At 38.5% G+C, this 72,089-nt stretch overlaps 3 protein-coding genes and 1 pseudogene across 4 annotated transcripts; 1 reads left to right on the forward strand and 3 right to left on the reverse strand.

Annotated features, from left to right (window-relative positions):
- Positions 1–4,064: 4,064 nt before the first annotated feature.
- Positions 4,065–4,907, reverse strand: LOC150037156 (uncharacterized). Its single transcript, XM_090311897.1, has one exon. The coding sequence runs from the start codon at positions 4,905–4,907 to the stop codon at positions 4,065–4,067; it is 843 nt and encodes a 280-aa protein (XP_090168023.1).
- A 3,593-nt stretch (positions 4,908–8,500) lies between these two features.
- LOC120072541 (protein DETOXIFICATION 27-like) lies at positions 8,501–14,892 on the reverse strand (annotated as a pseudogene). The gene is made up of 9 exons (XR_016528177.1): positions 14,269–14,892; positions 13,609–14,151; positions 12,620–12,706; positions 12,443–12,499; positions 12,108–12,349; positions 11,814–11,938; positions 11,611–11,700; positions 9,496–11,535; positions 8,501–8,724 (listed from the first exon to the last, which is right to left on the reverse strand). The product of XR_016528177.1 is annotated as a protein DETOXIFICATION 27-like (transcript).
- A 6,167-nt stretch (positions 14,893–21,059) lies between these two features.
- On the forward strand, positions 21,060–21,668 carry LOC120073494 (uncharacterized). Its single transcript, XM_039026337.2, has one exon. The coding sequence runs from the start codon at positions 21,060–21,062 to the stop codon at positions 21,666–21,668; it is 609 nt and encodes a 202-aa protein (XP_038882265.1).
- An 8,147-nt stretch (positions 21,669–29,815) lies between these two features.
- LOC120074422 (protein DETOXIFICATION 27-like) lies at positions 29,816–32,559 on the reverse strand. The gene is made up of 9 exons (XM_039027541.2): positions 32,278–32,559; positions 32,022–32,180; positions 31,573–31,955; positions 31,402–31,488; positions 30,767–30,823; positions 30,426–30,664; positions 30,217–30,335; positions 30,036–30,125; positions 29,816–29,944 (listed from the first exon to the last, which is right to left on the reverse strand). The coding sequence occupies exons 1-9, from the start codon at positions 32,545–32,547 to the stop codon at positions 29,882–29,884; spliced, it is 1,467 nt and encodes a 488-aa protein (XP_038883469.1). The 5' UTR covers positions 32,548–32,559; the 3' UTR covers positions 29,816–29,881.
- Between the last annotated feature and the right edge of the window lie 39,530 nt (positions 32,560–72,089).

The raw sequence follows: 72,089 nt of genomic DNA on the forward strand, positions 1-72,089 counted from the left end.
TTGCGAGGGAGCTCAGTTGAGCTTGGCAATGTCCCTTGCAGTCTATTTTTCAGCTCTCCCGCAATCTGTCCTATTTGAATCTCTAGATTGTGAATAGAAGTCGCCTTGTGGGGCTTGCGAGCTGCTGGCTTGATGTTGCGGCTGACTGTTCGTTCGCTGAAAAAATCTTGGTGGCCCTTCTTTTTGCACCATAGGTTGATAATTTTGTTGTTCGGTATTTTTCCAAGCGATTGGGGTGATTTCTCCATCCGAGGTTATATGTGTTAGAGAAAGGATTGTTCTTTACGAAGCATACTGACTGCAGGTTCCTCGGACATTCTTCCACGGGATGTGATTCTCCACAAGTGGCACAACTCGTGCTCGTCTAATCAATTGCGTTGACCTGCCCTCTTTGCGGCCCAGGGTTGTTGATTGCGATGCCCTGTAACAGATTAATCATTGCATTCATTTGTATTTGTAGAGATGCGATGGCCCCATTGTTTGTGTCACCTTCTCGAATTTTTAGTCGTTGATCGCTTTCGCGCCAATCTTCGTGATTCTTCGAAATGCAATCAAGGATATTTTTTACCTCATCATAAGTTTTATTAAGCAAACCACCAGCTGCTGCCGCATTAGCATCTGTCTACGATGCAGGGTTCAAACCGTGATAAAATATATCCATCTGGAGATAGTCTGGTAATCTGTTGTGCGGACAGTCTCGTACCAATCTGTTAAACCTCGCACAGGCGTCGTTGAGCGATTCGTCAATTTCCGGTTCAAATTCGTGATTAACTTCCTCCTTCTTATATTCTCTGTAGGAGGAAAGTATTTCTTCATGAACTTCTCTACAACTTGTTCCCACGACATTATCTCCCCTAATTCGAGAGAATAAGCCCATTTCCTTGCTTGATCGCATAATGAAAATGGGAACAACGTTAATCGAACTTCTTCAACTAAGATATTTGGGAACATAATAGTGTTACAGATTTCAATAAATCATCAGAGATGGGCGTGCGGATCCTCGCCACGCCTTCCACCAAACTGTCCAACTGTCTGGATCATCTGTAACATAATCGGCTTCATTTCAAACCTTTATCTGTCTAAAGCTGGCCTCATGATTCCTGGGGAGAAATCATATAGGTTAGATGACGCATAGTCTCAGATGGGTCTATTGCGGTTGTTCGCCATGAGAATGGGGTTTGCCATGATGTTGTTTGCGTTTGCGGCTCTTTCTTTCAGTTATTCCGCCATTCTTGGAGTTCTTTCTTGTTGTTGTCGGCGGTTGTTTCTCTATTTTCTTTGGAACGTTCTTTCGATCTCTAGGTCGTAGTTGGGCTCAAGAACGTGTCCTTCGCTCATGCGACACCTGTTTCTTCCATTAACAAAGGAATGGCAGTGCATAGAAGTCTAAAGCTGCAAAGAAAATCAAAAGGTTTATTGTTAGCGCAATATGTATTGTCGTAGTCCCCGACAACGGTACCAAAAACTTGATGCGTTGTAAATGTGATGCGATTATGATATGAGTTGCGGTGATATGTTATACGTTGCAGATGCAATTTTCCTAATAAGACCCAAGTATAAGCCTCACTAGGTTTTCTGGTAAGTCCAGGGTCGAACATAGGGACTACTGAGTAAATATGTGACAATAAATTTGATTCCCTTGCGGTGGCAAAAACAAATAAGTTGGATGGTGTTTTGTTTAAGAATATTTCCTATTTGACGAAGTTCGAGTAAAGAGTTGATGAAATCGAGAATTACAACAAGTATGCGATGAACGGGTTGAGAAGGGGTTTAGCTAATACTTCATAAGATTGCGTACAAATTATGCGATCATGCTACACACAAACAACAGGATGTCATCTATCAATGCAAATGTCATAATTCCTATTTCTAGGACGCATGCAATGTATATGAAAATGTCAATAGACTTATGTCTAAGCCTCTATTCTTGTCTATGCGATGATAAATGATGCACACATACACAAGGTGACCGCATACTATCATATCCTATTTCTAGGGTGCATGCAATACGTTAATAGCAATAAAACTTATGTCTAAGTTTCTATCTCTTGCTTATGCGGTTCTAATCTGACTCTCTAAAGCCTAGATTCTAATCTGACTCTCTCAAGTCTAGATTCTTTCTTGAGACTACTGTCTCAAGTATCTCTAAAGGGTGAATGATGTATACATAAGAGAAGATGATCACATAAAGTGTAAATCTTTGGTCATGCTAGCTAAGTACTTCTCAACCCATTTGGAAATTTGGCTACTCATGCGAAATATAGAGAGATGAACATAAGTTGATATGAGATTTCCATTTTCTATAAATAAAATGCAGAATACATAATAATAATGGAATGTAGAGATAAGAAGCCCGGTAGTAATGTCTTGCTTCCCGTGACCTTTTACACTGTCCTTTTCACTCCAATTCTGTCCAGATGAATATCCTTGCTTTTGCAAGTGTTAGCCCTCTCTCTTTTTGTTGCGCTTCCTGACAGTCTTTTGAGTTGCCCGGGAATGATCTCTCGGCTTCTTCTCTTAGCTCGTCTCCGTTTTCTAAGTATAAGTATGAATATGAATAGACTAACGACTCTCTATCTTGTATATGGTCTAACATGTTAACCTCGGTGGCCTTCCGTATTTATAGAACCCAAAGTAAAGCAGCCTTGCTCTCCAATGATTGTAATGATAGGCGGTCATTAAATCTCCTGCTCTGATGCACCGATTAATGGTCACCGAAAGTTGAGTGTACTTCGTTGAGCATCAATGATTCTCTATCTCAAACTCGATTGTACTGATAACTGTGCCAATGCGCGGAGACCTCCCCTACCACCACTGCTATTTCGGCCCGCTCCAAGTCCTTACATAACCGAGTTTGTCTAGTGATAAGAGCTACTGAATAGGCTACATACCTACTTAGAGCATCCGTCACTATATTTACCTTCCGTGGATGGTAGAGAATCTCACAATCATAGTCCTTCACTAGCTCCAACCACCTATGTTGTCACATGTTTAACTCCTTCTGAGTGAAGAAGTATTTTAAACTCTTGTGGTTGGTGAAAATCTGTATCTTTTCGTCATACAAGTAGTGCCACCAGATCTTTAATGCAAAAACCACGGCTGCCAATTCCAAATCATGTGTGGGATAGTTTCGTTCATGGTTCTTTAACTGACAAGAGGCATAAGCAACTAACTTACCTTGCTGCATCAATACGCACCCCAAACCTCTCTTAGAGGCGTCACTCTAAATAACAAAACCACCTGTTCCATCCGGTACGGTGAGAATTGGGGCAATGACCAACCTTTGCTTGAGATCCTAGAATCTATCTTCACAAACCTTACTCCAAATAAGGGAAACTTCTTTTCTGATCAACTGGGTCAGAAGGGTGGCTATGCGGGAAAATTCCTTCACAAAACGACGATAGTATCCCACCAACCCCAAGAAACTGCGCACCTCTCCAACTATGGTTGGACAAGGCCAACTCGTGACTGCCTCAGTCTTTGCGGGGTTCAATAGATACACCTTCCTTGGACACCACATGCCCTAGAAAGGAGATCTGCCTTAACCAAAACTCACAGTTGGAAAAATTAGCATATAACCTTTGTGCCCTCAAGGTCTCTTGAACCTTTCGTAAATTCTCCTCGTGTTCCGTCTTTGTCTTGGAATAAACCAAAATGTCATTTATGAAGACTATCACAAATGTGTTAAGAAATTCCTTGAACACTCTATTCATCAGAAACATAAATACTGCAGGAGCATTCGTCAACCCAAATGACATCACGATGAACTCATAATGCCCATACCTCGAACAAAAAGTTGTCTTAGGAATATCACTATCCTTTATCCTCAACTGATGATATCCCGACCGAAGATCAATCTTAGAAAACACTATAGCTCCCTATAACTGGTCAAACAAGTCGTCAATCCTAGGAAGCGGATACTTATTTTTGATAGTCACCTTATTTAATTCCCTATAGTCAATGCAAAGACGCCATGACCCATCTTTGTTTTTCACAAAAAGCACCAGCGCACCCCACGGTGACACACTAGGGTGGATGAAACCCTTATCCAAAAACTCTTGCAACTAAACCTTAAGCTCCTTCACTTCTATTGGAGCCATTCTGTATGGAGCTTTCGAGATAGGAGTTGTGCCTGGCTCCAATTCGCTAGCAAAGTCTATCTCTCGATGCGGCGGCAGACTTGGGAGATCCTCTAGAAAGACATTCGGATAGTCTTGTACTACTAGCTCTGAAGTCAAGGAAACCTCAGGCTCTCTAGTGTCAACAACACTAGCCAAGATACTTCGGATACCCCAGTTAAGCAACCTTTGGGCTTTCATGGCGAAAATTACTTTAGGCAGGACCACGGTCCCTGCCTCTTTAAATTTAAAGCTGGCTCCCGTGGTAGGGTTAAAAATCACCTCCTTGCGAAAGAAGTCTATACTGGCATGATTAGCAGTTAGCCAATCCATGCCCAAAATCACATCAAAACCCCGCATGTCCAAGACTATTAAAGTCACATCTAGTGTACGACTCACTACTTCAATCTGACATGCTTTTATGTTCTCCTTTGCTAACATATTTTCTCCAGATGGAGAGGATATTAATAACACATAGCACAAGGACTCTAATTCTAACATGGAATACTTAACAAATATTGATGATATAAATGAATGGGATGAACCAGAATCAAACAATACCAATGCAAATTGTCCCAAGATTGGGAACGTACTTGTCACAACAATGTCTGCTTTCTCAACCTCCTGCCAGGTGGTTGAGGGACCTTGTTGATGCTGAAGTATAATCGAACTCCTCTGTTCATAGCCTACAGACTGGTTCCCATAACCGGACCTGTTTCTATTATGGCATCTACCATCGAGTGCCCCTCCTATTTGCAATGAAAATAGACCCCGATGCCTGCCAAACATTATCCCCAGTGACGTCTTCCACACGAGCTACACACTGGCCGATTTCTTTTTACCATACCCGCCTTTGCAGCCTGTTGCTTAAAGTGTCGAAGTGGTCTGTCTGAGCTTTGAATTTTCTGATGGGGGCGAGGCTTGAAAAAGCCTTCTGATCTGCCTTCCTTTTCTGACCTGAGGAAGGTCCCGCCCCAAATGCCTGTGAATGCTTGTCCTCAACTGTGGGTCCACCTCAGCTGGCAAACGAAGTGCCTCAACATGAGTGGTTGTTTTGATGACTCACACGATACCTCATATACTGTCCTTTAGGCCTTGAACGAACCTTTCTGCCTTCATATCTTCCGTAGTAACCAACTTCGGGGCAAAATGGGAAAGTAAAAGGCCTTCATATCTTGGTCATACTCTTCCACTGACCAGTGTCCCTACTTCAGCTCCAAGAACTCCTGCTTATTGTACCTCAAGTTGGCAGAGAAGTACTTTGCGTAAAAGCACTTCTTGAACTACTCCCATGTCACCGGTTCCCCCTACATCCAACATCCTTTCTACCGAATGCCACCAAATTTGTGCTTTGTCAATGAGCATGAAAATGACACATTGCACTTTATAATCTTTTGGGCATTTCATATAACGAAAAACTGTTTCAATCGTGGATATCCATAATTCTGCATTGGTTGGGTCCTTTAACACCCATTAAAGGTGTTGGGGTTGTACTTTCTGAAATCTCGCAAATGTTTGGCCTCCACCGAAAGGTTCGACGTGCTTTAATTTTGAGTCATGTTTTGAGTGTGGAGTTGTAGTATCTGAACTTGCGGTGGTGGTATCTTTTGGGACTGGGCAAATTGGGCCATTTATTCATCCAGCATATCCTTCACCTTACTCAACACAATTGATGTGATTGCTTCCCCAATAGCGGTTGCCCAATCGGTAAACTCTGGTGGAACGACTGAGGTGGTATGCATCTGTGGTGGCGTGGCCATGTGCTGGGCTCGACTTCATGTCTGGGTTCGCTACCACCCTGACCCTGAGCGGTCTCTAGACGGTAAGGAATCCTCTGGTACTAAAGGGTCCTGAGCTTGTGAATCTTGAATTTGTGGACCCTCATCATGAAGATCTTGATCCTGAACGATCGGATTCTACTCTTCAAGAATGCTTCCCCCTTCTGGTAACGCTATGACTGTCTCTTCCCCTAACACGTACCATTTCTTGACAATTTTTCGCAACCAACCCTTAACTACTTTCCTTACCAGTAAAACACATCAAATGCAATCATAAATGCTACATATTCGGGTGCATATTATCCTAGATAATTTTCATAAGGGACATACCTGGCAATGACAAAGATCCGTTATAGGCCAAAAGGAACAACCTGGACTTACATAGTAAGTCAGTCTATATAACCCAAAACACAGGCTCTGATACCAACTGTAACAACCCGACCTCTTAGGACAACTAAAAAGGGAGATCATTACTACATGCATGCATAAATGTTCACATTGAGGAAAAAATAAAATAAAATAATAGGATTTTGGACTGCTTAAGTGTATAAAGAAACTATTTTGACTTTAACTCAATATTTCAAATCATTTGACCTGGGGTACCTGATGACATGCAGAAATGCATGTCATCTTAGGCCTTTTATTTAGAATTATGAGGGTTGTTAAGCAAAATATACGGCAATTATGTTAGGAATTCACGAGAAAATGAGCTTGCATCGTTCAGCATGATGAATCTCGGCTAACCCATTATTATGCGTTATTATGCATTCAATGTTCCATGTTTATAGCTAATGCTGGAAGTGGACGCAAACGTAGAAGCCGGACCACCGCATAGACGACCGCATGTAAAGAAACTCTCTATCACAAAGGCGAACACATTTAATCAACACATGGGTGTTGCGGTAATCAGCCGCATGCGTCCATCGCATGGGCGTTGCGCTCGTCAAAGGATTGCAGCCATCGTGTAGAGTTGCGGTATTAAGCGAATGCGGTCACTACATGATTATGGCTACATGATAACACATAATAGAGGGATCAATGCAAGGTTGGTGGAATGAACGCATCAATGCATCTACCTCGGGAAAATCAAAAGATGATGTTGACGTCTCACCTACCTCGCCGTTATCAGTAGAGATTTAGAAAGGACTAACGCGCCGCGAATGTTAGAATCAAAGTAGTCCATTAATGTTGTCGGCAATCCAGGCTTTATATAAAGTAGCCGATGAGCAGAATTTCAAAATATCCAGGGTTTTTCGCCTTAGGGCAGATTGTTGTGATCCAGACAAATGCATGAGAAGAAAGCTTAAGAGTTCTTTATCTCCTTCCTCCATTCCGAGTGACGATCGGAGCCTTCGACCAGAGCTAGATCTTGGGAGAGCCAGCTTCACCGCCCATCCATGGCACCACCGGCAGCCTTGACGCACATCTGCTAGAAGCAAGACATTGCTTCCAAGTGGTCATTCTATTTTCTCTTCTTTTCTTATATTGTATTGTATTACATTTGTTGATTAAGGAATTAATACATTGTGTTCAATGCATCTCTGTGTTTCCTTCGATTCCATCTCCATCTTTGTTTACTTAGCATCCTTAACTTTTATTGCATCATTGCTAGAGTATCGCATACTTAGTCATGTGGATTAGAGATATGATGTAACAAACCACCGAAAGGTGTGTGTTACATGAGTGTGTGAGAAAACCTTATTTGCTTAGTGTGAAGCTGTAGCACGCTTGCCCATAAGTAGAGTCAGCAACAACTAACTGCTCGGGAGGGTAAGTGGTTGGTCGCATTAAGCAATATAAACAAGTATTCACTAGAGATAGGAATAATCTTACATTCGCTAAGTTTATTTGGTTACCTTGTCTTATGTATGCGTCCATTGCACCTTTAGAGCTACTGGGGAGAGAGTCTAAAGAAAGAACCTAAGACTCAAGAGAGCTAGGTTAGAATCGATGCTCGGAAGAGCCAGATTAGGTTTGCATAAGCAAGAATGGAGACTTAGGAATAAGCTCCATTTGCCATCACACAGCGTGCACACTACGGATAGGATATTGCATGCATCCAGGAAGTAGTATGGTGGTGATATGCGGCCATCACGCTCATGCGGTGAAAGCCCGTGTGCGGGTTATAGGGGTTTAGGCTGGCATAGGCTTCTCGGAACTTTCACATATACATCACATACGTCCTAGAAGTAGGCTCAAGTGTGTAGCATGACAACATAGCTTGTGTTGACTAAGGTTGCCCTTGCGATCACTCTTAAGGGTTGCAATGAAGACATCCCCACATTTTATCTATTTTTCCATCCATTTACTTCCTGTAAATAGTTTTCATGTCTCTACCTCTCATCATATTTTCATTGCGTTGTCTGTTACTTAGGAGTAGGAGTAGTGTTAGCATAGAAACCCCTCATCCATTCTTTTATTCAACCACCGCATGCACATTATTGCATACATCTCGCTACAAGTCCCTGTGTTTGACCTCGGATCACCCAAGAAACTTGCGTTTGCGTTATACTTGGCGTGAGCGCAAGAAAACTTGTGACAGGACGCATGGTCATCGCATACATTTGTTAACGCAAAGTCATTCCAACGCATTACCACAACGTATACATTAAGAACATGCATCGCATATTGCATCCACGAAATTTTAGTTGTTGAGTAATTGACATCTAATTTCTCGTCATTAGTACCCCTTAACAGGAAATAAATAAAAAGAATAATAGAAAAAAAAAACATGGGAAGACATAAAGGTTCAATGCGGAAGCATTTTTAGTTCCTTTGGCACTGTCATGGATTCCTCTTGTCAGTCGCCCGAGTATCCTTGCCCTTATCTGAAAAATATATAAAGATAAAGGTGGAGTATAATCAGTAAGTGATCCACGGATGTCTAGCAACCCGAAGGCACACTGTTGGAAAAATAACATGAACGTGAACCTATTGATTCACGCATGTCTAGAGGCCCGAAGACACACCGTCAAATATGAAAATAACCTGTTGGTCCTCTAAGGCGAGACGGTAAACTACCTTATTGGTCTAATCATTCATCACATACATAATTTTAGTACTGTTTCCACCACACAGATCATATCATAACATGGAAGTTCAAACATGCTCATAATACTCATAACTGTCATGCAACAAGTACATCACAAAGACAAAATCAAGCTTCTAAAGTCCATTAATTATTTTTGTAAATTTAATCTAGGCCGGACACGAAGGCACCGGTAATAGTACAATTTACCTCAAATTTGGTCACAAATATTAGTCCATGAAATTAATCTTCCTTAAAACCTTTGGAAAACTTGAATCAATCCTAAAACATACAATACCAAATTTAATTTAGCGACCACGCATCCAAAACATTATGGGTAATAATGAATTCAAGCCGAACTAAATGGGTAATCAGGATCTTTCTAGAAAACTCATAAAACACCATAACTTATCAAAATCCTCCAAAAATCAATCCTTATAATGCTGGACAACTCGAATGACCAATCTTCAATCCAAACCCTGATTGCACTGAACGTCAACCAAACGATATGAAAACTTAATGGGCATCCAAGATATCTAAAACTCATTGTCAAAATCTACTAGGAAATTACCCTTTGAACTCCAAAATTCTGGCATAACACAACAATCCATGGCAGCAGGCGACGACAGGCGTCGAGCGGTGACCTTAGATCTGGCAGACGACGCGGCGGGGCGAGCAGTGGCACGAACTGCTGGTGAGGGGAGAGGTGCGCGTGTGCTCCAAATGACGGACGGCCAGGCTGACGACCCGCGCAGCCGAGTCTCGCGAACAGCGTGGACGAAGGGCTGTTGGCATGGGACGACTCGACTCTAGTCCACACGAAGGATAGGTGGCGTGGCTAGCGACTCCGGTGCACGGCGACTCGAAGGTGGCTGGAAGTGTCGAAGCTCGCGGCGGCGGGAGGCGCTGAACTTCGCGGCGGCTGGAGTTAGGGTTTTTGGCGAGTGAGGCAAGGAGATCAGGGGCTTCACTTTTCTTTTATTTTTCTCTTTTTTTCTCCTATTTATGCCAATAAATAATAATGAACCCTCTATCCTTTTCCCTTTTAAATTCCAAATCCCTCATCTTTTTCCAAAATATATTTTAAATCTTCCAACAAGAATTAACTCCATAAATAATCAAATCTCCAGACCCAAAATAAAACTTAATTAATTTTAAATAATTAAATAATATTTTAACTTAACTAAATATAAAAATCTTAGATTTCGATTTATGCAAGTAGATCAATGTAAATTAAAGCTTAATTACAAAATAAATCGGAATGTTATAGAAGGTGGTCGTTGGAATGTGTGGTTTGCTTGGCCAAATTCCAAGACTACGAAACGCTGCTTCTGTTGCCTAAATGTAGTCACATTTTTCATCCCGCTTGCATCGATGCCTGGTTGGTCTCTTGCGCTACCTGCCCCATTTGAAGGGTCAAGCTCGCCGCGGGGGAATATTTCTCATCGAAATTTGTGGCGGTTGGTGTTGTTAACCGGAACGGAGACGATGACCGTAATGGGAAAGTGATAGATGATTGAACTTTGAAGTTGGGGATGGAGTGGATGGCACACGACGTGGTATTAGGGTATATTGGAAACAAATTAATTAGAGTTTAAAGTTTAATTTTGCCATAGTTTTCTTTCCATTATTGTCTAACCGAATTGCACAAAATTGCTGCCGAATACTAGCCCTCAACCGAATTTTAGGTTCATAGGTTAATTAAATTTTAGGATAAAAACCCATTTATAACCCTAGTTTAATCAATGGAGGAATGTAATTGTCATTTGATCTAACACTTTGAGTTCAATTATTGCCAAAACGGGTGGGGTTCTTTCAATCACAACATCTTCAAATTTTTAGCAAAGGAAACAATACAATGCAAAAGATTCATAGTTTTATTAAAAAATTTCCAGCTAGCACATATATACTTCCAAAAAAAATTAATTTCTTTCCGTGAACACACTTTCCTTCTAAGATTGACATGTACATGTGTTAGATGCGTCCAATTTGAGATCAAGCCAAGTTCACGGACAAAGAAAATTACAAATAGAGTTTTATCTAATTTTTTTTAATAGAAAATTAAACTAAGTGAAGTATTATATATTTTTTACCCATCCCAACCTTTTGAGAATTTCTCAAATGGAGATTTGGGATAGTGAATTAACTATTTACTTGAAAATTTTTTAAAAACTATTAATGAGGAAATTCCTAAAAAAATGTAAAAACATTATGCTTCCATTTTCCAAAAAAAAAAAAAAAATAGGAATTTTTGCTTCCATGAATATATATATATATATATATATATTTGGAAACCCAAAAAAAAATAAAATCCTAAAAAATAAAGAGAAATAAGTCATTCTAATTACCATTCTAACTTAAATAGAGCAATACTTGAGTGCATCATGCTCCATCACATTCACTCACAAAAGAATTAAAATAATTTAGGATATTTTATGATTAGACAATTTGATAGTAGATCCAAAATATACCTTTAAAAGTCAAGCCAACAATTATTGCAATATACCATTGTCGGTATTGCTTTCAATAAATTGAACAATGATAATATTCATTCTTCTGACTCAAACTTCTCATTTGTTCATCTCTCCACTCGTAAGCTCGCTTTTTTAGCCTGTACATTACCCGTCCATCCATAAACATGTTCAAATTTAATCAAATAAAGTCTTATAAAACCTATATTTCATACCTCTTCTTCCCAATCACATCGAATAGTAATGACCAGCAATATCAAAGTCTGAATTCCTGTTCCTCTAAATATCATTCCTATCCAAATTCCCTTGAATATGTATAATATACAAGTATAAATTTTACACATACGAATCTATAATTGCACGTAAATGTAGATTTTAACTCAAAATAGAAAAAAGAAAAAGAAAAAACAATGCATACCTTAACTCCAACTCCAAGGTCAGTAAACCATTGCATCAAAATCCCAAGAGGCAACCCAATGATATAATAACAACCCAAATTTATGTAAGCCACGTCAGATTGCCATCCTGACCCAACTGCTACCCCTACGTACATATAGCGAGTAAATTAAATATATTTAATTAGGTGGTATGAATTTATGTAGCTAGTGTACTTTTTCACATAATTCAATGATCCATAAAGAGATAAAAAATTAAAAAAATAAAATAAAATAAAATAACTACACATAATTTTTAATATGATTATTATTTTGACATACCAGAGAGACAGGTTGAATACTGTTGAAGAGAATAGTGAAGGCCAAAAGAATAGTGAGTTTATCCACTTCTTGAAGAACGATGGCACTAGAAGAGAAAATACGACCAAAGCTATTGTGAAAGATCACAATTAAACAACAAAAAACAAGCCCAATTATTAATGATGTTGACGATGATACAATTGTTGCAAACTTAGCTCCTTTTCCATTGCCTGCTCCGAGCTCATTCGCCACTCTGACTCTGTTTTCGATGTTTCAAATTAAATTAGTTTTGTATATCTCATAATTTCTCAAGGAATATGATTTTGTATTTTTAATTAATAACAAATATTACCCTACACCCACAAAGAATCCCAAAGGAATCATCATTTTCCATCCGTTGATGCTCATGCTGCAATCACAATATAATTACCACAAATTTCAAGTTTTATATATATATATATGATAACATTATTAATTGGTCATATATTATGAAGAAAATTTGGAGAGAAAATAGTTATAGAAAGATAACCAGATTGATAAAGCATCCACCATAATCTCGGCATTCTTCATGTTTCCAGTGATCACTATTAGCATTTTGTAATACCAATCTTCCAGACTGAAAATTTATCATTAATTTACAAATCCAAATTTCATGTTAACAATATATAAAGAAATATCACAAAAACTAATCATAAATAATGATAATGTTGAACTTAACGATCGGATTATTTTCTGCTTTATCAAAACAATTTGTTTTTAAGTTTATTAGAAATTAAAAATTCAATTAAAATTGAGGTTTGTTTGGACAAAAGCACTTTTGATAACCATTTAAGCTAGAATGTATTCTGACTTATTTTTGTACAACAATTTTCATAGAACCTACCTCTTTTATAGTCTAAACCTTTAGGCTTAAAATTTGAAAACATTCCTAGAAATTAGATATAATAAAATAAAGAAAACATTAGGAGGAGTTAATATTTATAAGTTTAATTTTCAAAAACTAAAAATAAAATAACAGGTGGGTATCAAATCAAGACAATTTATTTTTATTTTTATTCTTAGATAAACTATCTTATTATCTTATAAATTTTTGGATAATTGTTTTAAATGATAAAATTGTAAAAAAAATATTTTTAAATATAATAAAATGTGATTGTCTATTAGTGATAAACATTTATTAATGTGTGCCAATATCTAGATAGTTATATTTTATTATATTTATAAATAAGTTGACTCATTTTTATATATTTAAAAATATCTTAAATTTTTTTAATGGTGATTTTTATCTTTGTTGGGTAAACATTTAAATATCTAATCAAATTTAGAAAACAACCGGAAAAAATAGATAATAAATCAACACAATCAAATATTAACAACTGAAAGTAATATTTATAAATTTAATTTAAAAAAAAAAAAAAAAACAAATCAAATGGTTATAGAAAGAGAGTCAAATATTATTTATTTAAAAGTTGCTTTTCTTTTGGGTTGATTTATAGAGAGAGAGAGAGGGGAAGAGACCATAGCATGACGCCTGAAGCGGCAGAGAGCTTAACAAACTCCCAGAGACCAGAAAAGGCGTCAACGGAAAAGCCAGTCCAAGTGAGCGGACAACCGCCGCACACAGTGTAACCCATCTGAACAATTGCCATAACACACCAAGAAATATTGCAAGCCACCGCAATTCCCACCACACCCATCTTCAGTTGAACCACAAGCACCCAACTACCCACCAGATGCGCCACAAGCGCCGCCGCTGCCGACCACATAATCACCCCGACCTTCAATTGGCTCTGCAAGAATCTCTGCATTGGGAAGCAAAACGCGAAGCTGAAGTGAACAGGAAGCATCCACACGGACAAAAGACCAGCCAGCTCTGCCAAATCATCAGGCTCTCCAATCAGCTTCAGAAATGGAGACGCAAATAAGAAAATAGGCAAACAACAAAACACAGCATAGGAAGAGAACAATCCAGGAGTGCTGCAAATACACTCCCAACATGTAGTATTTCCTCGCTCCATGCGCCTGCCCACATAGCGTCTCCAAAGCGCTTGCCATCCCCAGCTGAATTGAAATACAAAAATCAGATTAGATAAACAGAAGAGGCCGTGAAAAAAGAGTGATGGGTAGGTAATTTGTAGAAAAACAGAGGAGTCGGTGAAAACAAAGTGGTGGGTATACCAGAAGACCCATGTCGAATCCGATGATGACGGTAACGGCGATGGAAAAGGCAGCAAGATCAAGGTCATTTATATGTCCTGCGAAAGCTTGGGAGATAACTAGGGTGGAGTAGGTGCTAATCCGGCTGAAAATTGAAGGCCGACGATATACCATAATTTCTTGGATTCGATACAGAGGCGTGTTACAAGATCTTGATGATGGGGTTGTAATGTGGAAGTAGAATGTTGCAAAAGGGGAACGTTTGTTTGCTGTTGCTCGCCCATGTCTTGCAAATGGTGAGAAAGAAAGCCGTAGTCTAGGAGTGATAAGGCAAATAATGACAGAAAAGGAAAAGAAAAGGTGGAAGAATAACCAAAACATGAGTCACCTATTTTGTAAACTAGTTAGAATTTTTCCAGCTCCACTTATTCTTTTATTCCTTTTGTATTATTGTGTGCCCACATTGAAGGACACTGTGTATATAAAGTTGAAGGCTGTTTATACCAAACATACTGAATAGAAGAAAAGAGGCATTCCTCCAAATCCAATATCTTCATTCTTCAACTTGGTATCAGAGTCCCATACCCAACGCCACACTCGCGGATGTTCCTCCTCCACCGAACTTATGAAATTCAATACACCACCGCTGAATCTGTTGGGATTGGTGTCCTAATTCTCCTGAAGTCTCGTTGTTTTGTAAAGATACACATTGTTTAATGAATAAAATAAGTGTTATTTAATTCTGGCATTTACTCATATCCAATAAACAAAGCTCCTTGGTTATCTAATGTGAACTTAAGCATATATATGTGATATACAAGTGGATCATGCCTTAAATGATAACCTAAATAGGTATGTAGTATAAGGATTAAGGTGGGATACCTGATCCTAGTGACAATACGGATACGACCCGCTTTGTAGTCGTTTGCAAGTGCTTTAAACTACTACAGATAGTAGATATTAACCATTCACGTGGAGACGTGCGAGCGGAGGTGTCCTATACAAAGAGACTCTGTATATAACACCATTGATACTAGAGACTTGCATCTCACCTAAAGGACCTTAGGTGACACGACATCAATCTTGAGTGTTTTGGGTACTCCTGCCTTTGAGGGCGGTCATTTGATTAGTATGGGTGAGAGTGGCCAGATTGCCAACTCAACATGCCTACCTTTATGGGGACTTGTCTGATTTGGGAGCTAGGAACTTAATCCACAAGATGGAATTCACTCCTTTCCCAAAGCAGGGATAAGTAGAGAGATTGCTCTCTTAAGGGCTGATTCCGGGGCTTGAACATAGTGGCCACAACTTCTCTTTGGAAGAAAAGACTCAGTCATAGTAGGACTATGACTTATGTTCATTAAAGGGATCAGTGGTACTTAAGGAGACAGATGTAACTATAGGGGCATAACGGTTATTGGCCCGATTGTACTTACGAGCGATCTATAAAGAGTTGTCGCACTGCTGATTGGTTAAGATGGACAAATAATATATTTGTAGTAAGGAGAGTTCAGCTGTCGATCTTTAGTGGAGTGCCTGGCAGTTAACGGATGGTGGTGGTGACTAAAGAGTTTAGTCAATTATTCACGTACTGTTCGAGCTATAGGTCTATAAGGCCCCCTTGGTAGCTCAATAGATTCAGTTGAGGATCAATTCTTGGTGTTGATTTAAAATGTTCAAATTGACAAGAGGTATTTTGATTATATATGATATAATCGGTATGATGTATGAGAGACAGCTACTGGAGGATTGATGTAAATGAGGTTTACATTAAATACCATGGAATAGAAAAAGAACTATGGTTTATATGTTTCATGAGATGAAATATTAAAACTATAGGTTATAAATATAGTATGATAAGTTGGTTGTCATTTATATTTATAATAATATTAATTATTGGATAATTAATTATTTTTCTTTAATAACCATGTGAGTAGATGGTTATTGGATTCATGGTAATCGTGAGTTTAAAAGGAAAATGGTTTTCCTATTTTCAAAAGATTGATTTACAAACGCTGAAAAGTTTTCTTAAAAAGTTTTTTGAGTTTTCTTTCTAGCGTTAAAAAAAAAAAGGGATCTCACAGAGTCGTCAAGTAAATGTCGATTTACTAAACGACGATGGGCAAGCTAAACGATCGTGCAGTGGTGAGCTAAATGATCATGCAGTATTTACTAAATGATCGCATAGTTTTGCTAGATGATTGTTTGTCCAAAGTAAACGATTGTATAATGTCTGTAAGCGACAGACCGAGCTAAACGATTGCATAGCTTTTGGTAGACGATCACATAGCTTTACCTAAACGATTGGGCATCGACCTATATGATAGGTCTCCGCCATCTCCCACTTGCCCAGTTGAGTACACGATTGGTGTTTCCTTCTTCGTCTGCCTCATACAATTCCAAACAGATCCCACCCTTTAGATTCTCACACCGAGAATACTAAGGTAGCCTTGTTGGTGGTGTCATACTCAACTCGACACCATCGAGGTTATGTGGAGGCTGTTCGTGGTGCTGTGGAAGTCATTCGTGTTGCTGAGGAGTTCGTGATCGAGGCAATCATTGAGGACGAGCATGAAGTATTCGTGCTATGTTCATTGTTGTGTTTTGATCGAGCATTCGAAGTTGATGTTGTTCGAGCGGTCATGCACAAAGGAGCGTGGAGACGCATCTGCCAATGTTCGTATAGTTTTTCCCTTTGTGCATTTGTAGTTATTCATGTTGTAATTTCTGTATGAATTGTATAACCGCTTGTTTAATGTCGACTGTAAATGTATTGTTCATTCATGATTGTGATTTGGAATTTTCTTTCTTCCGCTACTCATGGAAATCGGGAATCCGATTTCCTTCAGAATCAACTGCTCAACTAGCTCACCACCACAAAGCTAGAACGCGACAACTTCATGTCGTGAAAGACACTCGCACTACCTATCCTACGAAGTTACAAACTCAAAGGATATCTTTCGTGGTAGATCCTCTGTCCTCCAATGTTCGTCCAGACAACCTCCGAAGCAACCTCCAGCTCCCAAGTGATCAGTGATGACAGAGTAAGCTCATCAGTAGAATGTGCCTGAATCCTCAATATGAAGCATGGTTGGCCATCGATCAACTTCTGCTAGGATGGTTGTACAACTCGATGGTTCCAGACGTTGTCGTCCAACTAATGAGGTATGAGAATGCGAAAGAATTGCAGGATGCCATCCAAGAGTTGTTTGGAGTTCAATCCCGAGCTGAAGAAGACTACCTATGACAAGTATTCTAGCAGACATGAAAAAGAAGGCAGAAGATGAGTGAGTATTTGAAGTTGATGAAGCTACACTCCGATAACCTTGCTCAAACAGGAAGCCCTGTTTTAACCAGAGCATTGATCTCACAAGTTCTTCTTGGCCTTGATGAAGAGTACAAGTCGGTAGTGTGGGAATACAAGGCAAACCAGGTATTTCTTGGTTAGATATGCAATCTAAACTTCTTTCATATGAAAAACGCTTAGAACATCAAAACTCTATCAAAATGCATAGCTCCTTTGCCCAGAATCCTTTTGTCAATACAGCTTTCAACAGGCACACAAATGGATAAAAGTCGCAGTTTAAACCCTCGTTTAATGGAAATCGGCAACAAGGAAACAACTCTAAAGGGAACAATCCAAACCACAATCCCTTCAATGGACAAAATGGAGGTCGCAGATGTGGAAGAGGACGAAACAATAACTCGAATCGACCAACCTGTCAAGTCTATGGAAAATACGGTCACTCAGCCTTCGTATGCTAACATCGATTTGATAAAGAATATTCTCAGAACACTGGACAAGGCAGAAGTAATCATGGGTCGATTGGCCCCAACAACAATGCTGCAGCCGTATTCATGACCTCACAGACTTCCAACCCCTTCATGGCCACATCGAAAACAATAGTTGATCCTAGCTGGTATATCGATAGTGGAGCTACAAATCATGTTACACTCGATTACAACATCAACAATCTGAATGAATATGGAGGTAATGGACTGGTTATTGTAAGTAATGGTGATAAACTACATATCTCTCACTAGTAAATCTTACTTGTTTGATGGACGAAATAAATTATACTAAATGATGTACTATGTGTGCCTAACATTGCAAAGAATTTGATTAATATATCCAAGCTAGCTCATGAAAATGTTGTGGTTGTTGAATTTCACACTAATTGTTGTGTCATCAAGGATAAGGCTACGGGTAAAACACTACTGAAAAGGGAGCTTGACAAAGGACTATACGACTAAAAGGAGCTGAAGTACTAAAAGACAATACAAAGAGAGGAGGACCTGCTCAATACAAAAATAATCACCCGACTGCACTTGTTCTATCAAGAATTAGGATAAATGTAGTTGAGTCAAGAGCTACCTGGCACAAAAGATTAGGACATCCGTCGACTAAGACGTTAGACTATATCATTAAAGAATGTAATTTACCTTTCAAATCTAATGAAGGAAATGAATTTTGTTACTCATGTCAATTAGGAAAAGCAAGTGCTCTACCATTTCCAAATTCTAATTCTCGAGCATCAAACAAGTTTGAACTAATACACACTGATGTATGGAGACCAGCCCCAATCGACTCTACTAACGGGTATCGGTACTATATACAATTCTTGGATGACCACAGTAGATATGTATGGATATATCCCATGAGACAAAAGAGTGATACACTGTCTGCCTTCAATCACTTTACACAACTTATTAATACTCAATTCAAGTCAGGAATTAAAATGCTCTAGTCGGACAATGGCAAAGAGTATGATAGAATTCATCGCCTTTGTGAATCAAAAGGCATCTTAATCATAAAATCGTGCCCATGCACCTCTGCATAAAATGGTCGAGCTGAGCGCAAACATCGGCATATAGTCGAAACTGTACTCACGCTGCTTGCACAAGCGTATATGCCTCTGTCCTTTAGATGGGAGGCATTCTCCACAGCAGCTTATCTAATCAATGGCATGCCTACAACCATGCTGCCATTGATTAAATCACCCGTCAATTTAATGTTTGGCTCTAACATTGATTTCTTCAATCTTAGGACATTCAGATATGCTTGCTTTCCATATCTAAGACCATACTATAGTGACAAATTTCAACTACACTCAGAGAAAAGCATATACATTGGTCCCAACTCACACCACAAGGGATATAGATGCCTAAGTCCATCGGGCCGAGTTTATACCAGTAGACATGTGAAGTTCAATGAGAACGACTTCCCATTTTCATCTCCATCGTTTACCACGATCGCCCAAGCGACAGACACAACGATCGCTAAGCTCCCATCACTTAGCAAGATCACCCAGACGATAGTCCCAACGATCGTTGAGCTCCCATCGCTTAGCAAGATTGCCCACACAACAGACCTGAAGGAAATTGGAACGATGATTTCGGTGAACAGCGGAAGCAAGACTATTCTAAATTACAATCATGAATCAACATATATTTATAGTCGACTTCCAAACAAGCGGTTATATAATTTACAGTGAAATTAATGCATGAACAACAAATGTACAGAGGGAGAAACTGTAATAACAACGGTGGAAACGTCTCCACACTCCGATGCATGACTCTGATCAAACAACCACAACCACGAGCACTCGATCTATACGACCGCAACACCACAACGAACACCGCACGAACACTTCGCGCTCGTCCTCAACGATCTCCTTGGTTACGATCTCCTTCGCAACATGAACTCCTCTACAACACCACGAATGAACTGCTTCAAAGCACCACGAACGGCCTCCAGAAAACCTCGACGATGTCGAGTTGAGTCTGACACCACCAACAAGGGGACCTTGGTATTCTTGGTGAAAGAATCCAGAAGGTGGGCTCTGTTCAGACTTGGAGTGAGGCAAATGAACAGAGGAAAGACAGATCGTGTACACGACTAGGCAAGTGGGAGAAGTCGGAGATCTATCGTATAGGTCGATGCCCAATCGTTTAGATAAAGCTATGCGATCGTCTAGCAAAATCTATGTGATCGTTTAGCTCGGTCGATTCTACACGATCGTTTACCTTAGGTCGATTCTACCTTAGGTCGACGATCGTTTACCTTAGGCATCCAGTCGAAGGTGAATGCCTCATTATCTGATGAGCAATTGCTTAAGATTGAAGAACTACCATGGTATGCAGATATTGTTAACTTCTTGGTATGTAACAATTCCCTAAAAACTACACATCCCATCAAAAGAAGAGGCTCATTCATAAATGAAAATTTTACTATTGGGACGATCCAAACCTCTACAAAAGGGGACCAAACCAGATATTGAGACTCTGTGTTCCAGAGACTGCTTTCCAGTGCATAGTATTTTAATGTCATGAATCACCCTATGGAGGGCATTTCGGTGGACAGCCACAGCGGCAAAAGTTTTGCTATGTAGGTATTACTGACCCACTCTGTTTAAGGATGCACAAGAATACTCCATGAAATGCGATAAGTGCCAACGCACTGTAAGCATTTCAGAAAAAAAATGCGATACCAATGAACATCATATTAGAGGTGGAGCTATTCGACGTCTGGGGTATAAATTTCATGGGGCCATTTCCATCGTCAAATGGTCATAAATACATTCTATTGGCCATCGACTATGTTTCCAAATGAATTAAAGCTGTTTCATGCATTGCAAACGATACGGCAATAGTCTTTAAGTTCTTACAGAGAAACATCTTCACTCATTTTGGCACTCCACGTGCCATAATTAGTGACGAAGGGACCCACTTTATGAATCGCATTGTTAACAAACTGTTGATCAAATATAATGTCTACCATAAGATCGCCACCGCATATCACCCCCAAATAAATGGGACAAGCAGAGGTTTCTAATAAAGAAATCAAGTCAATTTTAAAGAAGGTGATGAATCCATCGCAGAAGGATTGGGCCATGAAACTTGACGATGCCTTGTGGGCATATAAGGCTGCTTATAAGACACCCATCGGCATGTCACCATATGCGTTGGTGTTTGGAAAGGCTTGTCATCTGCCGTTGGAACTGGAGTATAAGGTGATGTGGGCAGTTAAGAAACTTAGCTTTGATCTTAAGGCTGCATGGGAAGAGAGAAAACTTCAGCTACTAGAGCTGGATGAATGGAGATTACAGGTGTATGAGAATTCCAAAATTTACAAAGAACGCACCAAGCGATGGCATGATAAGTGTCTTTGTGAGAAAAATCTCCAGGCAGGTCAGAAGGTATTATTGTTCAACTCTAGCTTGCATCTCTTTCCTGGAAAATTGAAATCGCGTTGGTCCGGGCCTTTCATAATTAAGGAAGTATTCCCGCATGGAGCGGTGGAATTGACCAACAAAGATGGGACCAACGCATTTAAAGTGAATGATCAAAGAGTAAAGATGTATCATGGAGGAGATTTCCAATGCGAGAAAACCTCCATTGACTTGGGTAAGCCAAAATAAAGAAGAAACACTCAGTCCCTACGATGATAAACAGCATACATTCATTTAGGAAGAAGTATATCCTTTTTTTAGTATCCTTTTTGTTTTTCTTTCAAGAATCTATCTTAATCTTTGCATGGTTACTACTCTTTATGATTGTCAACTCTTTCTTTCATACTTTTAATCTTCCTGATATTCATCACACTGATCATAGTAAACGATTGCGCTGGAGCAATGCGATGAGCTCAAAACACGTGACCGATTCAATCAGCCCATCGCAATCAAAGAATCAAGCCATCACAATCAAAGAATTAGCCCATCATAGGAAAGGATGCGATCAAAATGATGTGGGCGAAAAATTAAATTTGGGGGTTGTGTCCTTCCTTGCCTCATCTTATTTCAATTTTTGTACTTCTCACTTTCAATTTAATATTGTTGAATTCTACTATCGCATCCTCTTTCGTTTGACTTAATCCTAAATTTTTTATTGCTTTATTTGGTCGCCGCATGCACCCCTTGCCCATTATGACTTCAATGATGAAAGTTATGCTTCTTTTCTTACCGCATGAACTAGCATCAGATTAATTTTAGGACAATCAATTCACAAAACATTTCTAAAATTTAGTAGTCTACCAGCTTTCCTTCAAAACTATTTTTACGAAATTTTCTGAGTCCATCGCATGAATTATTTCATCTTTCAGCAATGAGGACATTGCTATGTATTAAATTTGGGGGTGGTAATGTTATTTTCAGCCTTGTTAATTTTAGAAACTTCATTTCATTTTTTTAAAAAAAAACTATATAATATTGAGATCGGATCCTGCTCGTAGTTGGATGTCCGCATGACACTCGTGGGGGCAAACCAAAACGAAGGTGGGAATCGTGATCAATGCAGAAGCTAAATGGTCGCAACTCCGCTACCAAATAAAGAAATGGGCATGAGTTTTGACTGAAAATAGCACCTTGCTCGTAGTTGGATGTTCGCATGACACTCGTGGGCGCAAGAAAAAATGAAGGTTGGGTACTCGGATCAGCGCAAGATCACAAAACGAATATCTGAATTGTGCGAAGGCCAAAATCACTTGAACACCCCGATTTGATAAAGTTTGAAATACATCATGCGATGTCCTGAAAATGAGTAAAGATTTTTTTGAAGATTAAGCTCGCGGTCCCTAAAGGTTAGAAATATTTTAGGAAGAGATTAGGATAGAAATTAATAAGACATTGGTTCAGCAATTATAAGGCACCATGAGAAGCCTAGGTAGGGTGAAGGCGATTGAAATTTTGAAGAAATCTTTAGTTTATGCTTGAGGGCAAGCATCATTTTAAATTTGGGAGTGTGATAACTGGTAGAAAGAAAAGTTAGTAAAGCTCAAATTATTAAAATAATGGGAGAAAGTAATGGTAAAATAGGCAATATTATGATTAAATGCGCCAAACTAAAAGAAATTGTGATTGCTAATGTTCATCGCATAAAAGCAATTAATTTGCCTATTTCTGTGCAGGAACAATGTGATGGCGCATATGAAATTGCGATCCAAGGATACAACGTGATGGTGCACTTGAGTTTGCGATCGCAAGAAGTACCTCAAAAGCAATCGCATAAAGACCTTACATAGAGGTGACAGCATAATAAATCATGATGGGACGTAAAGCTGATAACAATCAATTCTGAAATACAGTTGATGCTCGTTAAAGACCATTTCATTACAAATACATTGAACTTCTGGTGACTTTCAGATGGCGCAACAGTGTATGGAAATTAATGCTGCCCATCTTTGCAATCATTAGTGAGAAGAGCTACTTCACCTTGAAATCTATAAATACCCGATGTTACCAACCAGAGCAGATAGCATAGAGAGCGAGGAGGCGAGGTGAAGCCGAGGGAAGGGAATCCTTGAAAAGAAATTAATTTTCGGAGAGGTCGAGAGACTTCCGAAAAACAACACGAAGGAGAGACACCCAACCTTTGCGAGAGCAAGATTCTACAAATTGAAACAAAGTTGAAGTGATAAAGAGTAGTGTAAAAAGCTACAGGAAGCAAGACATTGCTTACCTAGCTCTATATTTCTTACTCCATTTATTGTTTTGTACTCAAGACTTTATTTGCAAAAATGGAAACTTCATTTTGATTCATGTTCAGTCTCTCCACACCATGCATGAGTAACTAAATTTGTGAATGGGTTGAGAAGTACTTAGCTAGCATGACTTAAGTTATGCACTTTATGCGATCATCTTGTCTTATGTATGAGTCATTCATCATTTGGAGTGCTTGAGAAAGTAATCTAAAGATAGAATCTAGGCTTGAGAGAATCGAATTAGATCGCATAAGCAAGAGTAGAGACTTAGAAATGAGTTCTATCTTCTACATCCCATACACATCGCATGTATCCTAGAAATAGGAATTGTGGCATCATGCATTGAGAAATGTAGTGCTTAATATTTGTGTATAGTATGATCGCATGACTTGTACAAAATCTTAAGAAATGTTAGCTAAATCTCTTCTCAACCCCTTCATCGCATACTTGTTACAACACCATCCTTTCATCGCTCCATGTTTAATTCCATCACATTAGAAAATATAAATTAAATTACCATCTACTTCTTTATTACCACCGCAATAGAATTAGAGAGTTTGTCGCATATCTATTTAGTAATCTCTGTGTTTGACCCTGGACTTTCTAGAATCCTAAGAAGGCTTGTACTTCGGCTTTGTTAGGAAAACTTGTATGATCATCACATCCACACATTATCGCATCCACACATCATCGCATGATAAACCAACACATCAATAACCAGAGCACAATCTACCTATCTAAAAACCAACAATTTTACAGCAGAACCAAGCACATTGACATTAAATATCATTTCATCATACAGGAGATTGAGAAAGGGGAAGTCGAGAGGTAGTGAAGATTCATACCTCAGACAATGCAGCTGATATGCTAACAAAAACAGTTCCATTAAGCAAGCTTGGTCGATGCTTGGACCTTCTCGGGTTCGAGTTACCTAAAAAAGGTTAGCTCAAGTCTGCTTAATAAGCACAGAGGGAAAGGTACTCTGGATGCTTACAAAGGTGGAGATTGTTACAAAAAGACTCGAAAACAAGAAGAATATTGTTGTAGGCAGTTGAACCGTTGTCGACATTTTTCTGTTATGTGTTGTAACCACTAGAGCTTCATCATTGACCATTGCGTCTGTGTATAAAAGAAAAACGAATGTGAGATGAATGTAAGAGAGAATAAGAAAATGATAGAGCAAGGAATTCGTTCTGTAATAAATTTGAAGAAGAAGTAATAAAAGAGACCCTCCTGATTTGCACAGTGGACATAGGCCTTTGGCTGAACCACTTAAACTACTATGTTCTTTCTTTCTAACTATACGATCGTTTAGCATTTACTAGATCATGTAGTTCCTATTGCATCGTGTACTCGATCGTTTAGCTCCACGTCCAATCGTCTATACGATTGTTTAACTATTCAGTTGTCATCTACACAATCGTTTAGCTCCAGTTAACTGTCGTCTACACGATCGTCTAGCGCTTCATCCTATCGTTTACATAATTGAACTATCGTTTAGTTCTTGGAGCTTCGTCTATACGATTGAGCTGCCATTTGGTAAACAATAGAAGAATTTCAAGCCTCATCATACTACCTCCCCTGACTCTTGAATTGTTTTTAACCGTTAATTTTGAGTAATTTATGATTGTAAACGTGAAGATCATAGTCATCTAGGACAACAGAACCATTTGAATACCAGATATAGAACAATCTACTTCAGATGGATCACTAGAAAAAGTGAAAAAAACTTACCAAATACGAGTTGAGAGAATTAAATCCAAAGACAACATTAACCAATTTTCCTTCAAAGTTGCATAAAGTCAAATGGATCAATAGTCTTACAGTTGAAACTGCTCTGCAAATTGGAGACCCACATGTTGTCCACACTGCTGCTAATCGACTGTTGAACTATTACTTCCTCAGAAAATAAAACACATTTTCCAAATTGTAATACACCACCTACACACAATCGCAACAACATATTAAAGAAAGGGGAGGAGTAAAGATTGTACCTTGGCTAACCAAGGAGGAAAACCAACCTTGGCAAGGACAAGATCTCCCAAATTGAGCCCTCTTTTGGCCTTGGCTTTAATTGCTTCATGTTTCCAACCCCGAGCCATGGTCGTTTATATGAACAACAATGAACAAAAGAAAACCCTAAAACAAAACAAAAAAATCGAAATTGAAAACCTCAGGGAAACACCGAATCCCAAAAATTTACGAAATCCAGACAGGCTAAGAAGTATCCCTTGGAAAACTAGAGATGATGAACCCTCATTAGCCATGGATGACCCCAATGGTGGTAGGGCTATAGGATCGGAGGCAGAAGGGGGCTGGGGTGGGGGGGGGGTGGAGAGAAGGATTTATGGAGATGATTGAGAGGAAAATTTGTTGAAGGATTTGAGATGGGGAAGAAGAAGGAGAAGGAGAAGGGGGAGCAATGGAGAGACGTAGATGGGAAGGAAAAGTGGAAGATATGGGGAAAAATAGGGTTTGGAGTTGCTTTTTAAAAGATAATAATTAAATTATTTAATGACAATTAATAAATGTCATAGATGTGTGACATCGAAAAACTTTCATAAATATCAAAAGTTAAAAAAGTTTACATTTTTCCTGCAAAAAAATATTTGCTGCGAGAAAATAAAGTATATCGCTCAAAAAAAGCTCTTTATGGATTGAAGCAGACACCTCGTGCTTGGTATAGTAAGATTGATCCATACCTGCTTCTTCAAGTTTTCAGGAGGAGTATGAGCGAAACTACTCTCTATGTTAAGGTCGGTGATAGCTCTAATCCACTCATTCTTTCTTTTTATGTTGTTGATATGGTTGTAACTGGAAATTATTTTCAAATGTTACAAGATTTTAAAATTGAGATGGAAAAGATGTTTGAGATATCAGATCTTTGTCACATGCATTACTTTCTTGACATGGAAATTCATTAAGAAGACAAACGTATTTTGATTGTGCAAGGAAAGTATGTTCAAGAAATTTTGAAGAAATTCAAGATGGAAACATTTAAGATTGTTTCTACTCCATTAGCAATAAACTTGAAAGTCTCCAAGAATGATGGTGAGAAGCTTCCAAATCCTACAAATTATAGAAGTTTGGTAGGAAGTCACTTGTTTTTTATAGCATCCAAGACAAACTTAATGTTTGTTGTAAGTCTTCTTTCAAGAGATATGAATTCACCTACTGAAGTTCACTTTGGCATTTCTGAAAGAGTCCTTAGAAACTTAAAAGGTACTCTTGATTTTGGAATTTGTTTTGAATTTACAGGTGATTTAAAATTGATTGGATACTATGATAGTCATTCTATAATTTTATTGATGATTCTAAAAGTACTTTCAGTTATGTTTTTTTCTCTTGGCACCGAAATTTTTTCTTGGAACTCAAAAAAACAAGAAGTTAGTGACTCAATTTGCTACTGAGACTAAATATATATCGATTGCATCAGCTGTAAATCAATCAATATAGCTTTGCAAGCTGATGTGTTTCTATTGATGTGATGAAAATAATTGTGTGATATTCCTTCTTGAACTTATAAATGCATGGTTTTATCTAGTCAAACCAAAGTGTAAGTTTAACTAGAGTCCAGGTGAGTCTAGGGTCGAACTCAAGGATCGCTTTCTAATGATGCGATGAAGTGTTTGTTTCGGTTTTAACACAGTTTGTTAACAAATATGCGGTAGATTGGTTTATCTATTCTATCACTAATACTAAAAATAAGTGAATGTGGATGCAATAATTATCACAACGTAGAATGAAGCAGCTTGTGAGGAGAAGTGTGAGATTCTAATGAATGAAGTATGGTTGAGAAAAATATCCACTAATACTTCCTAAGCAATGCATAAGCCATGTGTTCAAGTAATTCCTCATAATCATAAGCTACACTTCTCAATGCGTTTAACCACAATATCCTATTTCTATGATGCATGTGATGAGTGTTTCATGCAAAAGACGTATCCTTATTTCTAAAGGTATTTCTTTTCTTGTTTAATGAGATCTAAAATCCTTTGAATTTTAAAACATTGATTAATTCTATTTAGAGCAACCTCTCGACTTGATCAAAATAGTTTATGAAACACACATTAAACAAGTTGAACATAGGTTTATACTTTACTTAATACATGTTAGTTTTATTTTTTCTCACCCATTATGAAATTAGCTACTCCTACTTGATGGTAAGAAGATGGATAGATAAGAAAATATGATGGCATTCATATTGATAATGGAAGTTTTTCAATTTTACACAACAATACAAATAACAATCAAAATGTAAAACAAAGAGATAAGGATAGAGAGTCGAGCCATAGGTTACAATCTCTTGCACCCTCCGACTCCTTGGATGATTGCTTCACGGTGGTGTGAGAATGTTGATGTCATTCTTCCTCTTCTACAGATAAAAATCTTGAGCTCTCACTCAAGATTTCTCAAAAGGAAAATTTTAGAAATTTTAGAAGAAAGTATTTATGGGTGAGGGATGGAGAGTTCTACAGAGCTTGGTCAACTTTTCGGTTAAGTCTATTGTGTGCTTGTAGAGAAATCTTGTAGGTTATTTATTGGCATAAAAAATCCTTCTGCATCTCTCACTAATGATTATGCTAACACCATGTATTAAATTCCATGCCTTGTCATGCTACTTGCCTAACTTCAGAATTCCATTGGCTCTGTCGTGAACCTTTCACTTCAACTACTAACTTGATCTTGTTTATTTGACCTGCACCGTCCATGCGTCAATTGCATTTAATATCATGTCTTCTCTTATCGCATAGTCTATGCGATTCCAAGTTGGATGTAAGGATTTTTCTATGCATTCATTTGACGGCAGCGTACTACGTCGCTTTGTTTTAAGTAGCTCTTTGCATTCAAAGAGCACAATTTTCATAATTTTCAAGGATTATGTGTTTCGCATGCTCGTGATCACATAATGTAATAAGTTGCATGATTTCCTTGTCAAGCTAACGCATTTTCTATGATTTTTCCTAATTGTTTTAGATAAAATAGGTTAAATAACTTGTATTTCTACAAGTTATCATAGTGGGATTTGAACCTAAAGAACCTACAAAATTATTTTGTGATAACAAGTTCACTATTGCTATTGCTTCAAATCTTGTGTAGCATAGTAGAGCGAAACACATCAAAGTTAAATTTCATTTATTGAGGGAAGTAGAGAAAGAAAGCGAAATCAAGCTTACTTTATGTAGCTCTGAACAACAACTTGCCATGATTCTCACAAAAGCCCTACCACATAGACTGTTTGTGTTTCTACGTCATATGTTGGGTATGACAAAGAAAAATCTCAAGGAGTGTTGAGTTATGAGTTTTTTCGTTTTCACCTTTAGTTTCAAAATTTAATGCTTGAAGTTATTTACTTTATTGATTGAATTATTTTTCAATTTTTGGTTTTTAAGTTTTTAATTTTAAGTTGTTAACTTTATGCTTTTAATATGCCTTTAATTTGTAAGTTATTAAGCATACTTTTTATTCCTACAAAAGGATGATGTCTCATGTAAAATAGGAATCAACAATCTTTTTCTTACTTAAATCAAAGAATTGAATTTCACTCTCATTTGTTTTTTTCTTCTCTTTGTTTAACAAACATTGAGATATTAGTTTGCTTCCACAACATTTATTTCTTTTTCATCAATTCCATTTTCTCAACAGTGGTGGCAGAGATATTTTGATTTTTTTTCCATAGATACCCTCCCAACGTAAATGACTCCTTAAGATGATGATGTCTCTTTTGAGTTCACCAAACTCAAATGATATTTTTTTGTTTTACCGAATAATCTATTTGGACTCCAATATCATATTAGATAAACATGAAGTTTTAATAATAGTGAATAATCTAGGTAAAGATGGTTAAATTTCTCTATTTTTTCAATGTACATTCTCGATCGTTATACCACTAATTTAAGATAGTGGTAGCATTTATTTATATTGAGTAAGATAGTGGTAGCATTTATTTATATTGAGTAATGTGATATTTGGCTAGTAGTTCTAATTAGAAGATGTATGTGGGGATTAGCTTAGTGGATGGTTATATCTAAATAGTAATAATAATAATTTCAAGAAAGTGTTTTTTGGTATTAAAATGTATTTGGTATTAAAAAAGTGGATGGGTATTGGATAATTTCTATAGAATTCGATGTATTACATGTAAAAAAAAAAAAATCATTCATTTGGCGAAAACTTTTGATCTGTCCATTTCTGCATCCGCAAACTTGCTTTCTTAGCCTGCGAATCACCCATAATCAAAACTTGTACATCCATTAAATAGGGTAAATAATTTTAGTCCTTATTCTAATATTAAATACATAGAGCATACCTCCCCTTCCCAATCACATCGAATAGTAATAATGAGCAATATCAGCGTTTGGATTCCTGTTCCTCCAAATATCATTCCCATCCAAATTCCCTTTGTACACATAATACAACGATGCACATAGAATTATTTAACAGCTAAACGTAGATTGTATCACCAAGAAATTAGATATTGTATTTTATACCTTAACACCAAGTTCCGTAAACCAAAGTGTCAAAATTCCAAGAGGCAAACCAATGAAATAATAGCAACCCAAGTTTATATAGGCTACATAAGATTGCCAACCTGATCCAACCGCCACTCCTATATATTGGGAGCAAAATAGGATTTAGTAAATTAAGGAAAGCTTTTAAAATATCAAAATAAAAAATGAAAATAAATAAAGGCATGTACCGGAGAGGATTGGCTGGACACTGTTGAAGAGAATAGTGAAGGCCAAGAGGATGCTAAGTTTATTGACTTCTTGAAGAACAATGTCACTAGAGGAGAAAAGAAGACCAAATTTGTCGTGAAATATCACAATCAGACAACAAAATACAAGCCCAATTATTAATGATGTTGTCGATGAGACAATGGCTGCAAACTTGGCTTCTTTTCCATTGCCGGCTCCAAGCTCATTTGCCACTCTTACTCTGTTTTGTTACAATCAATTAATGTGTATTTTCTTTTATAATGTAATTCGATGAAATAAATAAGATGGAATTAGGATCCTTTAATATAATAATTTCTTTTACCCTGTACCCGCAAAGAATGCTAGAGGAATCATAAATTCTAATCCGTTGATACCCATGCTGCAATCAGAATAAGATCACCAATATCCCAAATGTTAATTTAATTAGTTTCATATTCTTCATTTTCTAAGAAAATATTTAGTTGAATTAAAAAAATACCTTTCAACTTTGTATTTTATGTAAAAAAAATATCCTTAAATTTTTAAAAGAGTTAAAAAAAATCTCTTACGGTTAGTTTTGGATGAAAAACGTTATTACTTTGTTTAAAAAAATTGAAAATTTTAAAAATACTCTTAAAGTTCAAGATTTTCGTTACTCATAATATATGAACAGAAATCGTTAACTCTAAAATTTTGAAAATACAAAAATATTTTTTATCCAAAATATTAACAGTTTTCATTATGAATGCAAGGATATATTTGAACTTTTCATGGAAATTATGGGTATTCTTTTGAAACTTTTGAGTTGTTTTAAGCAATTTGTTTTCATCTAGAACTATAGTACTGGTACTTCAAACTCTTTATAGAAATTTAAAAGTATTTTTTAAACTTTTGAAATTCAAAAAGTATTTTTGTCCAAAATTATAAAATTTAGAGATATTTGTATAATTTAGTGAAAGGAAAGAGATAGAGAGAGACCATATAGATAAAGCATCCACTTCAATCTTGGCGTTCTTCATATTCCCCGTCATCACTATCAATATTTTGTAGTACCAATTCTCTAGGCTGAAAATTCCATCAATTGAAAATGCTAACATTAACGAACAAACAAAGCAAAAAAGTTGTAATGTTTAAATTAGAGACAGAGACCATAGCATAACCCCTGAAGCAGCAGAGAGTTTAAGAAAATCCCAAAGACCAGAGAGAGCTTCGAAGGAGCATCCAGTCCAAGTGTCAGGGCAGCCACCGCCGGCGCTGTAAGCCATCAGCCCAATAGGCAGAACCCACCAAGAAATATCCACTGCCACCGCAATTCCCACCACCCCCATCTTCAACAAACCCACAAACACCCAACTGGCCGCCACGTGCACTACAAGCCCCACCACCGCCACCCACATAATCGCCCTGGCCTTCACTTGGCTCTGCAAAAACCTCTGTAATGGGAAGTAAAACGCAAAGCTGAAATGCAACGGAATCAACCATCTTGCTAAAACTCCCGCTAGATCCGCCAACTCGTCACTCAAACCTATCACCTGTTTAATTAAATCATTAAGCATTAATCAAAAAACTTTTCGATTGATGGTGAATTAACGTTATACCTTCAGAATGGGAGATGCGAACAGGAATACAGGCAAGAGCAAAACGCAGCAAATGAAGAGAACCATCCATGAGCGTTGTAAATAGACTCCCAGCATGTAATGCTTCTTCGCCCCATACGCCTGCCCACATAATGTCTCCAGTGCGCTAGCCATTCCCATCTCAATTAACCACCAAGAAGACATTAAAAACAGATCTCAATAAAACAGGGGAAGAATTGAAGCGAAACAGAGAGTGTTGAATGTTGGTAGTTGGTACCATAAGTCCCAAGTCAAAGCCGATGATGACATTAAGGGCGATGGAAATGGCGGCAAGGTCAAGGTCACCCAAACGGCCGGCGAAGGCTTGGGAAGTTACCATGACGGAATGGGTGCTTACTCTGCTTAAGATTGCAGGGGCGACGATATGCCATAGCTTCTTCGATTCAATCCACACCCGTCTTACAATATCTTCATCTTCATTTGGAGGATGTACTTTTGGAGTTGAATCTTCCAATAAGGGAATGCTTGTTTGCTGATCATCTGCCATGATTGTAAAATTTTCAATTTTTTTTTTCTTTTGTTAGAGATATTTAGAGCGGAACTTATTAAAATAGGGAGAAGCAACATAACATTGTTATTCCCGCCGTTTATTAAAAAAGGGTGCAGAGGAAACAAGTATACAACCACGGAAAGAGAAAGAATTGGCGTATATTGATGAATATGATAAATTGTTATTCGATACATTGAATATGATAAAATTTGTTTGCACAGTAGCAGAAATTTTGCATGTGTGAATTGTTTTTTAAAAAATAATTATAAGGAAAATGGCATAAACCACCTATGAAACTTGTTACAATCACATCCCCGAACTATAAAATGCGTAATTAACCACAAAGTTGAAGAGGTGGTTGATCAAATTAAAGGTGACAGGATATGATTGCAATAAATTTTATAGTTAAGAATGGTTTGTACAGTATGCTGCTAGATTTAAGTCTCCTTATGGTTCTTTTGTCTCTTCCAATTTGAAAGATTTATGGAGAGCTTGGGACTCTTATTTTTACAGTTAGTTTTTTATGCAATTAACATTGATCTTTATCCTCTTTTGTCTCCTTGAGCTTGGAGTTTTCATGAAGTATTTGTTTAAAAAAAGAGTGGTTTGTGCATTATTTCCTAAATTTTAATATATTGCAAGAAAACAGAAAACTATGTGATCTTGAAATGTTTGTTCTGTTCTTGGTAAAATGATTTATCATTATTAGATTCATTTGGTTGTAATCAAGCCTTACTAGATATAGCAATGTTTTTAAGAGAACCCAATTAAATTCGAGCCTTGACAATGTATTCGAGTCTTGATCACTAAAAATTGCACATGAAACTGTGACCCAGACAATGTTATAGTGCTCTTCATTGAAACACTATGCGTTTGCAGCCTTTCTAAATTGAGATCTACAAATTCTCAACATTCTCTTCATGAGGCCACAGTCGATGACTTCTTCTTCTTTACCACAACAATTGAAGTGCCAATAATAATAATAATATTTACTATTAGGGCATAACGGTTATTGGCCCAGCTATACTTACGAGCAATCTGTGAAGGGTTATTGCACTATTCATTGGTTAAGATAGACATATAATATATCTGTAGTAAGGAAAGTTCAACTGTCGATCTTTAGTGGAGTGCCTGGTAGTTAATGGACGGTGGATCCCGTGACTAAAGAGTTTAGTCGGTTATTCACGTACCGTTGAAGCTTCAAACTACAGGTCCATAAGGTCCCCTTGGTAGCTTAATGGATTCAAGTTGAGGATCCGTTCTTGGTGTTGATTTGAAATATTCAAATTGACAAGAGGTAATTCGATTATATATGATACATCAAGTGGAGGGTTAATGTAAATGAGATTTACATTAAGGACCATGGAATAGAAAAAGAGCTATAGTTTATATGTTTCATGAGATAAAATATTAAAACTATAGGTTATAAATATAGTATGGTAAGTTGGTTATCATTTATATTTATAAAATAATTATTGGATAATTATCTCTTTTTCTCTAATAATCAATTGAGAGGGAGGTTATTGGTGGTTTCATGGTAACCGTGAGATAAAAAGGAAAAATGTTTTCCTAATTTAAGTAATGTTCAATTGGGTTTCCATTCTTGGAAATTACTCACGGAAAAGTTGTCAAGTGAATAAGATTTGCTAAACGACAGCTTGGAGAGACTAGACGATCGTGGAGTGTTTGTATACGATAAACACTCAGCTGGCCGATGAGCTAAATGATTGTACAACTTTAGCTAAACGATTGCATAGCTTTTGTTAAACGATTGGGCATCATCTATACAATAGACACAGTCATCTCCCACTTGCTCAATTGTTTACACGATTGTTCTCCTCCGGTCTCGTCCTTTAACCAAGTCCACACAGAGCCAACACTTTTGAATTCTCTCACCGAGAACACCAAGGTAACCTTTGTGGTAGTGTTATACTCAACACGACATTGTCGAGGTTATTTGGAGGCCGTTCGTGGTGTTCGTGTGGAGTCCACTGTGTTCATGATCTTGGAGATCACGGTGTTCGAGCTCTTTGTTGATCATGCTGTATTGCGGTCGTGGTGGACGAGCGTTTGTGTGTTGTAGTCTTGGAGTCTATTCGAGTATTCGTGATCAAGGGAGATTGAAGATGAGTATTCAAAGGTATGTTAATTCTTTTCCTTGATCGTTTAGAAAAGCATGTTGTAATTTCGTTGTACGCATAGCCTATTTTTTCCGTTTGTGATTGTAATTTTGTTGTTCATATACGAATGAAATTTGGAACGATCATTCCGCTGTTCATGGAAATTCTCATGTCTGATTTCCTTCAATTGGTATCAGAGCCAGGTTGTTCTGATATTCCAAATTTCACTTCTATTTTGAACTTCTTTTACAGTCGTGGTGGGTTTTCTGCATTGCGTTTAATTGTTAAATGCGTTTTAGATGGCGTTGATGGATGTTTATAAGTTTAATTGCCTCTATTTAAAGCTTTCTTTAAATTAGAAAGTGTTAATTTGTAAGGGCCCCTGTGTTTTTGGGCATAATTAACATGTTATCGAGTCTGTAATTCAAAGTGTTTGAGTTAGTCGAGTTGTTCGTGATGAAGTTTCGAAGCATGGAGATGTAGTTCTCAGCGAAGAAGAAGAACAAGAGTTGGTCGTGTCATGTAGCCTCAGGTAAACGATTGTTGGGATTTAACTAAACGATCGTGTAGATTTTTCTATATGATAGTGCAGTATTTACTAAACGTTCGTTTAACAATGCTAAACAATGGGGTAAATTGTTTACTCTATCGCGTAGCGTTGGTTGTTAATAGGCCTCCAATTATGTGGCAATATCAATAAAGAAAGAATAGAGGAGAGGCGGTTGAATCGGTTAAGGATGACTTCCAATTCTATTGGGAGAAGTGGAGGTTTAAAAGAAGAAATAAACGAAAAGAGAGGATAGTGAAGTCTGAATATCAAGAGTGAAGAAGGGGAGCTCTCGAGAGTGGGAGTTCAGAAGTCTCTGTCGTGGAGAAGTCATTGATGGAACACGAGACATACACAGCGGAATAAGGATCTAGTTACACTCTAATTGTTGTTAATTTAAAGGAAAAAAAGCATGTAATTAAAGGGAAAAAAAACAGTAATTAAAAATTACCTTTGAAGCTCCCGGAAACCGTTTTTCCTTGTTGAATCTCGATCCAAACTCTTCCGAACCACCACTAGAGTTGATTTACTATCCTCTGAATGCAGAACCGAGTTGTGGGACCCGATGGATGAAGAAAACCGAGAGAGAGAAAGAGATGGAAAAAGAAATGGATTTTCTTTTGGTTTGGGTTTTCTTTTTTTTTTTTTTTTTTTTTAACTTCACTCAAAGAAAAGAGTTTTTTTTTTAGCCCAAATCTTGAAAACTATTTTGGCAAAAATGGCAAAAGTTTTTCATCCATAATTGAAAGCCCAATTTATAGAAAAAAGTCATGCAACAATTGCATTAAACAAATCCATAAAAACCCAACACCTAGAATCCACTATCTAAGTGGGCTTAGTGTCTCCACTGTAAGCCAACACCTAGCCCACTATTTTGTTAGTGGAATTATCCAATAAAAGTTTGGATTTTTTCACTAACTTTAGTCAAAAGGCAAAATAGTCATTTTGTCAAAGTCAAACTTTGACCAAAAAAGTCAACATTTTGACTTTTTATGATTTTTTCCGTGTTGACTAATTTTGACCTCCCGAGCATGAATCCGCATCCATTTTCTCGAAATTCAAATCACATTTGAATATAAGGTTGGTCAAAGTTTGACTTTTCAAATTCAAAAGTCAACTCTTTGACTTCTTACATTTTTTACCATTTCCATTATTTCCGAGCTTCCGAATATGAATGTATTCATATTCTTGATATTTAAATCACATTTAAACATTAAAGTTGTATCTCTAAACTAAAACCTCGACCACTATATCACATATACTTGTCGGTTTCTCTCTCTTTACCTAATTCGAACAATTCGAATTATTCTATCATACTGTTCTAAGTTTATTCTATATGAGTTAGTAGGGGAACCTAATGGTCCTATAGATCATGGGCTCCAATGATCCGAGATTAGCTAGCTAAACTCTTTAGATGGAGCTAATCAACATTCGTTAACTAACGGGTCATTCCACTATAGTCTCGTAGTTACACTCCCTTCACTATAGATATATTTGTGTCCATTTGATATAACCATGATTAGTAAGCTAATCCTTCACAAGTTGTTCGTAATCTCAGCTGGGTCATAAAAACCATTTTACACCCAAAACTACATCTTGTTCCTTAAGTTCTACTGATCCTCTAATGAACAATTGGTTTAAGGTCCAACCTATAAACCGAACCCCTCGGGCCAAGGAGAGGGTGGGGCCCCTTGTTCAAGACCTGGATTCAATACTAAAGGGAACAACCTATCTACTATCCCTATAACGGGTAGGAGTGAATTCCATCTTGCACCCTATGTTCCCAGCTATCCACCTGATCTTACCCCTAAAATGGGAAACTTATTGGGCCAGCGATAATGAGCTGCCCTCACCTATGCAGATCTAAGGATAATTCCGAGTGAACAGGAGTTCATAGTTAGCTCAGGATTAAGATTAAGTTACCTAGGTCATCAATTAACGAAATAGTCAGTTTTATACATAAAACGTCATTTAGAACGTAAAAAGTGACTATTTCATGGTTCAGTCTTATGTAAACTCTTTACATAGGATGCCTCCACTTTCATGTCTCCACATGAACGATTTAGGATCACATCGTTTGTACTAACTACAAAATGGGCCACATCCATAGTGTCCCCAGAATAAGGCGCCCAACCTTATTCATATACTATAGACCATTTTGGCTATATATTTGAACTTGATCCACATTTATGTCACTACATAAAGTTCAAACTACATTAAATAGCCTCAGGACCTTAGTTTATTGGATTCAAGATTACAATTTCAATAACAATTTTATCCAAAAACAAAACAGAATATGTTTATTAATTTACAAACTACGAGTTTTAGGACATAAAATCCAACAATCATCATAATGTGCCGCCCATCGTCTACTTCTACCAAGCGATCGTTAGCATTTGGTAGGCGATCGTGTAGCATTTGGTAGGTGAATATATAGAATCTGGTAAGCGATCGTGTAGTGATCGTGTGGTATCTTGTAAGCGATTGCGGGGTGTTTATGGGCGATCGTCTAGTGTTACTCAACGATCATGTAGAGACTGTAAACGATCATATAGAGACTAGTAAATGATCGTGGGGAATTTGATAAGCGGTCGTCTAGTCATTGTTTTACTCTTATCGTTTAATAAAGAATTCGTTCATCGTCTAATTGTTATTCCAGAAGATTGAACCAACTCATTACGTTAATAAAGACTTTCAAGAATCAGCATCCTAACAAATTATATCAGAGCAATCACCTGAGCAAGCATGGTTCTGAATCATTTTGAAGAGAAACTGGAATTACTAGTGAAGGATCTCATACCGAGAGTTCCATGAGAGGGCTTATATCGCTCCGATTTCACAGTGACCGAAACATAAACAATATACATTCCATACTAACAGTTATGCATATTAAACTCATCAACGGCATGCTCAGAATACAATAAAACATAGAGAAAAGGGGTTCATACCAGATGAAGACTATCTTCGTATGTATGAACCCACAATATCAGAAAAACTTCCCACCAATCTACCAGCACCCGGTGAGTCTGTCGACTATTAAGGCCGCGGGGACAATACCATCACAAGGGAAACCCGAGTATCCTCGGCATCAAAAACATAAAGAGTGGGCTCTGGTGAGTTTGGTAGAGGACAGAGGAGAAGACTTCGTGTAGACGATAAGCGCGGGCGAGAAGAACTCTGCTATCGTATAGCGAAGACGCTTATCATATAATAGAGCTACATGATCGTTTAGGAAAAAGGTATACGATCGTTTTAGAACGCATGAACTAGACGATCGTTTAGACGAATGAGATTCTATCGTATAGGCTCTCGTGGTCGCTCTTTCACGAATTCTTTTTCGGGCGCGGGCTATCAAATGCACGACTGAATTATCTTTTCAAAATGAAAATGATTTTCAAACTTTAACCCGCCGGTTACCTTAACCTTCGCAGCCCCATCTTCCCACGTTCAAACGTGAATTAATTGGTTAATTATTAAATAATTAATCAATTAATTTAATTAATAAATATAATTATATTATATTTATATCATATAGTTTGATATCATATATCTACTATAGTATTTTTTCTCTACTTGATATAAATCATATTTATATCTAATTTCCTCCAAAATAATATATCTCATACATTTAGCCAATTATATCATATATAATTAACCAGTCCAATTATATCATATATAATTGAACTTCCTCTTGCCAATTTGAACATTTCAAATTAACCCAAACACTAGTTTTCGACTTTATCCAAACTACCCAGGTGACCTAATGGACCTGTGGCTCGAAGCTCCAATGGTACGTGAATAGCTAACTAAACTCTTTAGCCATGAGATTCACCATCTATTAACTGTCAGTGATTCAACTAAAGACCAACAGCTGAACTCTTCTTACCACAAATATATTTCTGTGTCCATTGGATATAACCAATCATGAGTACGATGACCCTTCACAGATGCTCGTAAGTACAACTGGGCCAATTTACCATTTTGCCCCATTAGTTACATCTCACTTCTTAAGTACCACTGATTCCTTTAATAAACAATACAACATAGTCCAACTATGTGTGAACACCTCTTGGGACAAGAGAATGTGTGTGGCGCCACATCGTTCAAGCTCCGAAATCAGATCTTAAGGGAGTCATCTATCTACTTACTCCTGCCTCGATGAAGGAGTGAATTCCATCTTGTGTAGTTGAGTTCCCAACTCCCAAATCAGACGAATCTCCAAAATGGTAGGTTTGAATCGGCGACTTGGTTACTCGCACCCATACAAATCAAAGAACCGCCCTCAATGGCAGGAGTTCCCAACTCACTCAGGATTGAGGTCATGTTACCTATGGTCATCCTAGTGAAGTGAAGTCTTTATCATGAACGGTGTTATATAACGAGACATTAACACTTCGTAGTTAGGTCTTATACAAACTCTTTGTATAGGACGCCCTCGCTCGCATGTCCCCAACACGAATGATCAGGATCAGATCATTTGTGGCAAGTCACAACACTTATGACCATTCCACAAAACGGGTCGCGTCCGTAGTATTACTAGGATAAGGTTTCCCTCCTATATCCATATACTACAGACCATTTTGGTTATCACTCAAGACATGATCCACTTGTATGTCACTACATACATGCTTGAGTCACATACAGATAACCAGGGATTTTATGTTTATTGGTTTGTGGTAAAGAAAATAAAACAAATAAATGAGCAAAACAACAAGATGTAAAGTAAATATCATATATTAACAATCACAACTGTTCGTACATACTGTTTACAAACTACAGGACACGAGACAATATTATCAACCCCAACAAGTCCCACTTGTCCTAAAGCGAAGTGGGGTGTACAAAAAACTTAGTACAAAACAATAAACTAGGCACATAAAAGCCCAGTACAAGAAAATCTCTCACTTGCCCTAGTCCAACCGCGGACTATCCTGTAGACCCATGCTCCGTAGGTGACCCTCAAACACTATAGTCGTGAGAGCCTTCATAAACGAGTCAGCAACATTGTGCTTCGAAGGATCTTCGTGACGATCACGTCCCCTCAATGCACTATCTCACGGATCAGATGATACCGCTCTATGTGTTTATTGCACCGGTGACTCCTTGGCTCCTTGGAGTTCGCCACTGCTCCACTATTATCACAATAGAGGGTAATGGGCCTAGACATATCTGGAATAACTTCCAGGTCTGTCAAGAACTTCCTGAGCCAAACGGCCTCTTTAGCAGCTTCGCAAGTCGCTACGTACTCCGCCTCCATAGTGGAGTCGGCGATGCACCCCTACTTAGTGCTTCGCCACACTATAGCTCTTCCGTTAAGAGTAAAGACTGACCTTGATGTGGACTTGTGAGAGTCCTTATCAGTCTGAAAGTCAGAATCCATGTATCCTGTAAGGATCAAACCCCTCGAACCATACACGAGCATGTAGTCCCTCGTTCTCCAAAGATATTTGAGGATGTTCTTCACTACGGTCTAATGACCCTGGCCTAGGTTAGACTGATACCTACTGACTATGCCCACAGCGTAGCAGATGTCTGGACGAGTACAGAGCATCGCGTACATCAAACTACCAACGCCAGATGCATATGGGACCTGTCTCATCTCCTCAACCTCTTGAGGCGTCTTAGGACACATTTCCTTAGACAAAGTGACTCCATGCCTGAACGGCAGTAGGCCCCTTTTGGAGTCCTGCATCGAGTACTTGAGCAACATCTTGTCAATGTACGATGCCTGAGATAGTGCTAGCACTTTCTTCTTACGATCTCGAAAGATCTGGATTCCTAGAATAAACTGAGCCTCTCCCAAATCTTTCATTTGGAATTGGGTCGCTAGCCAGTTCTTAACTGTAACCAGTAGACCTACATTATTCCCAATGAGTAGGATATCTTCTATATACAACACTAAGAAGACTACTGAAGCGTTGATGATCTTCTTGTAGACACAAGATTCATCAACATTTTGGTCAAAGCCATACAAATTGATCGCAGCATCAAATCGTATGTTCCAAGATCGAGACGCCTATTTCAGTTCATAAATGGACCGATTCAGTTTGCAAACCTTTTGCTCTTGACCTTGGGCTATGAATCCCTCAGGCTGCACCATGTAAATGGTCTCCTCAAGATTGCCATTCAGAAAGGCCGTCTTGACGTCCATTTGCCAGATCTCATAATTATAATAAGTTGCAATGGATAGGAGGATGCGGATCGATTTTAACATGGTAACAGACGAGAAAGTCTCCTCATAGTCGACTCCCTCTACCTGGGTATAACCCTTTGCCACAAGTCAAGCCTTGAAGGTCTGTACCTTTCCATCAGCACCTCGTTTGTGCTTGTAGATCCATTTACAACCTATAGGGCGAACCCCATCAGGCTGATCTACAAGATCCTATACTGAGTTGAAGTACATCAATTCCATCTCGAGATCCATGGCCTTGACCCATTCATCCCGATCAACATCCTTCATTGCCTTCTTATAAGACAATGGATCCTGAACGTCGCCATCTGCTACCATAGCAAGGATTTCTGTGAAACCCAAATAGCGAACGAGTGGGTTCGTAACCCTCTCACTACGTCGAGGTTCCCTCAACTCTTGAGGTGGAATCAACCTATTAGATGAACTTCCATCAACAACTCTTGTTGATGTAGTAGGCTCTTCAACAACTCTTGTTGAAGTTTCAGTAGTTTCATTAGAAAGCTCACGTAACACGACTTTGCTTCGTGGACTGTGCTCCCTTATATGATCCTCCTCTAAGAAAGTAGCGTTTGTTGAAACAAACACCCTATTTTCCATTGGATCATAAAAATAACTCCCTCGTGTACTTTTGGGGTAGCCTACAAATAGGCACAATCTCAACCGTGGTTCCAAATTTTTGGGATTAGCCTCAAGCACATGTGCAGGGAAACCCCAAATGCGGAAATGACGTAAACTAGCTTTACGCTCATTCCACAACTCTAGAATGTTCTTGCAACACTCTTGGAGGGAACACAGTTGAGTATGTACACTGCATTCTCCAACGCGAAACCCCAAAACGAGTCCGGTAAGGAAGCGTAACTCATCATCGAACGAACCATGTCTAACAAGGTTCTATTTCTCCTCTCCGCTACACCATTCTGCTGAGGTGTACCCGGTGTTGAGAGTTGGGAAACGATTTCATGTTCTATCAAATAGTCTTGGAATGCGGAGTCCAAAAACTCTCCACTTCGATCTGATCGAAGTGTTTTAATCCGTTTATCCAATGCATTTTCAACTTCAGCCTTGAACTCTTTGAGCTTTTCAAAGGATTCAGACTTCCGTTGCAAAAGATAAACATACCCGTATCTGGAGTAATCATCAGTATAAGTGCGGGCGAGAAGAACTCTTCTATCGTATAGCAAAGACGCTTATCGTATAGTAGAGCCACGCGATCATTTAGAGAACACGTGAACTAGACGATCGTTTAGACGAATGAGATTCTATCGTATAGGCTCTCACGATCGCTCTTTCACGAATTCTTTTTTGGCACCGCCATTCTGCTGAGGTGTACCCGGTGTTGAGAGTTGGGAAACGATTCCATGTTCTATCAAATAGTCCTGAAATGCAGAGTCCAAAAACTCTCCACTTTGATCTGATCGAAGTGTTTTAATCCGTTTATCCAATGCATTTTCAACTTCAGCCTTGAACTCTTTGAGCTTTTCAAAGGATTCAGACTTCTGTTGCAAAAGATAAACATATCTGTATCTGGAGTAATCATCAGTAAAACTGATAAAATACTCATAGCCACCTCAGGCTCGCACATTCATAGGACCACAAAGGTCAGAATGTACTAACTCAAGAGGCTCTTTGCCTCTAAAACCTTTTCCAGTAAAAGGTCGTTTAGTCATCTTACCTTCAAAGCAAGATTCACACACAGGTAAAGAATTTTCTTCTAACGCACTTAGAAGTCCATTCTTCACCAATCTCTCAATCCTATTAAGATTGATGTGCCCTAAATGTAGATGCCAAAGTTGGGCATTTTCTTTTGGAGAAATTCGTTGACGTTTTGATTGAGTTACGGCAGTTCTGAACATTCTAGTATTATGAAGGGAATTAATGGTTAACGGCCTTAGCACATATAAATTTGATTCCAGATTTGTTGTGCAAATGAAAACATCATCTTTATGAATAAACGCTTTATTCAAATTAAAAGAAACAGTGTATTTACATTGCAATAAACACTTTACAGAAATAAGGTTCCTTTTTAATTCAGGAACAATATATACATCATTTAATTTAGAAACCTATTCTGTAAAGTCAACTGAAGTCCTCCCACTGCCACAGCTGAAACGACGTGCCTAGTGCCTACACGCATCGTCATCTCGCCAACCTCCAGCTATCGCCAAGATCTAATCCCCTGAAAAGAAGAACAAACATGATTAGTGGCGCCTGAATCAATTATCCAGGCAAAATCATCATTCTCCACCAAACAAGTTTCAAGCACAAGTAAATCACATTTACTTTTATCCACCTTGGCCTTACCCTTGGCTACTTTCTTCTCTTTCAAATACCGAGGACAGTTCCTCTTCCAATGTCCATCTTGGTTGCAATGGAAACACTTTCCCTTAGCAATGGTGGACGCCTCCTCGGGGTGACAGGCGGTGGGTTAGCAGGTGCCTTCCCTTTTCCCTTATTACCCTTCTTCTTCTTCCCTTTTGCAGAGTTAGAAGTAGAAAGTGCAGACTTTGTTCCTGAGGTTGAACCTCTATGGAACGTCCTGGAGGATGAAACAATATTTGCCTCACTCTTCTGTATCTCCTTACTTTTCAGTAAAGATTGGTATGTCTGCAACTCGTTGAGGAGAATTGTAAGGTTATATTTCACTTTGTTAAGAATCACATTGCTAACAAAGTGTAGGAAGCTCTCCGGCAAAGAATGCAGGATTATGCTAACCTGGCTGCCCTCATCGATGGTAGACCCATTCAACTCTGCCACATTGAAATGGACCATCATGTTTAGCACATGTTCACAAACAGAGGTGCCTTCTTGCATTTTGAAGTTGAATATATATTTAAGAGCCTCATGCATAAGCTGTTCAGACGGTTGTCCAAATATCCCCCGCAGGGACTCCATGATCTCACAAGCTGAGACCATAGGCTCATGCTTCTTGGCCAAGACATCAGAAAGACTTGCCAAGATATAGGCTCGGGCCTTCTCATTCGCCCTTGTCTATCGCTCGTATGCCTCCCGAACATTTCGAGCGGCATTTGGAGCTGGAATAGGAGAACAAGCCTCCATGAGAGCAAACATGAGATCCTAGATGATTAGGATCGTCGTGATCATATGTTTCCATATTGAAAAATTGTCGCCAGTTAATTTTTCGGAGCTTAACAATGATAAGGTGGCTATAGCCATTTGAAAAATTTGCTGAAAATACCAACAAATCTTGATTAGATTTTGCTAAACTACTTTTAAACCAATTTGTTTTGCAAAACAGTTTCAAGTATCCTAAGCAATAGACTTCTATTTTGCAATGATGCCCTAGTGAGTCAGGACAAACGCCACCGGTAGGGTGATCAGTTGCCCCTTCATTGGTATGAGACATTCTCAACCATTAGGCAGGACCAACTCTTGGAACTGAACCTAACAGCCACCATTTTTTGGTCCATAATCGTTAACCTTTAACTATTCCGTGTAAGTGTAACCCCTCGTTTTCAGTGCAGAATCATGCCCTAATGCGCTTACCGTAGGGAAAAGATAGATTAGGACAAGAGATTAAGTTACCTTATCCTCTTACAGAAGATCAAATAAAGAAACGCGCAAAACTGCCATCCTTTAGGGGAACACTCTCAGGGTGCCTCGAGGCGATGCACAATAACGTTATTCAACCTAACAAGGGAGACCGAGGGATATGTTTTCGCACTTCCCACTCCCACTTACTATGAACACTCTCTCCATTCACCTTGATATTGACCTACCCAAACACCATCCGTTGGGGGGACACGCCAAAGGTGCCGTGAGGCCGAGATAGATCTCACGGTGTGGACTATTTAGGAGAAAAGTGAAAGGTTTAAGCGAAGCATCTCATGCCCCAAGTACCTCCTACTGAATGTTCTACCTAGGGATTCATTAACCTAGACAATCTGGCTACTGATTTTAGTCTAAGTGGTCTTTTTAAAGCATGCTCATAAACAATATTTGTTTATGAAATATAAAAAGGTTCATGTAGTCACATTTAAACACTTTAATGGATTGTCCTTAACTTGCATGCATGCATCAAATCTATCTAATTCACCTTTCTAGGTAAGTTTTCAGGTAGGGGTGTTACATTTCCGTCAACTTAAATACACAAGCCTAGACAGAACCCCCCTTAGAAAAAAGGTCCCTTATAGATAGATTTGCTACATTTTAACCTTTTATTAGCCAATTTAATCCTATTAAACTGATTAAAAGATTAAAGCCTTAGGGTTGCTAATCATATTAGAACTGTGAGCTTAGGTCTATGTGATCCAAGTTTTAAACATTTTAAAACATGAATTAAACCTAAGTGAGCATGCATATCTTTCTTATTTCTTTTAGTTCTAATTTATCTTTAACTCTTAAAAAAGAAACAACTAAAAAAACATTGCGCATAACGAGGCATTTATAACAATTATAAAGTAACCTATGTGTCATGCTTCATGCAATATCCGGTCATTACTATATAACTTTTAAATAACGCGTAATGCTAACGTTCACCCTTATACTATAACAATTATAATATAAAGATAATATATGTCAATGCTTTTTATACATGCATAAATATAACTCTTATATTATATGATACACGAGCATGCTCTACATGATTAAAATCACGCTTCTCTAAATTATAATAATTATAAATAAGAGATGATGCATGATCAATACATAACCTAAGGTGGGATTTACTATATGTGCATACCATATGACATATAAAACATACATCGCATGTATTAAACAAATAGATTAATGGACCGGGATGAGCCTTTAAACCAAAAAAAGAATTAGAATGAAAAAACCTATCTATTACATTTTTCATCGAGCAAACTGGTTCACAGGCGAACCGAGTCTTGAACCGCCAAGGGGTCTCCATCGTGTAGCAATCTTTAGCAGGTAGACGATCGTTCAGCGTGCACTAGACGATAGGAACATTAGCAAACGATTGCGTAGACGACGACGAGGCTGCGAAGCCTGATCGTCTATGCGATCGTGTAGCACGACGATAGGTAAACGATTTACCCTGGGTTACTAAGCGATCATTTAGTCAGTTACTAAGCCATGAAGCTTGCTGACCTAAACGATCATTTAGCACGCTTTAAACAATACACGAGCGTCTGATTGTTTAACCGATGCATGCAACTTGGTAAACGATTTACCTTGCGATGCTAAGTAATCGTTTAGTCAGTTACTAAGCGATGAAGCTTGCTGACCTAAACGATCATTTAGCTCGCGTGCACATTAAACGATACTCAACGATCGTGTGCCTGATCGTCGTACCGATACAACCAACTCTTGATCGCATACCCCATCGTTCAACCGATGCGTTCAACCATGATCGCATAGTCCTTCATCTTCACGACGCGATGGACAGCGATTGCATAGAACCTTTTCTGCATGATGCGATCAACCTTAGATCATCTCCTTCCTCGAAGTGCCACAACCTTTGCCCAGAACTTCGACAATTGACTCAAGACTTCAAACACTTTGAATAGAGACTCGATTACGATTATATATGCCCAAAAACGTAGGGGCCTTTACATACAACCGCAAATGTAAAAGAAATTTAAACAGACCGAGGCAATTCATCCCGAAAACATCCATTAATCCAGCACATCCACAACAATATCAACACTTAAAAGCAGCGTAGAAATGCACCCACCATGAATGTAAACGTTATTTCGTTGCAAAAAATGAAATCGGAGTATCAAAAACCTGACTCTGATACCAATTGAAGGATCTCATACCGAGAGTTCCATGAGCGGGCTTAGATCGCTCCGATTTCACAGTGACTGAAACATAAACGATATACATTTCATACTAACAGTTATGCATATTAAACTCATCAACAGTATGCTCAGAATACAATAAAACATAGAGAAAATGGGTTCATACCAGAGGAAGACTGTCTTCATATGCGTGAACCCACAGCTGCGGAAAAACTTCCCACCAATCAACCAACACCCACCGAGTCTGTCGACTATTACTACACGATCCGAATGTGCACAAACAAGGCCGCAGGGATAACACCACCACAAGGGAAACCCGAGTATCCTCGACATCAAAAACCCAAAGAGTGGGCTCTAGTGAGTTTGGTAGAGGACGAAGGAGAAGACTTCGTGTAGACGATAAGTGCGGGCGAGAAGAACTCTGCTATCGTATAGCGAAGATGTTTATCATATAGTAGAGCCACACGATCGTTTAGGAAAAAGGTATTCGATCGTTTAGAGAACGCGTGAACTAGATAATCATTTAGACGAATGAGATTCTATCGTATAGGCTCTCACGATCGCTCTTTCACGAATTCTTTTCGGGCACAGGCTATCAAATGCATGACTGAATTATCTTTTCAAAATGAAAAAGATTTTCAAACTTTAACCCGCCGGTTACCTTAACCTTCACGGCCCCTTCTTCCCACGTTCAAACGTGAATTAATTGGTTAATTATTAAATAGTTAATCAATTAATTCAATTAATAAATATAATCATATTATATTTATATCCTATAGTTTGATATCATATATCTACTATAGTATTTTTCCTCTACTTGATATAAATCATATTTATATCTAATTTTCTCCAAAATAATGTATCTCATACATTTAGCCAATTACATCATATATAATTAACCAGTCCAATTATATCATATATAATTGAACTTCCTCTTGTCAATTTGAACATTTCAAATTAACCCAAACACTAGTTCTCGACTTTATCCAAGCTACCTTGGTGACCTAATGAACCTATGGCTCGAAGCTCCAACGGTACGTGAGTAGCTGACTAAACTCTTTAGCCACGAGATTCACCATCTGTTAACTGTCAGTGATTCCACTAAAAACCAACAGCTGACCTCTTCTTACCACAGATATATTTCTATGTCCATTAGATATAACCAATCATGAGTACGATGACCCTTCACAGATGCTCGTAAGTACAACTGGGCCAATTTACCATTTTTCCTTTGTAGTTACATCTCACTTCTTAAGTACCACTGATTCCTCTAATGAACAATACAACATAGTCCAACTATGTGTGAACACCTCTCATGCCAAGAGAAGGTGTGTGGCGCCACATTGTTCAAGCCTCGAAATCAGCTCTTAAGGGAGCCATCTATCTACTTAACCCTACATCGGGAAAGGAGTGAATTCCATCTTGTGTAGTTGAGTTCCCAGCTCCCAAAACAGAAGAATCCCAAAAATGGTAGGTTTGAATCGGCGACTTGGCCACTCGCACCCATACAAATTAAAGGACCGCCCTCAATGGCAGGAGTTTCCAACTCACTCAGGATTGAGGTCATGTTATCAATGGTCATCCTAGTGAAATGAAGTCTTTATCATGAACGGTGTTATATAACGAGACATTAACACTTCGTAGTCAGGTCTTATACAAACTCTTTGTATAGGACTCCCCCGCTCGCATGTCCCCAACACGAATGATCAGGATCAAATCATTTGTGGTAAGTTACAACACTTGTGACCATTCCACAAAGCCGCCGCGTCCGTAGAATTACCAGGATAAGGTTTCCCTCCTATATCCATATACTACAAACTATTTTGGTTATCACTCAAGACATGATCCACTTGTATGTCACCACATACATGCTTGAGTCACATATAGATAACCAAGGATTTTATGGTTTGTGGTAAAGTAAATAAAAAAAATAAATGAGCAAAACAACAAGATGTGAAGTAGATATCATATATTAACAATCACAGGTGTTCGTATATAATGTTTACAAACTACAGGACACGAGACTTTAGGGCATCAACCCCAACAACTAGAATAAGACATCTTGGGATTCATATTCGAAACACAAAAATTGCCAACTATAGAGGAGAAATTGGCGTTGTTAGCAAAGAGCATTGAGAGTTTGGGATTGCAGGCAGAGAAACATTAACAAATGTTCATTTCCTATGTTACGAAAATGGCCAAAGAAAAAGCAAAAGTGACGACAGAGGCAGAAGGATCGAATGCCAATAAGGTGTACGGAACCAATAGTTCGGTGAAAGCATCCGGTGAAGAAGCGAATGGCAACCAAAGTGAATTCAAGAAAGTAGGAATTTCTATGTTTAGCGGAAGCGATCCAGAGGCATGGCTATACAGAGTAGACTGCTATTTTCAAGTTCATAAGTTGACTGAATCTGAGAAGATGACAGTGGCGGTTGTGAATTTCGACGGCACCACATTAGACTGGTACCGATAGAAGGTAGACAGAGAATCGTTCGAATATTGGGAAGACTTGAAGAAAAGAATGTTAGCCAAATTTCGATCTTTAAGAGAGGGATCGATCTGTGGAAGATTATTGGCTATTAAAAAGGAAACGACTGTGGAAGCATATCGATCTGTGAAGTATGCTCATTTCTTGCCGTTGAAACACCCTTTTAAATGCTGGTATTGAAGTAGATACATTTTGTAGAGAAATGATTAAACTGCACAGGGTGCCGGAGTCCATTGTCACAGACCAAGACCAGAAGTTTGTGGATCACTTTTGGCAATAGTTGTTCTGACTGTCGGGTACCAAACTCCATCACAGTTCAGTTTCTCATCCTCAGTCGGATGGTCAGACAGAGAAGGTGAATCGCAGCGTGGAAATGAATTGAAGGAGCTACTGTGGTGAGCTATTGAAAGAATGGATTAACTGGTGGCCTTGGGCGGAATATTGGAATAACACTATGCATAATGCTCCTACTGGCTTGGCCCCTTTTCAGATTGTGTATGAAGATGATAACGGGCAGAAATGCACGTTATTAGAGTGCTAAGTTATTAAACAATGAAGGTTTGCATTGATAAAATATGTAAGTTTGTGTCCAAAAAGCATTAAGTTAATAACATTGCGGTCGCATGTATCCATCGCATAAAAACGGTTAACTTGTGTATTTTTGTGCAGAATATGCGTTGATGCAAGGCGAAAAATGCAATCACAAGAAAGCAACGGTCGAGCGCAGCATTACCGCAAGGCTTTGCGGTGATTTGTGCTCGCAAACATTTGCTCAAAAAGGATTGCCGCATAGAGCCGCCGCAACTTAGTGGGCGCATCTGGGTGAAAAGCATAATTAATCACGATGGGACAGAAAGCTGATGCGGTCGAGTCCAAATTAAGTTGACAAGCCGCTAACGAACTACTATAGTAAGTACACTTAACTTTTTGGTGACAAATATTCGGCGCATCAGACAGAGAATTAATGTCATCCCATCAGTGCAATCATAAGAGAAAAGCAGCCTTTCACCCCGAAGCTCTATAAATACCAAAGGCAACCTTCAGTGAAGGAGTTCGGACAGTTCGGATAGTAAGAGAATTTTCCCTTAGATGAAATAGCCTTGTTCTTAGTTTTTATTGAATACGGAAGCAGAAGAAGCGAGATGTGCCGAGAGATCGTTCCGGTGAACTTGGAAGAGTACCAGAAGTGTCGAGATCAGAGAGAGGGCCAGCTCTTACAGAAGCAGGAATATCTTTTGAACAGAATAGAGTTGACAGTGTAAAAGCCTTGGGAAGTAAGGGATTGCTACTAGGCTCTCTATCTTTATCTTCCATTGTCATTTTGTACTTAAACTTATCTATAGAAATGGAATTTACTTCTTTATATCTGTTCACTCTCTGTTTATTACGCATAAGTAGCTAAATCTGTCGAATGGGTTGAGAAGCACTTAGTTAGTATAACGGGGATCTTCATTCTATGTGATTATCTTGTAGTATGTATGCATCATTCATCCATTAGAGATACTCGGAAGGGTAGTCTAAGGACAGAATCTAGGCTTGGAAAAGTCAGGTTAGAATCTAGGCTCGGGAGAGTCAGATTAGAACGCATAATCAAGAGATGGGAGCTTAGGAATAAGCACCGTTTGCTATTAACACATCACATGCATCCTAGAGATAGGATATGATTGTGTGCGGTCACCTTGTCTTTGTGTGCATCTTACATCATCGCATAAGAAAAAAGTAGAGACTTAGGAATAAGCTCTATGGACATTATTGCATTCAACACATGCATCCTGGAACTAGGGGCACCGCATTTGCATTGGAAAATGATTTGTTGTCGCATGAGTGTAGCATGATCCCATAGTTTGACGCATTCCCGTGACACGCTAGTTAAAGACCTTCTCAACTCATTCCTTCACATACTCAGTGCATCTAATGCATAATCGATCTTTTCTCAAATCCGTCGCATACATTTATTTTATACCGCAAACAACAACCCAAAACAACTATTTAATTTACTGGTTACCGCAAAGTCTTCTTGAAAATTATCACCACATACCGTTTTCCCTAGTCCCTGAGTTCGACCCTTGAATTACCAGGAAACTCATGGAATTTATACTTGGAATCTACTGAGAAAACTTGTTGTTCAACGCATTCCCATCACCATAATTCATTCCATTATTTCATCACCTAAAATAACACATTAAAATGACAACCTCCAATGTTGATTTACTATGGGAATGATTGTACGGCCAATGCAACTTTGGGCCAAAAAATGCGAGACAGAGATGTTGCATTGCACGTGCTTAGGGAGCACTTGAGGGTGGCTCCAGATAAAGTGAGGAAGTTTGCTGACAAGAAGAGACGTGATGTTGGATTTCAAGTTGATGATTGAGTATAGCTGAAGTTGCGGCCTTATTGCCAAATTTCAATTTGACAAAAGCGGAATGTGAAATTATCTCCCAAGTATTATGGAGCACATCAGGTGGTGGACAGAGTGGGATCAGTAGCTTACAAGTTGAATCTTCAGACAATAGTGTCGATCCATCCAGTGTTTCATGTGACACAGCTAAAGAAATGGGTTGGACAACCAAAACTTTACCTTGAGGACAAGGTAAAGGTGGAGGGGGAAGGTAATGATAGGCCTCCAATTATGTGGCAATATCAAGAAAGAAAGAATAGAGGAGAGGCGATTGAACTGGTTAAGGACGACTTCCAATTCTATTAGGAGAAATGGAGGTTTAAAAGAAGAAAGAAATGGAAAGAGGGGATAGTGAAGTCTGAATATCAAGAGTGAGGAAGGGGAGCTCTCGAAAGTGGGAGTTCGGAAGTCTCTATCATGGAGAAGTCATCGTACTGTGCCGCTCATCGTCTACTTCTACCAAGCGATCGTGTTGGAGAGCTAAGCGATCGTGTAGCATTTGGTAGGCGAATGTATAGAATCTGGTAAGTGATCGTGCAATATCTTATAAGCGATCGCGGGGTGTTTGTGGGCGATAGTCTAGTATTACTCAGCAATCGTGTAGAGACTATAAACGATTGTATAGATATTAGTAAATGATCGTGGGGGATTTGATAAGCGTCTAGTCACTATTTTACTCTTATCGTTTAATAAAGAATTCGTTCATCGTCTAATTTCTATTCCGAAAGATTGAACCAACTCATTACATTAATAAAGACTTTCAAGAATCAGTATCCTAACAGTTGCCCAATCGTGGAGACGCTAGAGGTAGACGATCGTAGTGGGAGCATTTGATGCTCATCGTTTAGATAAAGGCAAAGCACTAAATTCCTTTTCTGAAGAGTAATTTAATCAAATTATCTTTTTCACAACTATCATGCTCAAGAAATTTAACTTTGTCAATCAAGGCATTTTTCTCATCACAATCAAAAGCATGCTTGTCACAAGAGAGATTCATTTCATCAATATGCATAGCATCATGTTCATTCTCTTTTAAGCAAGCAATTTCTTCAAGTAAAGACTTATTTTTACTAGATAAAACATTGTATTTCTTTTTAAGCACAACATACTTAGAACTAAGTTTTTCTAAATCATTTTGCATATTTTCAAAAGCTTCAAACAATTCATTATAAGAAAGAGGTTCTAGAGTTACTTCATCATTTTGTTCATCCTCTTTGTCACTATGAGCCATGAAGCAAAAATTGGCCACTTCTTCATTATCACTCCCACTTTCGCTTTCATCGCTATCATCCCAAGTAGCTTTCATTGCTTTCTTCTTGGATTTCTTGGATGATTTAAGAAAAGGATAATCAGTTCTAATATGACTCGGCTTCTTGCATTCATAACATATTACCTCATCCTTTTTGCTCTTTTCACCTTTTGACTCTTTTTGGTTGGAGAGATGCTTCTTGAATTGCTTCTTTCTCTTGATGAAGTTCTTATACTTACGTGAAAGATAGGCAACATCATCTTCATCAAGGTCATCTTCATCTTGGGAGTCAACTTCTAAAGAGATGGTCTTTAAAGCTATACTCTTTTCTTTCTTTTTCTTCTCATCCTCCATGTTTTTCTTGATCTTTATCTCATGTGTCAACAATGAGCCCATGAGTTCATCAATGAAGAGAGATTTGAGATCCTTTGCCTCTTGAATGGCGGTGACTTTAAGCTCCCATTGTTTAGGCAAAGACCACAATAGCTTCTTTATCTTCTCAAGATTTGAGTACTTTTTCCCAAGTTCTTCTAAAGCATTGACAATGTTAGTAAATCTAATAAACATATCGGAAATAGCTTCATTTTCATCAATTTTAAACATTTCATATTGATGAACTAACATGTCAATCTTTGTTTCTTTTACGTGACTAGTTCCTTCATGAGTAATTTCTAATTTATCCCATATCACTTTAGCGGTTTTGAAAATAGACACTCTATTATACTCCATTCAAAGCACAAAATAAGCGATTAATAGCTTTGGCATTTAAAGAGCATGCTTTCTTTTCATTTATTGACCATTCTTCCTTAGGTTTTATACTGCTAACACCATCAACATCTTTTGTTGGAATTTTAAAACCTTCCTCAACAATATCCCATAAATCATAATCAATAGAAAGCAAGAAAAATCTCATTCTATTTTTTCAATAACTATAATTAGTACCATTAAAGAAAGGATGCTTTGTAATAGATTGACTATCGGTAAAAGGGATAAGACCTAAAGTTTCCATAGCTCAAAAACAATTAAGTTTATCAAGAAATAAATATTTCAAGAAGAGCAACCCGCTCTGATACCAATTGTTGGATCGATATGGCAACCCTAGAGGGGGGTGAATAGGGTTTAATTAAACTTTTTTTTAAATTAACCCAATTAAACTAATTAATGCACTTTTTATAAATAATAAGAAAAATTCAATTTATGCAACAAATAAGATGACAAAAATGTGATAATTTAATTCTATCAAATTTTAGCAAATAAATAAGAACAAACTAAAACATACAATAAATTTCTTAAATTAATTGCAAAAATAAAAAGGAAAGAGTTAGAGAAGAAGACACCGTCATTTTTATAGTGGTTCGGTCAAACTCGACCTACTCCACTCCCCAAGTGCCTCTTGGAAATTTGAATAAAATATTTCCGACTCTTTCCACGGATTAGAGCCCAACCGTTACACCACCGTTCCTTTTACGGGTTCAAGAGAAAACCCGATCCTTTCCACGGTTTAGGATCAAACCATTACAAATGTTGGAATTTTTGAAGAACACAATACAACTCTCACTAGAGTGGATTTACAAGTTTAAGCACTCGACAAATTTATCCTCACAATACAATAACACTCTCTCAAGAATAAGATGAAAAGAAAAAAAATTGGGAACTTAGAGAGAGAGCAACAATTGAACTTTTGAATTTTGGAGGATTATGAAATGTAAAATTTGTTTGTTTAAAATTTGGAGAGGAATTTGGTTTATATAGAGATGGGAAAAAAAATTTCAGAAACCACAATTAATTTGGACCATTAGATTTCGGAAAAGAAAAATCATGGTAGAGATTTTAAACTAAACTAGTCGTTAGATACAAACAAAATATAATATTAAATTCCTTTTCTTTTGAAATTCATTTTCTTTTTAAAATTAATCCAAAAAATAAAAAAAATACCATATGTCTAAAACTAACCGTTAGACACAAACATAAAATAATATTAAATTCATTTTCCTTTTAATTCATTTTCTTTTTACATTCATTCTTTTTAAAGTCAATCCAAAAATTAAAAAAACATATCATGTGTAAAAAACTAGCCGTTAGACACAAACATAAAATAATATTAAATTTATTTTCCTTTTAAATTTCTTTTTAATTTCAATTTTTTTAATTTAAATCAATCCAAAAATAAAAAGTCCATCATATGTTAATCTCTTAATGATCCACCATTCAACCAATATGCTGCCACATGTCTACATGCAAATGGTCTAGTTATGCCACGTCATCCACTATGGTATTTTCTTTATAGATTGTTTCGGTCATATCGTCTTCGTTTTAGCTCCGATTTGAGTGATTCAAGAGGTGTTGGAATCTTTGTTCCAAGCTCTACGCTATGGAAATATTAAAACACTAAGATTTTCAGTAATTAAAATAGAGTTTGTTATCATCAAAACATTGATTAATTAATTTGAGATTAAGGGCCAAAAAGCCAACAGTGTTTGCATGAATCGATATCAAGGTGGACGGAGAGAGTGTTTATAGTAAATGGGTGAAGGGTGTGTGTCAACACGTCCTACGGTCTCTATCATTGGTTCACACCTTGAGATCATTCTGTACTCCCTCGTGGTGCCCTAGAAGCGTCCCTCTTCGGATGGGTTTTGTGCAATTGGTCAAGATCAAGGTAAACTCCAGAAATGGATATGATCGCTTTAGGTTTTTCCCCAATTGTATTTTTTCCCTTCGGATTGGCTGCTTGGGGCGGATCTCTAGGGCCTAAAATGGCGGGTCACACTTACAGGAGATTGTTAAGTAAGTTAATGATCTCTTGACCAAATTAATGATGGATAGTCGTTATAGGAGCAAGAGTTGTTCTTGTATTAATAACTGGTTTAGAATTTCTCAATGTAGAGGAGGGATAATTGACCTCCCTTCGCGCTTTTGTCCTAAACCTTTGAAGCGTCATTGTGAAACTAGATGTCACACGGGGTTCATGTTAGTTTTGCTAAACCTTATTGGATGTTGTATGTTTTTTCAACAGGTATTTGCTTAAAACTTAGTGTTGGTCAATGTGTTTTTGTTTTCAGCAACACGTTAGTATTTCCATTTAAAGCCTTTAATTTGACCGATTACATACAGTGGAAAAAGTCCTGTAAAATGTATTTTGTGGTAAACGACCTCGAATTTATCATGATTGAGGAATGTCCTGAAGTCCCGACCTTTGATGCACCGCGAAGTGTTCTAATGCATATGAGGTGTAGATAAAGGCTAATTCATTGACCCAACTCCAATATTGGCTAGCATACCTAATGTTTTGGCTAAAAGGGTTGAGAACATGGTCATTGCACGCGAGATCATAGACTCATTGCAAGATTTGTTTGAACATCAGTTCTTACTTTTCGAGCATAGAGGGATGGATGGAAAAACCAGTAATGTCAATTCCAAAGTTAAACTCCAAGAAGAGGAAGCAATTGTTGCTAACCCTATTGAGGTTCATAGAAGAGAAGTGTTTTCTGACATGCAACTTGGAGCTTATTTAGGTTCTGATACTGATCCCACTAGTCTCCAAAAGAGGAGGATGTCTAAAGACAGTAAATGTGATTTATTGGTCTTGGAGACGTGTTTGGTAGAGAATAATGATTCTGCCTGGATCCTAGATTCGGGTTCTACCAACCATGTCAGTTCTTCTTACCAAGGATTCAGTTCCTGGCAAACGTTGCCACAGGGAGAGATGACTCTACGAGTCGATACTGGTGAGCTTGTTTCAGTTGTTGCTGTAGGCAGGCTGGAGTTATTTTTGGACAAGAAACGTTATCTGTTACTAGATAATATTTTTGTAGTTTCTCATATTAAGAGGAACATAATCTCGGTTTCTTGTCTCATTGAACAAGGTTATACCTTCTCCTTTTCTGAGAATAAAGTGTTTATTTTCAAGATGGAATGGAGATTGGTTTTGGTTCAATAGCAAGTAACTTGTATGTGCCAAGGCCGTTAGTCATAAAAGCCTTGTTTAACACTGAAATGTTCAGTACGGCAACAACAGCTAAAAGACCAAAGGTTTCTCCAAAGGAAAACGCCATCTTTGGCATCTAAGGTTAGATCACATCAACCTCAATAGGATTGAGAAGTTGGTGAAAAGTGGACTTCTAAAGAGTTTAGAAGAAAACTCCTTGTCGGTATGTGAATCATGCCTCGAAGGCAAGATGACCAAATGACCTTTTATTGGAAAAGGTTACAGAGCCAAGGAAGCCTTGGAGCTTGTACATTCAGACCTCTATGGTCCGATGAATGTTAGAGCTCGAGGTGAGTATGAATATTTCATCTCTTTCATAGATGATTATTCAAGGTTTGGGTATCTCTTCATAATGCAACATAAGTCTGAAGCCCTTGACAAGTTCAGGAAGTATAAGGCTGAAGTTGAAAACTTGTTAGGTAAGAAGATAAAAACACTACGATCTGATCGTGGTGGAGGGTATATGGACCTCCAACTCCAAAACTATATGATAGAACATGGGATTGCATCCCAACTCTCAGCCTCTGGTACACCTCAGCAGAATGGTGTATCAGAAAGGAGAAACAAGACCTTGTTGGACATGGTTCGGTCTGTGATGATTTATGTTCATCTTCCAGACTCGTTTTGGGCTTATGCAGTGCAGACTGCATGTTATATCCTGAACAACGTTTCCTCGAAAAGTGTTTCTGAAACACCTTTAGGGTTATGGAGTGGCGTAAAGGTAGTTTACGCCACTTCAGGATTTGGGGCTGTCCGGCACATGTGCTAGCAACTAACCCAAAGAAGTTAGAACCGCGTTCGAAGGTTTGCCTCTTTGTAGGCTACCCCAAGGAAACGAGAGGTGGATACTTCTATAATCCGAGTGAGAACAAAGTGTTTGTTTCTACAAATGCTATCTTCTTGGAAAAAGACCACATCAGGGATCATAAGCCACAAAGTAAGCTCGTTTTACGTGAGATTTCTAGTGAGACTGAGACTACTGAGGGTTCAATAAGAGTTGTTGAACAGACTGACAGATCAACAAGAGTTGTTGAAGTTGGTGCATCTAGTCAACCAGCTCAAGAGTTGAGACTGCCTCGACATAATGGGAGGGTTATGAACCCACCAGATCGCTACATGGGTTTAACTGAAGCCCAAAATTTCATTTCTAATGATAGGGTCAAGGATCTGTTGTCTTTTAAAAAAGCAATGAAGGATGTTGACAAGGATGAATGGATTAAAGCCATGAACCAGAAGATGGGGTCTATGTATTAAAGCCATGAACCAGAAGATGGGGTCTATGTACTTCAATAACATTTGGGAGCTTGTGGATCCGCCCGATGGGGTAAGACCTATTGGGTGTAAGTGGATTTAAAAGCAAAAGAGAGGTGTAGATGGAAAGGTGCAAACCTTTAAGGCTAGACTCGTGGCAAAGGGTTATACCCAGGTCAAGAGAGTTGACTATGAGGAAACTTTCTCACATATTGTCATGCTCAAGTCTATCAGGATACTCCTGTCCATAGCCACATTTTATGCTTATGAGATATGGAAAATGGACGTCAAAACTGTTTTTCTTAATGGTAATCTTGAGGAGACCATCTACATGACTCAACTAGAGGAGTTCATAGTTCCAGATCAAGAGCAAAGAGCTTGCAAGCTTAATAGTTCAATTTATGGGCTGAAATAAGCATCTCAATCATGGAATTAGATTTGACAAGTCGGTTGGCTTTGATCAAAACATTGATGAGCCTTGTGTTTACAAGAAAATCATCAACAGCTCAGTAGCTTTCCTGGTACTGTATGTGGATGATATCCTAATCATTGAGAATGATGTAGGGTATCTGACTGACATTAAGAAGTGGTTAGCTACCCAATTCCAAATGAAAGATTTGGGTAAGGCACAGTATGTTCTAGGGATCCAGATCATTCGGGATCGTAAGAACAGGAGGTTAGCCTTTTCTCAGTCATCGTACATAGACCAAATGTTGATCAGATACGGGATGTAGGATTTCAATAGGGGTTTGTTACTCTTCAGGTATAGAATCATATTATCGAAGGATCAATGTCCTAAAACACCTCAAGAGGTTGAGAAGATGAGACAAATTCCCTATGCTTCAGCTGTAGGAAGCTTAATGTATGTAATGTTGTGTACCAGACCCAACATTTGCTATGCAATAAGGATTGTAAGTCGGTATCAATCCAATCTAGGATTTGATCACTAGAAGATGGTCAAGATGATCCTCAAGTATCCTCGGAGAACGAGGGACTACATGCTCGTGTATGGTGATAAGGATCTGATCCTTACAGGATACACAGACTCTAACTTTCAGATCGATAGAGATTCTCGTAAATCGACATCGGGGTCAGTGTTCACTCTAAATGGAGGGGTTGTAGTGTAGTGTGACGAAGCATCAAGTAAGGATGCATCACGGACTCCATTATAGAAGCCGAATACGTAGCTGCTTGTGAAGCAGCTAAGGAGGTTGTTTGGCTGAGGAAATTCCTTACATATTTGGAAGTTGTTCAAAATATGGATTTGCCTATCACTCTCTATTGTGATAATAGCGAGGTTGTGACAAATTCGAAGGAGCCTCGGAGTCATCATCGAGGCAAGCATATAGAGCGAAAATACTACTTGATCAGGGAGATTATGCATCACAGTGATGTGATAGTCACGAAGATCTCGTCGGAGCACAACGTTGCTAATCCCTCTACAAAGAAGCTCATGGTTAAAGTGTTCGAGGGTCCCCTGGAGAGTTTGGGTCTGTGGGACATGTGGCATCTCGTCTAAGGCAAGTGGGAAATGATACTGGGGTATGCCCTAGTTTATTGTATATTGTACATGTATTTATCTTGTATTGTACATTAGTCTCTCGAGGCATTAGAACAAGTGGGAGATTGTTGGGATTGGTGTCCTAATTCTCTCGAAGTCTCGTTGTTTGTAATATACACATGTTTTCTAAATAAACTAAGAGTTATTTCATTTTGGCATTTACTCATATCTAATAAACAAAGCTCCATGGTTATTGTATGTAAACTTAAGCATGTATATGAGATATACAAGTGGATCATGCCTTAAGTGATAACCTAAATAGGTCTGTAGTATAAGGATTAAGGTGGGATACCTGATCCTGGTAACACTACGGATACGTCCCGCTTTGTAAAGGTTTGTAAGTGTTGTAAACTACTGTAGATGGTGTTGGGATTAGTGTCCTAATTCTCCCAGAGTCTCGTTGTTTTGTAAAGATACACATTGTTCAATGAATAAAATAAGTGTTATTTAATTCTGGCATTTACTCATATCCAATAAACAAAGCTTCTTGGTTATCTTATGTGAACTTAAGCATGTATATGTGATATATAAGTGGATCATGCCTTAAGTGATAACCTAAATAGGTCTGTAGTATAAGGATTAACATGGGATATCTGATCCTGGTGACACTACGGATGTGGCCCGCTTTGTAGAGGTTTGCAAGTACTGTAAACTACTACAGAAGGTAGATCCTGACCATTCATATGGAGACGTGCGAGCAGGGTGTCCTATACAAAGAGTTTGTATAAGACCTGGACCATGAGATGACTAGACTCTATATATAACGTCATTGATACTAGAGACTTACATCTCACTTAAACGACCATAGGTGATACGACCTCAATCCTGAGTGTTTTGGGAACTCCTACCTTTGAGGGTGGTTCTTTGATTAGTATGGGTGAGAGTGGCCAGATTGCCAACTCAACATGCCTACCTTTTTGGGGACTTGTCTGGTCTGGGAGCTGGGAACTCAATCCACAAGATGGAATTCACTCCTTTCTCGAAGTAGAGATAAGTAGAGAGATTGCTCCCTTAAGGGCTGTTTTCGGGGCTTGAACATAGTGGTCATAGCTTCTCTTTGGAAGAGAAGACTCAGTCATAGTAGGACTTGAAGGAAATCAAAAACAAGATTTCCATGTGCAGCGAAAGCAAGACTATTCCAAATTACAATCATGAATCAACATATATTTATAGTCGACTTCCATACAAGCGGTTATGCAAATAATACAGAGAAATTACAGCATGAACATTAAATGTATAGAGGGAAAAACTGTACTAACAACGGCAGAAGCGTCTCCACGCTTCAGTGCGCACTCTGATCGAACAACCGCAACCACGAGTGCTCGATCTACACGACTGCAACACCACACGAACATAACACGAACACTTCGCGCTCGTCCTTAATGATCTCCTCGTTCACGAACTCCTCCGCAACACCACAAACGGACTCCTCTAAAGCACCACGAACGGCCTCCAGAAAACCTCGACAGTGTTGAGTTGAGTCTGACACCACCAACAAGGCGACCTAGGTATTCTCGGTATGAGAATCCAAAGGGTGGGCTCTGTTCGGACTTGGTGTGAGGCAGACGAACGGAGGAAAGACAGATCGTGTACACAACTGGGCAAGTGGGAGAAGTCAGAGACCTATCGTATAGGTCAATGCCCAATTGTTTAGATAAAGCTATGCGATCGTTTAGCTCTATCGTCTAGCTCGGTCGATTCTACACGATCGTTTACCTTGGGCCAGCGATCGTTTAGCAAAGCTATGCAATCCTTTAGTAAACACTGCACGATCGTTTAGCTAGCACCTGCAAGGTCGTTTACCCAGCCCAGCCATCATTTAATAAATTTGTATTTACTTGACGACTTTCGTGAGTTTCTTTTCGCCGGAGAGAAAACTCAAATTTTTTTTTTCAAAACTTTTGTGAAAAAAACCTCTTTTTCAAAATAAGAAACTGATTTCCTTTATACTCATAGTTACCATGATCAATAATCACCCATTACTTTGGTTATTTAAAAGAAAAAGTATTAATTATCTAATAATCAATATTATTATAAACATAAATGATAACCAACTTATCATACTATATTTATAACCTATAGTTTTAATATTTCATCTCATGAAACATATAAACCATAGTTCTTGTCCTATTCCATGGTACTTAATGTAAATCTCATTTACATCAATCCTCCATTAGATGTATCTCATACATCATACCGATTATATCATATATAATCAAAATACCTCTTGTCAATTTGAACATTTCAAATCAACACTAAGAACTTGATCCTTCAACATAAATCCAAGCTACCAAGAGGACCTCATGGACCTGTAGATCCAAAGCTCCAACAGTACGTGAATAACTTACTAAACTCTTTAGTCACGGGATCCACCATCCGTTAACTGCCAGGCATTCCATTAAAGATCGATAGTTGAACTCCCCTCACTATAGATATATTATGTGTCCATCTTAACCAATCAGCAGTGCGATAACCCTTCACAAATCGCTCGTAACTACAGCTCAGCCAATAACCATTATGCCCCTGTAGTTACATCTGTCTCCTTAAGTACCACTGATCCCTCTAATGAACATAAGTCATAGTCCTACTATGACTGAGTCTTATCTTCCAAAGAGAAGTTGTGGCCACTATGTTCAAGCCCCAGATTCAGCCCTTAAGGGAGTAATCTCTATACTTATCCCTGCTTCGAGAAAGAAGTGAATTCCATATTGTGGATTGAGTTTCCAGCTCCCAGATCAGACAAGTCCCCAAAAAGGTAGGCATGTTGAGTTGGCAATATGGCCACTCTCACCCATACTAGTCAAAGGACCGCCTTCAAAGGCAGGAGTTTACAAAACACTCAGGATTGAGGTCGTGTCACCTATGGTCGTTTAGGTGAGATGCAAATCTCTAGTATCAACGGCGTTATATACAGAGTCTACTCATCTCGTGGTCCAGGTCTTATACAAACTCTTTGTATAGGACACCCTCGCTCCACGTCTCTACACAAATGGTCAGGATCAACCATCTGTAGTAGTTTACAACACTTGTAAACCTCTACAAAGCTGGCTGTATCCGTAGTGTCACAAGGATCAGGTATCCTACCTTAATCCTTGTACTACAGATCGATTTAGGTTATCACTTAAGGCATGATCTACGTGCATATCACATATACATGCTTAAGTTCATATAATATAACCAAGGAGCTTTGTTTATTGAATTTGAGTAAATGCCAGAATGAAATAACATTTATTTTATTCATTGAACAATGTGTATCTTTACAAAACAACGAGACTCCGGGAGAATTAGGACACCAATCCCAACAACCTCCCACTTGTCCTAATGACTCAAGAGACTAATGTACAATATAATATAAAAATGTACAATATACAATAAACTAGGGCATACCCCAGTATCATCTTCCACTTGCCCTAAACAAGATACCACATGTCCCGCAGACCCAGACTTTCCAGTGACCCTCGAATACTTTAGCCGTGGGGGCCTTTGTAAAGGGATCAACAATGTTGTATTCCATAAGGATCAGATCCTTAGCTTCATACATAAGTATGTAGACCCTCGTTCTCCGAAGATACTTGAGGATCGTCTTGACCCATTCATCTTTATCAACATCCTTCATTTCTTTCTGAAAAGACAACGGATCCTCGACGCCATTATTCGTAATGACGTTTTGGGCTTCAGCCAAATCCATGCAGCGATCCGATGGGTTCATAACCTTCCTATTACGTCGAGGCAATGTCAACTCTTAAGCTAGTTGACTAGACGTCCCGATCTCAACAACTCTTGTTGATCTGTCGGCCTGTTCAACAACTCTTGTTGAACCCCCTCAGCAGTCTCAGTCTCACTTGAGATCTCACGTAAAACGAGCTTACTTCGTGGCTTATGATCCCTTATGTGATCTTCTTCCAAGAAGATAGCATTAGTGGAAACAAGTACTTTGTTCTCACTTGGATCATAGAAGTATCCTCCTCTCGTTTCCTTGGAGTAGCTCATAAAGAGGCAAACCTTCGAACACGGTTCCAACTTCTTTGGGTTAGTCACTAACACATGTGTCGGACAGCCCCAAATCCTGAAGTGGCGTAAACTACTTTTACGGCCTCTCCATAACTCAATAGGTGTTTCAGAAACACTTTTCGAGGGAACGTTGTTCAGAATATAACATGCAGTCTGCACTACATAACCCCAAAACGAGTCTGGAAGATGAGCATAACTTATCATAGACCGAACCATGTCCAATAAGGTCTTCTGTTGAGATGTACTAGGGGCCAAGAGTTAGGACGTAATCCCATGTTCTATCATATAGTTCTGGAATTGGAGGTCCATATACTCTCCACCAGGATCAGATCGTAGTGTTTTTATCTTCTTGCCAAACAAGTTTTCAACTTCAACCTTATATTCCTTAAACAAGTTTTCATCGGACCATAGAGGTCTGAATGTACAAGCTCCAAGGCTTCCTTGGCTCAGTAACCTTTTCCAGTAAAAGGTCGTTTGGTCATCTTGCCTTCGAGGCATGATTCACATACCGACAAGGATTTTTCTTCTAAACTCTTTAGAAGTCCACTTTTCACCAACTTCTCAATCCTATTGAGGTTGATGTGACCTAACATTAGATGCCAAAGATGGGCATTTTCTTTTGGAGAAACCTTTGGTCTTTTAGCTGTTGTTGTCGTACTAAACATTTCAGTGTTAAACAAGGCTTTTATGACTAACGGCCTTAGTACATATAAGTTATTTTCCATTGAACCATAACCAATCTCAATTCCATTCTTGAAAATAAACACTTTATTCTCAGAAAAGGAGACGGTATAGCCTTACTCAATGAGACAAGAAACTGAGATTAAGTTCCTCTTAATATGAGGAACTATAAAAACATTATCCAATAATAGATAACATTTCTTGTCAACAAATAACTTCAGCCTGCCTACAGCAACAGTTCAAACAACCTCACCATTACCGACTCAAAGAGTCATTTTTCCCTGTGGCAACGTTTGCCAGGAACTAAATCCTTGGTAAGAGAAACTGACATGATTGGTAGCACCTGAATCAAGAATCCAGGCAGAATCATCATTCTCTACCAGACATGTCTCCAAGACCAATAAATCATATTTACTGTCTTGTCTCCTCTTTTGGAGAGTAGTGGGATAGAGGTCGTTTGCCACGAAATTCGTTTCACACGATTCTTTCCACTGTAATAAATCGGTCATTTTTTAAAAGCTTTAAACGGAAATACTAATGAGTTGCTTAAAAGAAAAACACATTGACCTATGTTAGGTTTTAAGCAAATACCCGTTGTAAAACAAAACAACATCCAATAAGATTTTAGCAAAACTAACATGAACCCCGTGTGACATCTAGTTTCGCAATGATACTTCAAAGGTTTAGGATAAAAGTCTCCGAAGGGAGGTCAGTTATCCCTCCTCTGAATTGAGAAGATCTCAACCAGTCATTAATACCAGACTAACTCTTGTTCCTATAACGACTAGCCATCATTGATTTGGCCAAGAGATCATTAACTTACTTAACAATCTCTCGTAAGTGTGACCCGTCATTTTAAGCCCTAGAGGTCCGTCCCGAAAGGCCAATTCGAAGGAAAAAAATCCGATTGGGGAAAAATCTAAAACGACCCTATCCATTTCTAGAGTTCACCTTGATATTGACCAACTGCACAAAACCCATCCGAAGGGGGAAGCATCAAAGGCGACACGAGGGCATACAGAATCATCTCACGGTGTGAACCAATGACAGAGACCATAGGACGTGTTGACACACACCCTTCACCCACTTACTATAAATACTCTCTCTGTCCACCTAGATATTGACTCATGCAAACACCATCCGAAGGGGGATGCATCCTGGGGCATCTTGAGGCCAAGCATGAATCTCACGGTGTGAACATACAGGGAGAAACATGAGTGGAATCATAGACATATCTGATGCGCTTCCTCCTCCCACTGAGTATTTTATAACCTAGGGTTTAGCTTACTTAGAAAAAACACGGCTAAGGATTTTAACTAAGTGACTTTTAGGTTTTCTCAAGAGTAACTTTTACCTTGGATAGTTGAACAACTTTTGATCATCATCCATTAAACTCTTTAATAGAATCTTTGACCAAATCGTTGCATGCTTGTTGAAAATCTATCTAATTCACCTTTCCAGGTAGGTTCCCAGGTAGGGGTGTTACGTTTCCGTCAACTTAAGAACCCCAGCCTAGCCAGAACCCGCCTTAGACAAAAGGTCCCTTATAGATATGTTTACAACAAATTTAATCTTTTATTCAACCAATTTAATCCTATTAAACCAATTTTAAAATATTAATCTAGGTTAATAAACTCTTTAGAACCACTGAACTTAGGTCTATCTCAATCCAATTTTAAAACCCTTTTAAAAAAATGAGTTCACCCTAAGTCCGCATGCAGCTGTCAATTATTGATTTTAGGTCTAATTTCCTTTATAACATTTATAAATGGAAACAACCACAATACGAAGCTAATACATGCAAGGCATTCATAACGATTATAAACAGCCTAAGTTTCATGCTCAATGCATTGTCCATTCATTGCTACTTCTTTTATATAACACTTATACAAAACAAAAATGAAACAAGCAAAACATGCTTCCATTCACCCTTAGACTATAACATTTATAAGAAAAGGATGATGCATGATAATGCTCACTGCATGCAAAATATAACTCTTATAGTTCATGATGCATGCTCATGTTTTCAAGTAATTTCTTCATGCTCGATTATAACATTTATAATACATGATGCATGAATAATTGCACAACCTAACGTGGGTTTTTAACTATATGACAAACACTTTGACATATAAGAACCATACATCACATGTATAAGCAATGAAAGTTGATGAACCAGGTAAAATTGCCGTAAAATTCAAAAAGGAAAGCTAACTATTACAAATACAAGGAGTCTTTGGTTCAAATAGGCGAACCGGGTCTTGAACCGCTTGGTAAAGCATCGCTTCTCCAACCAACCATCGTGTACTAAGCACTCTGCGATCGTCTACATGATAAAACAAACTCTTTGCTCTATTGCTTACCAGTGGTCAGAGTTAAACGATCGTTTAGCATTACTATCCGATCGTCTAGAAAAATCCAAACGATCGTTTAGCTTTTACTACATAATCGTGTACCTTTACTAAGCGATGAAGCCTGAAGTACACAATTACTTAATGCGCTCCGCACGAGCTCGCCTTCCGCGATCGTCTAAGCGACTATAATGCCATAAAGCACCATCACCTAAGCGATCGCATAGCCAGCACCTCCGTATCACATACGCACGATCGCATAGGTAGTAACTAAGTGATGAAGCTTGCTAACTACGCGATCGTTTAGCGTGCGCCTTCTACTAAACGTGAGCATCGCATGCTCCCACTACGATCGCCTACCTCCAGCGCCTACGCGATCGCGCAACCAACGCTACACGATATGGTAAACGATTTACCCCATCGATTAACATTAGCTAAACGATCGACTAGAAAATATTACACGATCGTATAGAACGAAAAATCTAAATGATCGCTTAGTAAAATCCCTACGATCGTTTACCTGAGGCTACACGATCCGACCAACGCTTAGTCTTCTTCTTTGTTAAGAACAGCATCGCCATGCGTCGAAGCTTCATCACAAGCGATTTGACGAACTCAAACTTTTCAAATTACAGACTCGGTTACAAAGTTAATTTCGCCCAAAAACGCAAGGGCCCTTACAATTAACACTTTGTAATAACGAAAGCTTTAACAAAAAGGCAATTTAAACCCAAAACATGCGTCAATTCATCCACAAATGCAAAAACCGGTTAACTACAAATGCAGAAACCCACCGCGACTATAAAAAGCGTTCGATTCAGATCTGTAATTTGGAATATCAAAGAACCTGGCTCTGATACCAATTGAAAGAAATCGAAAACAAGATTTCCATTAGCAACGGAAGCAAGACTATTCCAAATTACAATCATGAATCAACATATATTCACAGTCAACTTCCGTACAAGCGGTTATGCAAATAATACAGAGAAATTACAACATGAACATCAAATGTATAGAGGGAAAAACTGTACTAACAATGGCAGAAGCGTCTCCACGCTCCGATGCGCACTCTGGTCGAACAACTGCAACCACGAGCACTTGATCTACACGACTGCAACATCGCACGAACACAGCACAAACACTTCGCGCTCGTCCTCAACGATCTCCTCGGTCACGAACTCCTCCGCAACACGAATTCCTCTGCAACACCACGAACGGACTCCTCCAAAGCACCACGAACGGCCTCCAAAAAACCTCGACAGTGTCGAGTTGAGTCTGGCACCACCAACAAGGCGACCTTGGTATTCTCGGTGTGAGAATCCGGATGGTGGGCTCTGTTCGGACTTGGTGTGAGGCAGACGAATGGAGGAAAGACAGATCGTGTACACGACTAGGCAAGTGGGAGAAGTCGAAGACCTATCATATAGGTCGATGCCCAATCGTTTAGATAAAGCTATGTGATCGTCTAGCAAAAGCTATGCGATCGTTTAGCTCTATCGTCTAGCTTGGTCGATTCTACACGATCGTTTACCTTAGGCCAACGATCATTTAGCAAAGCTATGCAATCGTTTAGTAAACACTGAATAAGTGACTAAACTTTTTAGTCACGGGATCCACAATCCGTTAACTGCCAGGCACTTCACTAAAGACCGACAGCTGAACTCTCCTCACTACAGATATATTATGTTTCCATCTTAACCAATCAGCAGTGCAACAACCCTTCACAGATCGCTCGTATGTACAGCTGGGTCAATAACCGTTATGCCCTGTAGTTACATCTGTGTCCTTAAGTACCACTGATCCCTCTAATGAACATAAGTCATAGTCCTACTATGATTGAGTCTTCTCTTCCAAAGAGAAGCTTTGGCCACTATGTTCAAGCCCCGGAATCAGCCCTTAAGGGAGTAATCTCTCTACTTATCCCTGCTTTAGGAAAGGACTGAATTCCATATTGTGGATTGAGTTCCCAGCTCCCAGATCAGACAAGTCCTTAAAAAGGTAGGCATGTTGAGTTGGCAATCTAGCCACTCTCACCCATACTAATCAAAAGACTGCCCTCAAAGGCAGGAGTTCCTAAAACACTCAAGATTGAAGTCGTGTCACCTACGGTCGTTTAGGTGAGATGCAAGCCTCTAGTATCAACGGCATTATATACAGAGTCTAGTCATCTCGTGGTCCAAGTCTTATACAAACTCTTTGTATAGGACACCCCCGCTCTACGTCTCCACATGAATGGTCAGGATCAACCATCTGTAGTAGTTTACAACACTTGCAAACCTCCACAAAGTCGGTCGTATCCGTAGTGTCACCAGGATCAGGTATCCCAACTTAATCCTTGTACTACAGACCGATTTAGGTTATCACTTAAGGCATGATCCATTTGTATATCACATATACATGTTTAAGTTCACATAAAATAACCAAGGAGCTTTGTTTATTGGAAATGAGTAAATGCCAGAATTAAATAACACTTATTTTATTCATTGAACAATGTGTATCTTTACAAAACAACGAGACTCTGGGAGAATTAGGACACCAATCCCAACAGGACTATGACTTATGTTCATTAGAGGGATCATGGTACTTAAGGAGTTAGATGTAACTACAGGGGCATAACGGTTATTGGCTCAACTGTACTTACGAGCGATCTGTGAAGGTTTGTCACACTGCTGATTGGTGAAGATGTACACATAATATATCTATGGTAAGGAGTGTTCAGCTGTCGGGCTTTAGTGAACTGCCTAGCATTTAACGGATGGTAGATCCCTTGACTAAAGAGTTTAGTCATTATTCACGTACTGTTGGAGCTTTGAGCTACAGGTTCATAAGGTCCCCTTGGTAGCTCAATGGATTCAGTTGATGATCAGTTCTTGGTGTTGATTTGAAATGTTCAAATTGAAAAGAGGTATTTTGATTATATATGATATAATAAGTTTGATGTATGAGATACATCTAGTGAGGGATTGATGTAAATGAGATTTACATTAAGTACCATGGAATAGAAAAGGAACTATGGTTTATATGTTTCATGAGATGAAATATTAAAACTATAGGTTATAAATATAGTATGATAAGTTGGATATCATTTATATTTATAATAATATTAATTATTGGATAATTAATTCTTTTTCTTTAATAACCAATTGAGCGGGTGGTTATTGAACTTTCATGGTAACCGTGAGATAAAAGGAAAATGGTTTTCCTAATTTTAGTAAGATTTATAAACTGTTGAAAATATTTCATAAAAAGTTTTTTAGATTTCTCTCGGCAAAAAAGATCTCACGGTAGCCGTCAAGTAAATATAGATTTACTAAACGACGGCTAGGTGATAACGGGCAGAAATGCACGTTATTACAGTGCAAAGTTATAAAACAATGCAGGATTGCTATGGTAAAATATACAATATTGCGTCCAAGAGCATCAAGTTCACAACATTGCGATCGCATGCGTCCATCGCATTAAAACGGCTAACTTATGTATTTTATGCAAGAAAATGCGTTGACGCAAGGTAGAAATACAATCCAAAGAAATTATCGTCCGAGCGCATTAAGAGATTGCAACGGCAAGGCTATGCGATCATTTCCGCTCACGAAAATCTACTCAAGAAGGTGGCCGCATAGATCCGACGCATCAAGGCGGGCGCATCTGAGTGAAAGCTTAATAAATCACGATGGGATTGAAAGCTGATGACGGTCGATTCCGAATTAAGTTGACAAGCCATTAACGACCTACTGTAGCAAGTACACTCAACATTTCAGTGACCAATATTCGGCGCATCAGACAGAGAATTAATGCCATCCCATCAGTGCAATCATATGAGAGAAAAATCTCTTCACCCTGAAGCTCTATAAATACCGAAGGCCATCTTCATTGAAAGTTCACCCAGTTTTACAGTTCACCATATAGACGATAGTTAGCCTTGTTCTTAGTTTTTTTTAATACTTAGAAGGTGGAAGCGAGAGAAGGGAAAAAATGCCAGAAGATCATCCTGGTCAGCTCGAGAGAGTGCCAGGGAGCGTGGAAAAATAGAGAGAGAGTCGACTCTTGCGAGAGCAAGAATATCTTTTGAGCAGAGTAGAAAAGAATAATGTAAAAGCCTTGGGAAGTAAGAAATTGCTACCAGGCTCTTTATTCTTATATCGTATTGTCATTCTGTACTTCGATTATATATATATAGAATGGAACTTGCATTTCTACATTTGTTTACTCTCTATAAAATACGCATGAGTAGCTAAAATTGCCGAATGGGTTGAGAAGTACTTAGCTGACATGACCTAGGATTTTCATTGCATGCGATCATTTTGTCTTATGTTGCACCCATCACCCTTTAGAGCTACTCGAGAGAGAGTCTAAAGAAAGAACGTAAGACTTGAGAGAGTTAGGTTAGAATCTAGACTCGAGAGAGCAAGATTAGATCTGCATAAGCAAGAGATAGAGACTTAGAGATAAGCTCTATTTGCCAACATGCATCGCATGTACCCTAGAAATAGGTCATGATAGTAGTGTGTCATTCGTCATCGCATAGACAAGAATAGAGGCTTAAACGTAGGTCCTATATACACCATCGCATACATCGCAAGCGTTCTAAAACTAGACGCCATAGCATTTATATTGAGAGATGACTTGTTGTTGTATGTGTGTAGCATGATCGCATAACATGAACGCATTCCTAGGAAGTGTTAGTTAAATCCCTTCTCAACCCATTCTCCCGCATACTCATCACATCTTTTGTATTATTAACTCTTTTCTCAACTCTGTCGCATACACTTTATACTGTAAACAACAAGCCAACCAACCCCTTGATTTATTTGTTACCGCAAAGTTATCTAAAATTACCATCGCATACTTTTTTTTCTTAGTCCCTGTGTTCGACCCTAGGCTTACCAGGAAACTCAGTAGGATTTATACTTGGGTCTTACTGAGAAAACTTGCATGCACAACACATCTCCACCATCGCATTCCTTACCATTATTTCATC

Source organism: Benincasa hispida, chromosome 3 (assembly GCF_027475165.1).
Source record: "Benincasa hispida cultivar pf3 chromosome 3, pf3_genome.v1.1, whole genome shotgun sequence".
Taxonomy (NCBI): domain Eukaryota; kingdom Viridiplantae; phylum Streptophyta; class Magnoliopsida; order Cucurbitales; family Cucurbitaceae; genus Benincasa; species Benincasa hispida.

Coding starts and splice junctions, on each gene's coding strand:
- LOC120073494 (XM_039026337.2), top strand. CDS start 21,060: ATGGGACAAGCAGAGGTTTCTAATAAAGAAATCAAGTCAATTTTAAAG.
- LOC150037156 (XM_090311897.1), bottom strand. CDS start 4,907: ATGTTTGGCAGGCATCGGGGTCTATTTTCATTGCAAATAGGAGGGGCA.
- LOC120074422 (XM_039027541.2), bottom strand. CDS start 32,547: ATGGCAGATGATCAGCAAACAAGCATTCCCTTATTGGAAGATTCAACT. Junction 30,824..31,401: donor GTGGATGCTTTATCTATATG/GTCTCTCTCTAT, acceptor TTCTGATTGCAG/CATGGGTATCAACGGATTAG. Junction 30,665..30,766: donor GCATTCTTTGCGGGTACAGG/GTAAAAGAAATT, acceptor GTAACAAAACAG/AGTAAGAGTGGCAAATGAGC.